Source organism: Diabrotica virgifera, chromosome 4 (assembly GCF_917563875.1).
Source record: "Diabrotica virgifera virgifera chromosome 4, PGI_DIABVI_V3a".
In the NCBI taxonomy this organism is placed as follows: domain Eukaryota; kingdom Metazoa; phylum Arthropoda; class Insecta; order Coleoptera; family Chrysomelidae; genus Diabrotica; species Diabrotica virgifera.
In genome coordinates, this window is record NC_065446.1 from 262,269,671 (window position 1) to 262,341,759 (window position 72,089).

Here is a 72,089-nt window from a genome sequence, read left to right on the forward strand (position 1 = left end):
TTGTATTAATTCTTGGTCAAAAAAAAATAGTATAAAGATAAAGTAAAGTCAAAGCGATTGCGTATACTGTTCTGTAATTTAATTTGTATTGTATTTTACTTTTTATTTAAATAAATGGGAAATTGTATAACTCTTTTATTTCATTTCATATAAGGTGAGGGTCGGATCAATTCTTTTCTAGACAGAGAATGTTCTTTGAAATACAGTCAACTTTATGGCATTGTCATTAATTTGGTTTTTTGTATTTTAACCATGTTTAAGCACATATAAGCTTATTAAATGCAAACAAACATTTATTAAGAAACAGACTGTCTCCCGTGGGCCACGGACGGATCGCTTAGATTCTAGATCGTGAGTTTCATACCTTACCCAATGTCAGTTTAGACTTTTATTAATTTTGTTGGTCATTACCATGGCTATGATAATTCAAGATTAAAATGTACCTACTCTTTTACAGTTTACATATTCTAAAGGTGCCGGTGGGGGATGGCGTCTATGTTCAGTATTATAGTCGGTGTAAAGAGAGAACGTATTCGAAATAATGAAATAACAAATAATATAAAATTTGTTATTTCATGATTTTGAATACTTTCTCTCTCATAGACCGACTATAATACTGCGAATAGACTGCGTCCCCCACCGACACCTTTAGAATCAGTGCACTGTACCTACGTTGTTCTAAGATCTAAAGTTACGCTTAAAGAATAGCAATAGGCTAATGTGTAACTGCGAGACTTGCAAGACTTTTGCTGCAAGACCAAGACCAAGACCGAAAGCGCAATACCAAGACCAAGACCAAGACCAGGTATATTGACGCAAGACCAAGACCAAGACTGTCTAAGTCTCGTCTTGGTCTTGCATTTGGGCAACACTACCCATGACCTGGTCCTCCCATCTCACATCTCGTTCTCTCTGGGTCTTCCCCTTGGTTTTTCAGTTTCTGGCTTCTATTAGGTAACCTATCAATCTAAAGGATTGATAAATATATGGGAACCTGGATTTTAGAGAATAAGGATAAAACAACAGAAATGAGGACCAGGAAAAAATAGCAAGAAATGGGTTTGTAAAAATGAAAACAATTACACAGGCATGTAAAAAAATTTTTTATAAAACTTTTCTTACAAATTTATGTGAATCCTATGTATTTTTACAAACCAAAGACATATGACGTAGATATATTAATATTATGTGACACATGACAGAAGCTCGAAACAAATGACAATCGATGAAAAGCCCTATAATTGGAATTTCCAAATAATCACTCTGTATATGCTGTACAACCAAACCTTAATAAAGCCTTGCACAAAACAGGAAATAAAAACTTTATTTGCTTTTCTTATAGCCACTGGGGCATTACAATATCCATGTGTAGATTTGTTTTGTGATAAAAAGTTTGGTATTCAATATTTTACTGAAAATATCGCCAGAACAGTACAGACGAGGCAACGAAGCATTAAACCTAGGAATTTTGTGAAGTAAGATGAATCGTCATGCAACTTTTTGCATTCGATTCGAGAGAGTGTCTTGTGAACTAAATTCATGTCCGGCAAAAAATTTTGTGCATGAGAAAATGCATCTTTAAAGTGCATCTCGAAGAGATGGAAAATAAAAAATTTAGGACTCAGGAAATATTGACAGAAATGAGTTAAATTTTTATACTTGGAGGTTTTGGAGGTCACTGAACACGAATTTCAAGACGGCGATGGTCTCCAAGGTACCTGGTGCCCAGGGTGGAACTCGTGTCACCTGGGACGACCGAATAATTCGCGGAACGATCTAATAATTCGCTAAATGAAGATCCGATCGAAAAATTGAAAAATACTCCATCCGCTGGAGGTGGGGTAGGGGTAACTTTAAAATCTTAAATAGAAATCCCATTTATTGTTCCAGATTTGGCTTACGTAAAAGTAAGCAACTCTTTTTCGAGACCTTTATTCGAATTGTGGATAGATAGCGCTATAATCGGAAAAAACGATTTTTCGGAAAAAGACAAAAAATCGGAAAAAGACAAAATACCGAAATACATTAAAATGGTACATTATTAGAATAAAACCTTTTATGCAATTCTTATTTTGTAATATTATCTGTGCAATCATTTCAGGTGTCAATGATTTTGTATTTTCTTTCTCTTTTTTATGTAAAACTTCTGAAGAAGCTTTTTCTCCTATGCGAGGCACTCTGTTGTTCCTGATGAAGTGACCAACAGTAATCATCCATCACATTGGTGTTCCAACATCCCTGGTATCGTTTCTCCATAAGGGAGCGTTCAAGTATTACGTAACTCGATTTTTGTAGATTTTTGATCCCCCTCCCCCCCTGCGTAACGCACTCTAATGGGAGTTTAACTATTGCGTAACGCCATTTTTTGAAGATTTTTTTACCCCCACCTGCGTTACGTAATACTTGAACGGTCCCTAACCTTGATATCCCAGTGGAATCGTCGTTTGCCTTGTTCTTCACTTATATCACCCATATTTTTAGGGAAAAAGTCAAGATGGTTATGCAAAAGGTGGATTTTGAGGCTCATTTAACATCCCAAATCTTAAATCTTATCTAATATCTTAAAAAACTTATCTAATAAATTAGCTAATATAAGGTCGTAATTAGGGTCTTGCACATTACCTAAAAAATTTGGTTACAACTTTTTTGTATGTAATACAAGCTTCTTTTTCCTTAGTAAGTAGTCATCTTGGTTTCAAAAGTTATTACGCAATTTTAAATGTTAAATTGTGAAAGAATGGTGGGTGATACAGCATTTTTAATATACTTTTTGGACTCAGCACACTAAAATACATAAGATAGAGGTAATCTTATCAAAATAGTTTTTTCATCGTTGGCCTGTGTTATCTGCAACAAAGACCTTAAATAAGAAGTGAGAGTAAGAGCTCTGAGATGCTACATGTATTTGATACAGTCATTTAAAAATGTGGTGTTACAGAGGGATGTTTAGAATAGCATGGACACAGAAGAAAACGAACACGGAAGAACACAGTAAAAATAAGAAAGTTACAATATTTGGGACACGTAATGAGGGGACAGCGATATGAAATGGTAAGACTGAATACAGGAGAAGTTAAGATAGGAAGAACGAGAATATACGAAGAAGCGGTCTCATGGTTGAAGAATTTAAGGGACTGGTTTAAATTCAGTTCTATAGAACCCTTCAGAGCAGCGGTAGATAGAGTAAAGATAGCGATGATGATATCCAACCTCCGATTAGGAGACAGCACTTAAAGAAGAACAGTTATCAAAGTATTAGCGCACCTCTAACAAAGATCCCGTTTAATTAACTGTGCAGATACGAAGTAATTGTTATATTTCGTAATACTTCGAACATGTCCCGGACTATAGAACAAGCAAGGATAGCATTAAATTGATTTTATTGCCCCCTCTGTGATATGAGCCGATACGGTGGGGGGAGGAGACAATTGAAACATAGGCGGGGAAACGTTCTTTCCGCTGCCAATCAACTAGTCGAGGGGGATAACAGGGAACTTTTATTTCCCCTTTTTACGCGGCCCACCCCTCCCTACCGCCCGCTCCCCAACGGCGGCACTCGATTATTCTTGTAGAACAAGATTAATTTGTTGGGGCGATTAATTAATTTTAAATATGTTCTGGCTTTCGCTGCTCTGTTGTTTTTCTGCGTTTGGCGTGCACATTGGTGCTGTTGTTTTGTTGCTCGGACGGGTTTTTGTTTCTATGTTAATTAGGGAATATATGTCTAGCATGCAGAATTGTATAATTGTATGTACGGGCCGGTCGTTGTTTTTTACAAAATGATAATTAGATACATTGTCAATTTATGTGCAAATGTCCACATTTTTAATAACAAATAATAATCTACTGGAACAATATTGTTTTTTTAAAACAATAAACATTAATATATGTATGCGAACGCGACACCTGAGAAGTTGAAGTGAGAGTACCACCCTGAGAGGTACAGGGGAGGAAAAAGTTATTCGTGCAATGGAAGAGAACCGAATAACAGAAGGCGAGAACATACGCAAGAAAACAATGGGCACAGTAACTGCAACACACAGCAGCGAGGACAGAACTCAGTAAACTGTGCAAGCAAAGAATACCCCAACCAATTGGTTGGAGTATTCTATAGTGCAAGCCATAAAGAAGGAGAAGCGTTACTTGCCACAGCGATTATACTCATAAAAGATGAAAAAGAAGACTCTCACATAATGAGAGCATTCATAGACCAAGGTTCACAATGTTCATTTATCACAGAACAACAACCTAATAACTAATACAGGCACCAATAACAGCAATAGGCTCGTCGGGAGAAAAACAGCGAACTGGAGCATGAAGCTAACCATTGAAACCTATTTCCAAGGTAATTTTAAGATGGAAGCAGAGACGTTAGTACTACCACAGTATAAAGAGGGACAGTAAAACCTCTTCCATGTCGGCACTTTGATCTCAAAAAGTAATACCGGCAGTACGCAATTGATAATTCACCAGTGGTGAATGCGGGTTTTCTCTGTTAAAACTTGTACGTTTCTATACGACTATTCATGCGAGAGTGGGGCAAAAGCGACTGGGAACATTGCGGGGTCGTCATGCGCGATTAAAGATTTTACTTCCAATTTTTCGGAGAGTGGTTCTGCTGTCCCTCTTTATACTGTGGTACTACCAAAAATAACCAACGATTTGCCTGAACAAGATATACAACTACGGGAATATAATGAAAGAAACGTCGTCGGTACTACTAGCAGACCCAAGATATTACAAAGTATGGAAAATAGACGTACTACTAGGAGTAAAAGAATATAGCTACATATTGACGGAGGGATGCACCGAATAAGTAACGGTCTACTCATTAAAAACACGAAGCTAGGATGGATAGTTTCAGGGATCGCACAAGAAAAACAGGTAACAAGAGATATGCAGTATGATATCCAGACAAGAAATGGATACACAAATAAGGAAGTTCTGGGAACTGGAAAAAGTAAATCAAGAAGGCAGTCTGTCAGTAGAAGAATAAGATCTCGACAGTAAAAAGAAATGACGAATGAAGATACGAAGTAAAAATTCCGTTTAGGGATGATGTCAAAAAATTAGGAGAATCAAAGCAACAGGCATTCGCCAGGCCAGATTGATGCAACTAGAAAGGACATTCACGAAAGATAAACAACTAGAATTGAACTACAAAAAATTCATGGAAGATTATGAAAAACAAGAACACATGGTAATAGTCGAAAAACATGAAGGAGGTCAAAATCAAAAGATTACTTCGTTGTCAGACAAAAATAAGTCGTATAGATAGAGAAAATAGACTAAATAATATCTGAATACATCTGAAAAATGAGCAATAATATCGGACCCAAAACCGAGCCATGGGATACACCATACCTCATAGATTGTCTTTGAGAATTTGACAGATACGAATCCATTAGAGATATAATATACTCCATTTAATAATACAAGGCAAGGTAGACGGAAGAAGAGGGCCAGGTCGAAGAAGAACGTCATGGCTTAAAAACCTGGGAGAATGGTATAACAGATCCTCTGCATCCCTTTTCCGAGCTGCCGTTAACAAAATTGCTATAGCCAATTTGATAGCCAACGTTCGATAATCGAGCACGGCACTTGAAGAAGAAGAATCCATTAGTTGAATAGCATGATTATTAAAATCATAATAAACAAGTTTTCTTAGCGGAATACTATATGTGACACAATCAAAAGCCTTAGTGAGATTTAAAAAGAAGGCAAGAGTATCAAGCCTTAGCTAACCCTAATAGCTAAAATTGTTGTTTTATATTGAGATAATGATTGATTTATTAAAGTGGTTAGAGACTGGACAATTATATTTTTAATAGTTTTAATAATTTTTGTGTTAAATCCAGCAGGATCTTTGCTGTTACTATTTTTATTTTTGAAATAACTAAGTCAACATCACTAAAGTGCACTGAAAACTAAGGGACTGTAGACTAAAACACGGAATATTTTTCTGTGATGTACCTACCTACAGATGAAATAGTCATCAAAAATAGTAATCAAAAATAAACTTACATGTTTATACCTATAACATCAAAAACTCAGTCTATAGTATCTTCTTCGCTGGAGGCTGTAATAACATGGGTCATTGGAAGTAGTAGGAACTGTTGGTTCACTTACCTAGATCTAGAAGAAAAAGAAATGATTTATCAACATCTAAGTATCTTTTTTATAAAGTCGAATTCAGTCAGTTACCAAAAAATCAGTTACCAAAATGAATGATAATATTGGAAAAGAAACCGAATATATGGGATCAATATTAATAGATACAACTAATAATTAATAGATTAAAAGATCCTCAATGATACAACTAATGAAAATGGAAGCCTACTAATCGACTTGATTCTAGACCAGAGGAAAGAAACAATATCTACAAGAAGAATGGGATAAGATTTAGGTACATAGATGGAAAACGTCCAAAAGGATAAGAAATAAAAAAAATAAAAAAGAAAAGAAAGGTTGGTTTGATGAAGAATATAAACAAGCAATAAACAAAACAAATTAACTAACTATTCATGCAGAATACTGTCCTATTCAAAGAAGAACACGAGAAGGGAATCAAAAATTTAAAGAAGAACGAAGAAAAGCAGACAATATACGCATAAGAAAGAAAAGGAGAAACGAACACGACTAATTACTAAAAATGGAGGAAGATTTCAATCAGGGTGACACTGGAGGAGTACCTATCTATATAAATTAATAAAACAACTGAAGAGAGGGATATAAACTAATCTTTTTAGAAATTACAAATTTTCAGTAATGATGCAACAATAAAAGCAGACTAAAAAACTATTTCGAGGGTCTACTAACAGAGCAAATACAGACAGACACAGCCCATGGCCCATGTAGTAGTTGATTTGGAGATAACAGAACCAGATCGTACCAAATTGAACCAAAACAAATTTTTCTAGATGAGTAAGGAAAGCAAATAAAAAGTTTTAGTTTATAGAAACTCCGTCCCATTATCAAATAATGTATAGTAAATATTTTTTTCCACCTACCTCTACCGAAAGTATACTTTTCCGGACCTGATTGTAGGGAGCAAAGTTGTACTTTTCCTCCCTAGGGAGGAAAATATTTTTCCTCCCTAGGGAGGAAAAGTAAAAGTGACGTCATGGTATTTCATTCATGAAATATAACTTATTGACGCCCTGTATAATATCTATTTTCTATTACGAAGTATCTATACATTTTAACGTTTATTTATAAAACATCCTGTATTTTGCAGAATGGTAAAAAACAGTAAATTGTTATTTTGATTTAACAATGTTTACATTAATAATTTGACTTATATTTGACAGTTGACAGTTATATTGTACCTACTTGTTGTTTTAGTTCTAATAAATTTTGTTGGTTAGTTACATAAATAAATTAAGTAAAAATGAAAAAATGACTTGTTATTTGAGGAAGGTGGAAAACCCATATGTATAACATAGGAGTAAAGTGCCTTTTCCTCCCTTGAATGATTACTGCCCTCCGCTACGCGTCGGGCAGTAAACTTCATTCTCGGGAGGAAAAGTTACACTTTCCTCCCTTGTTATACAAATAGCTATTACGTGAACTGTCGAGTGTGTGCTTTAATTTACTGCCTTCTAATTATTTTTGAGCATTTAGCATACTGTCGAACAAAGGTTTTTGTTTTTTCTATTTCTAGCTATTCTTTATTGGTGTTATTTCACATTGATAATCCTTTACAAAAGTATTAGATATGTTTATCACTTAATATAAAAATGATATTTTTTAAAAATTTTATCGGCATAAATGCAATGTTTCTTCAATAAACCCGCAACGAAAGACAATTAAAATAAATAAATGATCCGTTTGAAGTTTGAAGCAAAACAAAGAAGCCTGCCAACTAGTCCGAACAATGAATCGCTGTGTAATAATCTCTCGTAACAAAACTAGACGGCACAGATAACAACCTGTCACAGATAAAACCCTTCTTATCAACGAAGCAACAAATTCGATTAGTAAATAGCATTATGGTGTTATGATAAGAGACCACCCTACAAGTCTAGGCCTCCCCGCCGTTTTACATTGTTAAATTTAAACGACGTTTAACAGCTCAAGTCCAGATTAGTCCCCGATCGATGCTTATTGTGTGTTTCCCCAACAGAAATTGATATTTGAGTGACAGATGACAACGAGCACAAGCTTACTTAGATTTGCTCTTTTTAGTTTCTATTACACAAGGGACTTGATTAGGTTTCCTGAAAGATAGGGGTTAATAGAAATTGTGGAGATATGAATGCTGTGGTTTGAAATAATTATTTAAATGTCGTTGTAAACTTTTTTGTTAGTCAGGTGACAGCATTGATATTGAGCTGCTATGTTTGTATGTAATGTACTGAAAAGTGTGAATAGTGAATATACCTACTAAAAAATTAGGAAGATGATAAAACTTAAATTGTAGATATCATGCAACGAGCATTTAATGATGGTTATTATGATGCGAGTTTCGTATAGAATAGGAGCTTCATAATGATAATTAAATGCAAGTTGTATACATGATTTTTTCTATGATCATTCGCAACAAAAAATATATTCAAATTTATTAATTTTGTAACGCAAATAAATTAAGTAGTTAGGTACATATACTAGGGGAGTGCAATTAGAACGAGAAGATACAATGTTTCGGAAAAAATCAAACAAGGTTATATTTTTCTAAAACTTTTTTTGTTAGTTTATAAATATGTTAAAGTAAAAAGTTCTACTTACAAATTTCGCCGCTAATTGTTTATTAATTGTTTAAACAATAACAATTGTTTTGTATAAATAATGTTAAGAATATGGGTGAATTCAACATTTTATTTTGATAAAAAAATATTTTTATTTTAGTTTTGATTATGCTGAACCCGAATCAGACATTACAATTTGCAAATTCAAAATGGCGGATTCAAAATGGCGGATTTTTTCCTAAAATTCCTTAAAAAGCAGTTGTAAAATCCGAATTTTTTTTATAAAACGTGTTTGTTTACATATATGTGGATATTTTTGAGAGGTTGCTGAACCTGAATCAAATTTTGATAATTTAAATTATAAAATGGCAGATCCAAAATGGCGGATAACTTAAAAAATAGTTGTAAAATCATAATTTCTTTACAAAATGTATTTATTTCTACATATATTTATTTTTGAGAGCTTTGATAAACCTAACTTAAATGTTAACATTATAAACTATAAAATGGCGGATCCAAAATGCGGATTTTCTAAAAAGAACATAAAAAAGAACATTTTTCTAAAACATTTATTGTCTTTATTTTTAACAGGTTGTTGAATCTGAATTAAAGATTAAAAATTTAAATTTCAAAATGGCGGATCCAAAATGGCGGATATTTAAATGAAAAACAAGTAGAATCCAATCAAACAAATATGGAATTTCATTCTTAAAAAAAAGATAAACAAATAATTTTCACAAAAATATTAAAAATTAAAATGTATTAGAAAGAAAGAACCAATTATTCAAAATCTATCTCTTCAATATTCAAAAAATTGTTGCAATGGAATCATAAATAAAAAGTTATTCTTAGTAAAAAGCTCTGCATATTCTAAAACTTTAAATGCAATCATAAAATATCAATTTTGTACAAGATATGTCAATAAATAAAAATTTCAGTTAGGAGTAAAATACCTATATTTTTAATAATACTGAAAATTGTTATTATGGAAAGTTGTTCAGAATTAAAAACGATGTGTCAATATGCAATTACACTTTTATGCAATTTTTTTACATAATACCTCGTATAATATTGATAAAATATAATATTTTATATTTGCATATTAAGTGTTAGACCATGCACAGCTATTTATGACGAATAACTTTCTTCATAAAATTAATAATAAATCAGTTATCATAAATAATAAGTGAAAATTTAATGATGTTTGGTATAATTAATTTGAAACAATATTAAAAAAAACAAATTTTAGATTAGAAGGATATAATTACATATTGGAACATAGTTTTTAATTCCAAACAACTTTTCTTTATAAAAATTTTCGATATTGTGAAATATAAAGGTACTTTACTCTTGAGTGAAATTCATATTTTTTGACATACCTCGTACAAAATTAACAAAATTTGATATTTAATGGTTGCATCTTATGTTATATACGATGCAGAGTATTTTATAAAGAATAACTTTTTTTCGTAAAACTGATATTAAAAAAGTTATCAATAGATTCCAAGTTACGCAGACATACTGTATAAGAGCTAAAAAAAAATTTTTTTGTTGAACATTTATTATTTTTGAAGCTTATTATTAAATTAATTTTAGGTAAGTTTTACAGAAAAAAGTTTTGATCACTCTGTATATACATTTTTTCAGCTGGTAATTTTCGGTTTTTGTATTACATTTTTGTTATCTTTCTTAGTTTTCTCAAAAAGAAATTGTTTATTTCATTTTTAGTCTAAAATAATTCAGTGTTTTTTAAAGATTACATCCTAGGCTTTAAAAAAATATTAAAAAAATTGTATTAGATTTATTCAAACTTGAGTAATACCGTCTTAAAGTGGTGGGAATTCTGTAGAACTACTAAGTTTTCAAAAATTACATTTTTTGAGACAGCGTATTATTTGAATTAAATTTTTGAGATTTTTTTTTAATGAAACATCGTTTAGTAAGATGATTGAGAGGTAAGTTGTGCAAATTTGAGAGCTTTGTAAGTAAAATTGTATTAGTTACACATTTTTAAATCATTTTTAAACAAAATTCATGTAAGTCTCACTTTCCGCCCACACCGTACTTATGTCCATACATTTTATTTCTTTTTATTACAACCATAAGATAGCTTATTTTATCATCTTTCATGTCCAATTTGTAAAATTTCTTTTGATCCATTAGTTAAAGAATTACATTTAAAAAACTCAATCGTGCCCTTCTTCCAACGCTAGTTTACATTGCGCCAATGTGTGTGAGAAGGGTGACTTTAGCGTTATAAATAAAAAATTACAGAAGCTAGAGATTTAATTTTAGAAAAATCTTTATATAAGGTTTTTTTGTAAAATTTTCTGAATTTTTCAATGGTCAAGTCAGTTTTTTCTAAAAATTATATTTTCGGAGTTATTTAAAAAACATCTAACTTCGCTGTTCATTTGTTTAATAAAAAATGAAGCACCCACTTCTCGAGTAGAACTTTTTGATATGTTGTTTATTAAACATTTCTTAATGAAATTACAAAAAGTTTTATCTTGTTTGATTTTTTCCGAAGTGAAAATCTAAATGCACTCCCCTAGGGGAGTGCAATTAGAACGAAAAGATACAATGTTTCGGAAAAAATCAAACAAGGTTATATTTTTCTAAAACTTTTTTTGTTAGTTTATAAATATGTTAAAGCAAAAAGTTCTACTCACAAATTTCGCCGCTAATTGTTTATTAATTGTTTAAACAATAACAATTGTTTTGTATGAATAATGTTAAGAATAAGAATATGGGTGAATTCAACATTTTATTTTGATAAAAAATGTTTTTATTTTAGTTTTGATTATGCTGAACCCGAATCTGACATTACAATTTGCAAATTCAAAATGGCGGATTCAAAATGGCGGATTTTTCCTAAAAATCCTTAAAAAGTAGTTGTAAAATCCGAATTTTTTTTATAAAACGTGTTTGTTTACATACATGTGGATATTTTTGAGAGGCTGCTAAACCTGAATCAAATTTTGATAATTTAAATTATAAAATGGCAGATCCAAAATGGCGGATAACCTAAAAAATAGTTGTAAAATCATAATTTCTTTACAAAATGTATTTATTTCTACATACAGTAGACTCCCGTAAGTTCGGCTACCTCGGGACCGGACCCTAGGCCCAACTTAAAAGTGGCCGAACTAACCGATGCTTATCTAAAAAATGCCCATTTATTGTTTGTATGGATCTAGCAAAAACAAAACACTTGTACATTAAGTAGAAGACGACACAGAGGAATACTCTGACATATATTTAGCATAATATATGAAAAGATAGACCGTTACAAAAATACTATAAAACAATACTTACAGAACTCTAGACCTAATAAAATTTAAAAATATTATTGAACATTGGTGGTTTGGCTTCTTAAACACTTAAAAAAGGTCAGTAATTTTTTTCTGAATTTTCTTTTCTAATGATTTTTGATGTACAAAGTGTGTAACTAATGCTCAGAGAGCCGGCGGACTAAGCGGAGACCGAACTAACCGAGGCCGAACTTACGGGAGTCTACTGTATTATATTTATTTTTGAGAGCTTTGATAAACCTAACTTAAATGTTAACATTATAAACTATAAAATGGCGGATCCAAAATGCGGATTTTCTAAAAAGAACATAAAAAAGAACATTTTTCTAAAACATGTATTGTCTTTATTTTTAACAGGTTGTTGAATCTGAATTAAAGATTAAAAATTTAAATTTCAAAATGGCGGGTCCAAAATGGCGGATATTTAAATGAAAAACAAGTAGAATCCAATCAAACAAATATGGAATTTCATTCTTAAAAAAAAAGATAAACAAATAATTTTCAAAATTATATTAAAAATTAAAATGTATTAGAAAGAATATTAAAAAAAACAAATTTTCGATTAGAAGGATATAATTACATATTGGAACATAGTTTTTAATTCCAAACAACTTTTCTTTATAAAAATTTTCGATATTGTGAAATATAAAGGTACTTTACTCTTGAGTGAAATTCATATTTTTTGACATACCTCGTACAAAATTAACAAAATTGGATATTTGACGGTTGCATCTTATGTTATATATGATGCAGAGTATTTTATAAAGAACAACTTTTTTTCGTAAAACTGATATTAAAAAAGTTATCAATACGTTCCAAGTTTCGCAGACATACTGTATAAGAGCTAAAAAAAATTTTTTTATTGAACATTTATTATTGTTGAAGCTTATTAATAAATGTATTTTAGGTAAGTTTTACAGAAAAAAGTTTTGATCACTCAGTATATACATTTTTTCAGCTGGTAATTTTCGGTTTTTGTATTACATTTTTGTTATCTTTCTTAGTTTTCTCAAAAAGAAATTCTTTATTTCATTTTTAAACTAAAATAATTCAGTGTTTTTTAAAAATTACATCCCAAGCTTTAAAAAATAGCAAAAAAATTGTATTAGATTTATTCAAACTTGAGTAATACCGTCTTAAAATGGTGGGAATTCTGTAGAACTACTAAGTTTTCAAAAATTACATTTTTTGAGACAGCATATTATTTGAATTAAATTTTTGAGATTTTTTTTTAATGAAACATCGTTTAGTAAGTTGATTGAGAGGTAAGTTGTGCAAATTTGAGAGTTTTATAAGTAAAATTGTATTAGTTACACATTTTTAAATCATTTTAAACAAAATTCATGTAAGGCTCATTTTCCGCCCACACCTTACTTATGTCCATACATTTTATTTCTTTTTATTACAACCATAAGATAGCTTATTTCATCTTCTTTCATGTCCAATTTGTAAAATTTCTTTTGATCTATTAGTTAAAGAATTACATTTAAAAAACTCAACCGTGCACTTCTTCCAACGCTAGTTTACAGTGCGCCAATGTGTGTGAGAAGGGTGACTTTAGCGTTATAAATAAAAAATTACAGAAGCCAGAGATTTAATTTTAGAAAAATCTTTATATAAGGTTTTCTTTGTAAAATTTTCTGAATTTTTCAATGGTCAAGTCAGTTTTTTTCTAAAAATTATATTTTCGAAGTTATTTAAAAAAACATCTAACTTCGCTGTTCATTTGTTTAATAAAAAATAAAGCACCCACTTCTCGAGTAGAACTTTTTGATATGTTGTTTATTAAACATTTCTTAATGAAATTACAAAAAGTTTTATCTTGTTTGATTTTTTCCGAAGTGAAAATCTAAATGCACTCCCCTATAGGTACTGCATGGGCTGTGTTTGTTTGTATTTGCTCTGTTAGCAGACCCTCGAAATAGTTTTTTAGTCTCCTTTTATTGCTGTATCATTACTGAAAATTTGTCCTTCACTATTTCTAAAAAGAATAGTTTATATCCCTCTCCGAGTTTTTTCAAAAAATATAGGCACCTACTCATCCAGTGTCACCCTGATTGAAATGTTCCTCTATTTTTAGTAGTTGGTCGTTTTCTTTTCTCCTTTTCTTTCTTCTGCGTATTTTCTCTAACTTGCTTCGTTCTTCCTTAAATTTTTTGTTCCTTTCTCTTTGAGTGTACGACACGTATAGCGTGTAGTTAGTTCATTTGTTTTGTCTATTGCTTGTCTATATTCTTCATCAAACTTTTCTTTTTTTAATGTTTTTTATTTCCTATTCTTCTTTTAGACGTTTTTCATGTTAATCATTCTTCCCATTCTTCTTGTAGATATTGTTTCTTCCCTCTATTCCAGAATCATTTGAATATCTAGAAATGATTGGAATAGATGATAAAGATCTGAGACTTTTACAACATCTATATTGGAATCAAGAAGCTTCTATTCTGGTAGACGGCAAAGAAACAGACAAAATTTGCATTCAAAGAGGTGTCAGACAGGGTTGTGTGTTATCCCCAACTTTGTTTGACGTATACTCAGAAATAATTTTTAATGAAGCCTTGGATTGACAATGTGGAGTTCGAATCGGGGGAGAAACTATTAACAACATCAGATATGCAGACGACACCGCGATCATGGCTGAAAATATCGAAGATCTTCAATTCCTTATTGATCGAGTCACTAGAAAATGCTCCAATAACGGACTTAACATAAATGCAACAAAGACAAAGTTACTTGTGGTTAGTAAACAAGACGTCGGCCCTATGCAACTAATTGTCAGTGATGAATGAATCAATAACAAAAGTTAACCATTTTAAATACCTAGGATGTTGGATAAACGAGACACTAAATCCGGATGAAGAAATTAAAACTCGTATAGAAATTGCAAGAGGAGCATTTATGAAACTTAGATCTATTCTGAGCAACTCTCAGCTGAATTTACAACTAAGAATCAAGTTCCTAAAATGTTATGTGTATCCTGTATTACTATAAGGATGTGAAACCTGGATTATGAAGGTTAACATGATGAACAAATTAGAAGCCTTTGAGATGTGGTCGTATCGTAGAATGCTCAGAATATCTTAGGTTCAACGCATTTCAAACAGAGAAGTCTTAAACAGAGTAGGTCAAGGCGAAGGTGACTTAATGAAGATGATTAAAAAGAGAAAACTTGAATATCTGGGGCATATAATGAGAGGTAGCAGATACAGGATGCTGCAGTTAATACTCAATGGAAAGATCGACGAAAAAAGAGGAATTGGTCGAAAGAAATATTCATGGCTCCGAAACCTTCGTCAATGGACTGGCTTATCAGCAGATCAATTGTTACATGCCGCACGCTACCCACGCCTAAAAATTTGGGCACGGTACTTAAAGAAGAAGATTCCAGAATCAAGTCGATTAATAGGCTTCCATTTTCATCAGTTGTATCATTGCGACTATGCTTGCCTATTATTGTTCGCATATATTCGGTTTCTTTTCCAATATTATCATTCATGTCACCGATTATTACTTTTATGTAATTTTTTGGTATGTAACTGACTGATTGCGAGTCTATAAAAAAAATTGATGTTTATAAAACTTTTATTTTTTTTTCTAGGTCCCAGGTAAGTGAACCAACAGTGATTTCCTTAGACTTCTGATGACCCATATTTCAGCGAAGAAGATGATACCGTTATGATACTATTGACTGAATTTTTGATTTCATATAACATGTAAGTTTCTTTTTGATTGCTATTTTTGGATGACTATTTTATATGTAGGTACACCACAGAAAAATATTTCGTGTTTTAGTCTTCAACCCCTTAGTTTTTAGTAGGTATACTTTAGTGATGTTAACTTGGTTATTTCAAAAATAAAAAATAGTAGATACATGTTCAAAAGAGTTTCAGAATTGACTTACCTGGGTGTAAAATTAGATGAAAAGGGACATGAGGAAGGGGAGATACAGATATGAATAGCAAAAGGAGAGTGAAAAATGAAATCCAAATTAATATGTATCGAAAAAAAAAATTTGAATCTACAAAACAGTTATCAGACCTATAGCTAAATACCTATGCATGCGAAAAATGGGTGCGTAAAAAATCAGAAATAGACCTTATTAGGAGAGGAAAATATAAAGAGCAATTTAGACTTGAAGATATACCTATAGCAATAAAAGCAATATAAAGAGCAATAACTTGAAGAACTATATAAGGAATCACAAATAATGGCAGTAATGGGAAAGAATAGAGAATGGAAAAAATGTCGAAAATGGCACTATCATGAAAGTCAATACAAAAATGAAAAAAAAGGTAGGCCAAGAAAACAATGGAAGACAGCGTAGGTATATGAAGACTTACAAAAAAGTATTATTGAGAATGACAGAAATCAATGGAAGGAAGTGGTTAAGAAGTTTATGGAAAGACTATAAGAACAATGAAATGTATGTTATATAAATAAAGGTATGGTACGTTGTACGTTTAGCAGTAAATGGTTGACTTCAATGGTCAATACTTGTACTGGTACTTCAATAGTATAAAAGGCCCGGTTTCAGGTAAAATTTAAATATGTTTGAATGTTTGTTTTTCTATAATCTTAGCAATTAAAATAGATTTAATTTATTTTAAAACTCATTTGAAAACATTAATTTCGGGTATATAAGGCAAAGCAAAATATTTTACATCCTCTTTTTTTGTATTTATTGTCGTAATTATCGTAAATTTTGTGGATTCCTTGCTTTATTATAGGAATACCGTCTAGTCAGTGTTAATTGTCAAAAGACCAACTCTGTCTACCTCGGTTGCTTATCGCTCCGGGTGGGTCTTAACAATGGGCCAGGTCAGATAAATTTAATAATATTTACGACCGCACTAATTGAAGTCAACCATTTACTGCTAAACAAACCATAAATAATACCTAATTGTAATGGAAAATTAAACTTTTCAGATCTAGTGCCTTTAAGACCTGTCAAGCTTGATAAATAAATAAATAAATAGTTCTTTACATTCTATAAAGTACCTAAATGGGCAACTTTTTTTAGATATGATTAGTTCTTTAGTTCCTGAGTCACCCAGTGAGCGGACTTTGAAGGCTTTCATATTTTTAGAGGTAGGTACAAACCTTGATAAGTATTTATTTACCTAGATACCTATTATTTCATAAAAATGGTTGATTGAATAACTCAATGTGTTTGTTGTTTTGAATGTTGTTGAAATCTATTCTATCTAAAACTAAACCTAACAATGAACAAGAAAGAAAAAAGAATTGCATTGATAAAATACCTTGTGAATGCGAACAATTTTATTTAGGTGAAACATCAAGACCATTAAACGTTAGAATAAATGAACATCAGTCTTATATTAAAAATAGAGAATTTGATAGATCTCGAATATGTCAACACGCATGGGATAATGAACATAAAGCTCAGTGGAGAGATTCAAGTATAGTTCTGAAAGAATCAGATAGTAAAAAAAGAAAAATCAAAGAAGCGGCTCTAATTATACTAAATGAAACCAATTGTGTCGCAAATTCCTCGGTAGAATGCAGTAGGATGTGGTTACCCATACTGAAAGAGGAAGTCAATAGAAAGAAAATACCACGATTAGTGAGTCAATAACATATCGAGTTAGTACAAATTTCATATTTTAGTATTACTTATTGTATATCTATGTATTATTAATATTATTTATATTTAAACATATTAAAGTCAGAATTTGGTATTAGTTTTTTGAAAGTAAATTAAATGTAAGACCAAATACTTAGGTACGATGTCGTGATAGTATCAGTATCACGAGGTTTTTTCCTGGTTTTCCCTCGTGATTTACTATGGAATCTCTAACGCGAGAATTTTACTGTCATCGTTGCCTTTGGTTGTCTTTTTAAAGACAGATCACATGCTATGATTTTTTTGTGACGGATATTCTTGAGTTGGAATTGATTTCATGTAATCGAATGAACTATCTTTTAGTAAAGTCGTCCCAGGAACGCAACTCATAAATATCGGCGATATCATTTTAAAGTCTTCTACTTTAAAATGTATAATATACGTCTGAATTGCCAATATAAATGAGTCAGATTAAATAAATTATTAGAAGAATTTTTTTACTTAGCAACAACATTTTTGTTTATTTTAGTAGTATTTATTTTGTATTTTGACAACGAAACCCGATTTGGGCTTCGAAACGTTAATAAAATTATTTTTTCGATTTAATCGTGGCTTATTTCCCACTAAATAGTTAATCATAAAAATGCCACAAGGAAATAGCTTCAGAACAACAATAACTTATGCATTAAGTTCCTGTGGCGACACGCTTCAATTACTATTTTCCTAATTTTAATTTTTAATTTTTAATAACTTTTCTCTCAAAACGAAATAATACGCCCCATTTAAAATTCACATTTTTTCCGCTGATAACATACCAAACCATATGCATAAAAGGCCTGTTCAGTTTTAAGAAACGAAATATATCCCTATTCAGGTAAAATTACTTTTCAGCTTTTCAGATCTCCAGTAAATTATCGCCTGTCTGGCCATATGGTAAAACCACACAATGACAAATTAATGTTTGTAGTTTAGTTCAGTCACAGCTTGCAGTCCGGTCGGTCATAACCCCCCCCCGCGCTTGGCAAAATAATAACAAGCCCTTACGAGATATAAACAAAGCACGCCTTTGGGACCGTTCAAGTATTACGTAACGCAGGTTGGGGGAGGGGGGTCAAAAATCTTCAAAAATCGCGTTATTTAATACTTGAACGCTCCCTTTTTACCGAAATAAATACATTATTGATTGACAGTTGTTTTACGTTTAATTTATTACTTTTTATTTGTTTCCGTGGACAATAAGGTTATTACGCGCATCCACACACACCACGGAACATTCCCTTAAGGTTTCTAACTAGCGTATGGATTAAATTTGTCTGTTCGTGATTTAAGTTTTATGTCAGCTAATATATTTTCATATTTCAACAATTTTTTTCTTTAATTTTGGACCCTATTAGGGGTGGGGGAATTTCCCTATTTTCCCTCCCCGTAGATCTGCCACTGAGTGAGTGCTTATTGTGTCATAATGATTTCCTTCAGTAATGGATAGAACATATAAAGAAAAATGAGGGTTACAGTTGCTTGCACCAATTTCAAGACATTTCTACTTTTTTTGTCATTCTGTATAAAATTATATAACTTGGTACTTATTCTTAATCCTTTTCTTAGTTATTCTTCTTCGAGTTTTGTACGTTTATGGTAGATAGTTTTTATTCACCTGCCTTTAGTATATAGTATAGAGTTAAGGGAATATTTAGTGCCAGTTTCGAAATTCGAATATGAATAATTGTAAATGTACAGTGAATCGGTATAAGTCAGTATATCTAAAATTAACCCCATCGAACAACCCTATCAATCGTAGCAAAACCAAATCAATCCGCAACCATACATATTAATAATAGCCCGTCTAATCAAATTGAATTAATACTAGACACATAAGGACAAATGATATAATAAGGCTAAATCACGCTAGCATCATTCAGCAGCACAAATTTAGTGAGGGTCATCAATTGTACCTCCTGATTTAGGCAATAAAGAGAAGGCGGGGCCTCTCTCGTGACAGACCACGCCTCCTCGATGGCATGGTCCCACTCCTCGGGACTCGAGCCAGGACAGTGTAGTTCTGAACGCAGTGCTAGCAGCATCTGAAAAAAGTGTCAAAAACAGTGTTCATCCCCAATCGGTGTTTTAAAAACTCTGTGATAGTGATAAGTTTAAGATGGAGGATCCCAAAACGGACATCAAACATAAGATATCCTTTAGTGTAGAGTCTTTGTTATCGAATAAGGCCCCTATTCACGACAGCCACCATTTAGAAGACAAATACGAGGATGATATAGACGATAGCAGGCTGGAAACTTCTAGTGATAGATTAGATGAAGACGACGATGAGAATATTACTGTAGATGACGACGATACCGATGGGAGGGAAAGTTTGAGCCCTAACTCGTCGCATACAGTGCTTATTCCACAACCTTTGCACCCTTCATTACCTAGAATGTTACCCAACCATCCCCAGTGGCCCTTTCAGTGGATAGGACCCAACGGATTCAGGTCAAACTCTCCACAAGGTAAGTCAAATATATTTTTCACCTTTTTTATAAACCTTTTGGATTCAAATGTATTTAACCAAGATTTTAATCGTCGGAAAGTGGCTACCAACAAGTTGTTTGTCAGGCTTTTTTAGTAATTGTTTTAATAGTGTTCTTTATAACAACACTTGTTTTGAAAATATATGCTATCTAGCTCCGTTTTTATGTCACTCTTTCTTATACAGGTTTTTTCAAAGCAAAAAATTAGAAATAATATCGATACCTTCTTGTCTCAGTTTTGTTCAAAATTTTTGTAAAAATAGTGTATCTACTTACCTACACTCTGACTATGACAACTTTGGAATAACACCATAAGACATATAGGTACAATGAAAATGAGCTATGCCATTATAACTCTGCTTATCAATAATTTTCAAACGGAATACAAAACAGGAATAAAACAAATACCTAATCTTCATGATTTACTTAGGGCCTCGGATTATGCTATACGCTATACTCTTAGTTTCATAATAGAGAGCCAGAGTGACCTAACTGATTTACTACATTAACTAACATTACTTTACATAACCAAAGAAAATGATCAAAAACTATCAATGTCAGATTGTTTTAGTAATTGTATGTTAACCAATAATGATTCTTGGTCAACATAAAACTATTAAAACAATCGGACATTATTAGCTTCTGATGATTTTCTTTGATTATGTAAAGTAATGTTAAAATCAGTTAGGCCACTCTCACGGCCTCAATAATTGTTACCAATTATTCTCTTTAAGAAAATTGTCAATTGATATTGATACTGAACTTATTTTCTTACTCTATATTTTGTAGCCAAATATCCCGTTGTTTCGAAACAAAATATTTTGTGTTGTTTTCTTTAACTTTATATAGGTAGGTTGACTTGGATATTTAAGATGAATTTTGATATCCTTGATCAGGATTATTTCATCCATATTTCTATTACGTGGTTCACTCAGACTTATCTGTTTTTCTTTGATATATTGGCTCACACCATTGAATTTATTATATTTCGTTTGTAGATTACTTTGTAGATCAATTGGATTTTTTTCTACAAAAAATCGTGTATTTTGTTTTTACTTTATGTACCTTTTAGCCTACTTAACTTCTTCTTATGTCTTTAAAATGTTCAGGTATTCAGGAGTAGGTTTCTTTCTTTCTTTTAATTGTGTAGCATTGATTTTGATAAAAATAATATTCAGAATTTGTTAGAATAAAAATGTAGCAGGTGGTTTTTGCTAATTATTGAAGAAACAACCACAATCAAACATCGAATCAAGGAAAATAGATAAGGTATCAGAATCAAAAAACAAAAAATACTGAGAAAAAATGTAGCCGAGACTGTCACAAATAAAATTTTTACATATTTCGTTCAATATCAGACATCTTTACCACAATACTACTGAATTTATATTGCTAAAACTTCAATAACAAGAAAAATATTAAAATTAGTTGAAAAAGAAATTAAACTAAAATTACTATTAAAAAATTTCATAAACCGATGTCTAGTAGAAGTAGTCAACCAATCTGGCACTCGATCTCTGGATCTATTGAAGCAACTCCAATAGTGAAACCTTGAATCAGGGAAAATAAAAATATTATAAACTAAGGTAATAGGTACATGTTGTCCATATATTTTGTTCAATATCAAATATATAGTTAACATATAGGGTGACTATTTAAAAACTTTCTACTGTTAACCTCAAACTCAGTCAGGAAAGCCGTACTCGACTTCTGTTCAATAATAAAAAAATAGACTGCCTACAACATGTCTGCAGCGAATACTACAGTTCTTTGGTCACACGGTCTTCTGATGTTGATAATAATTTAAAGAGATTAATTGTTTCTGGAAACTTTCCTGGGAGAAGACCAAAAGGATGGTCACCAACCAGATGGTCCGGCAAGTCAAGATCCAAAGTAATAAGGACACGACAAGAAGGAGAGACACTACGCTAGAGCTTTTAGAACCCCTTTAGTCGTTTAACTATCTCTGCATATTATGATCCGTTTCATTTAAAAGCCCCCATGTTAATTTTTGTTGCATTTGTTTTTTTATTAGTTTTAATGTCTTTAATTATCTTTATCATTCTGTTACACTGTTTTTTAATTGTAACACATATTATTATCTAACTAAGTAAAAGGGTTTAATGAGATCTACAAAGTAAACAGGTTTTTTATATTTCAATGTTTGACAAATTTTTCTAGCTATGAATATAGCATCAGTATCTTACAGCTTTTAGGTACTATCATTAGGTTTTTTTTATCTTCACCTACTATCTATGAATAAATTACATAATATAAGGAATAGGTAAATGCGATGAATATGTTTAAAGACGAAAATTGAATAAAAATAAAATTGACATTAATTTGCTTTTTCTTGAGCACAAACAAATTGAACATATTTATGAAAAATACTCAACTATTCTTTGGTTCAAGTTGTACCTACGTACCAACAATAATATAAAAAAAAATTAATATTGTCGATATGTAGATATAGATCAGAGGATGGAGCTGTATACAAAGACTAAACTACCTACTAATAAATATAAATCCAACAGATTAATGATCTGATGAACATACTACAATAAATAAAATGATTTCAAAATGTAAACATGTAGCAATGAATGAAAGAATATAGAATATTTGAATTTTTTAAAGATCTTCCCAAAGGTACTAACTTTGAAATATACAAGTATGTACATAAATTCTTTATTTTTGAGTAATGAAGACTATTAAGACGCTTTCTTAAATAAATCACTTGTTTGTGATCCGTCGGAATAACATATAGGTATAACGTATATTTATATTATAGAATTGAGAATTGAGCCACAATTATTGGTGTAATGAAAATTACGTTTATCTACTCTACAGTCGGAAAAATGAAAGAATACCCATGAACGAACATATAAAACACGCTGTATTTTCCTGTCACAGTGTCACACAAAAAATTGGCCAGCGCAAGTACATGTAATAATTATTGTTACATGTACTTGCACTGGACAATTTTCTTTGTGACACGGTGACAGGAAAATACAGCGTGTTTTATATGTTCGTTCATGGGTATTCTTTCATTTTTCCGACTGTATGTCATATTATGTATAAGTTTTTATTAGTTTGTGAAAACTGTCACTATAGATAGCAGTGCGTGAAGTGTTTAAATAAGTGTGCGTGAAGTAACAATGTATTTTAAATGGGACTTACTTTTTCGCACTGTTTTTGACACACTTTCATATAATAGAATATCCTTAACTTTCGCGTTGCCATGGTGATGACATAATGAGCAATAAATTACGACAAGAGTTTTGACAGTTTTGTGGTTTGAAAGAGGTTAGAATTTTTAAATGTCAAAGTTCTAAAAATTGTAGAATAGAAATAAATTCCAGTGACGAAGAGTTACAGTTTTTTTTATTTGTTTATCGCAGATAAAATATTGTATGAAACTGTGCGTGAAGTACTTTTTGCGAACTTACGCGATGTATAGCACTCGCTCCGTGGTCGCTCGTGCTCTAAACATCGCGTGCGTTCGCAAAAAGCATACTTCACGAACTGTTTCACAAATAACTATTATTAACCAATAATAGACGTTCCGACTTCCACTCCAGAAATCGTTCTCAAAAAAATTCTGGGAAAATTCAATTTTGTGAATATAGCACAGAGAATAAAACTCAAATGATACAGTATATCCACAATTGGGGTGCCCAAGAGGAAAAACTTTTTTATTTTCAATTTTAGCGAAAAATGTCATTCTTGATAAAAAGTTTTGCTTGTTCTAAAATGCCATAAAATGAAATAAAATTCAAGTTTTTCAAATCCTGCTTAATTTTGTAGCCAATTTTATGTAAATCCTTATAAATTTTTGCAAGTCCGAAATCGTAACAATAATCTTGTGTTGCCAAGCCACAATGTAGCTTAGTAACTGTCAACTCCGATAAATAATTTGCGAATTGTAATTTTTTTCGACCATGTTAAGCGTTTAATAAAGAATTTATCTTGTGATAAATTTCATTATTAAAATTATTGGATTAATAATTATTTAATTAATAAATAATTTGATGATTCAAGGAGAACCACAAAGTCTGGCTTTATAATCTAGAGAAGCGAAAGGGTTGTTCTCCCAAGTTATTATTGTTATAATTTCGAACTTAGTGCAAAAATTTATAGGGATTTACATAAAATTGGCTATAAAATTAAGCAGGATTTGAAAAACTTGAATTTTATTTCATTTTATGGGGTTTTAGAACAAGCAAAACTTTTTATCAAGAATGACATTTTTCGCTAAAATTGAAAATAAAAAAGATTTTCCTCTTGGGCACCCCATCCGTGGACACACTGTATCTGTCATCCACTATGTCCAACTAATACAGTCATATTTGGAAGACAGAACCTCCAGAGTTAAACAGGAAGGCGAATATTCAGACGACCAATCAAAGCAGTAGTCCTACAGGACAGTGTTCTGGGACCCTTACTGCATTTATTATATACATATCTACTTGTGGCATCTACGTTTAATGATTAAACTGGGCACATTTGCAGACGACGCTGCACTATTACAGTCGGTGAAATATTGGAAAAAACAACTAGAAACCTCTAAAATGCAGTGAACAAAATAAGCACTTGAAATAATAAACGGCGCACAAAAATTAATGTAGGAAAATCTGCTCATATCGATTTCATTTGCAAAAAAATAAATAATCACCCAGTCAGACTGACTACCGTTCCTTGAACTAAATCCCCTTCAAGAGAACATTTGAATACCTAGCACCACATTTGGATAGCGAATAAAGTGGCAGGGACATATTTTATGAAAAAGAAAACTGAAAAACTAAAACTGAAATACAAGAAATCAAACCAGTATCGATCAAAATCGAATACTAAAGAACATAGTCAATGCTCCGTGGTATACCCGCAACAAAAACCTACATTGGGAACTTTGTATAGTAACAATTATTATAAAGAAGAAATAATAAAGATTGTCAACAAAGCTCACGAATACCGACTATATAACCGTCGTAACAGTGAAGTGTTAGAACTGATAGATAATCGAGACCTAACTCTCAGGCCCAAACGCACCAAACCTTTTGAACATATGATAATGATACATGTGTAAATGTCAATTTAAGTTCGGACAGTGAACCTAGATGCAACAGTGGAGTATGCAACAATAATTATTACATTCTATAGTAAAGTATTAGATTAAATATAAAATGCGAGTTAATCATAAGATTAGGGGCATTGTTCCTCTAATTAAAAAAATCGGGCTAGTGCAGTTATAATTAATTATTGAAACGGGCACGTGCCAACTCGCAACTTTTAATGGCAAACATTTTCAAATTAAAATGTACACCGGCCAATTCGTAACTTTTCTACTACCTGAACCTGCCAACTCGAAACCTTCTACAGGTAAATTGGAAACCATGGATTAAATCTAATACCTTAGGTAGTTAGGTTAAAACGTAAGAAATAAATTTGAACAGTAACGGATTAAGCCAACACGGGGCCTATCGCAAATGTATACATTTCAGTAATGTTTATTGATAACAAAGCTCCAATTCTATTTAACTTCAACTCATTTAAAAGCTATTTCAATAAACTAATCGGTTCTTTTTTCAGTTTTTTTTGGTAAAATGTTGTAACTTATAGACGAAAATTGTTAAAATCGGCTATTTTTCATTTAAATTGTCAATAAATAAATAAATTTAGAAAAAATTAGTCAGATTTACATAAATTTTATTATTCTATCCATATAGAAATTAAAACAATTGTTACATAATAAATATAGTAGTTACACTCTGTGTCATAAAACCGTGTATTTTTACTCATTTCTTTAGGCTACTTCATGTAATATTGAGAAGTTTTATTTTTACATAAGTTATTAACGTTTAACTGACTTAATATAGTTTTAGAAGCAACAATTAAGTATAGCAAGATTTATAAAACCTTGTTTAAATTGTTTTAAATGCACTATAATGCGGTTACCTTAAATTTTGTTTTAAATTTAAATGCTTTTTATCTTACTGGTAGACAAAAAGATAGCCAAAATGTGCATTGTTGACATCAAGTTGTTGATAACCAACATAAGTGTATGTTACTACTCAAAATATTTAAAAAAAGAATGTGTGTGTACTTTGTACGCACGTAAGAAGTTATACTTCTATTATATGATTATATGATTATAAACGAAATTAATATACTTTTTATTTATATTTTATTTAAATATTAAATTAATTTATACTTAATACTTCTCAAACATTTTTATTAAAACAGTGCCAAAAATTAAAATAATAAAAAAATAAAACACACACAAACACATTAAAAATGCCACAAATGATTTCTGAACATTAATTGTCGGAAAAATTTTTAACTAAATACGTATTTTCTGAAAATAAAATTATATAATAAATATACTTACAATCATAAAATGTATAAAAAAAATAAAAAAATAAAAGTTTCTATTGGGATTCGAACCAACTTACCACGCGGCTGGTATTTGCGTTGTATTGGGATTCACTCGCATTAAAACTGCGCCACAGAGACAGCTTGTCATTATGTGCGAAGATCGTCTAACTAAACAGATTAACCTTTTGACATTTTTAACTTATGTAAATAAAATTATTTTGATTTTGAATTAAAATGATTTAGAATTGAAAAAATACAACAAAACATAGGGTAAGAAGACAATATATTAGGTGAATATTGATAGAAATTTTGATGGTAATCAAATTATGTAAAAAAAAGTATTACATACTACTTATATATTTTGGTAGGTTCAAGGTAGGTATCGGAGCCCGTATAACGACTAATAAATTTCGCAATCACTTGCGTCGTGCAAAGTGGCTATGTTCAAATATCATAACAAAATTTGATCAACTATTTATAAAACACTTACCAGTGAAAGATTCTTTAGCTTTGAATAAGCGAGATCTGCGGCACTCATACTAGGCACAGTTTGATGAGCTTTCACATTGGCATGCACCAATCATCTCTTCTATGTAAATAAGTCCAAAAATATAATATGAAAACTATTTAAAAAGGCAGTATAACCATTAACTAACTTTTTGTTTGTTGTTTCTCTTCCTACAAATTTTAAAACGCAACAAGCATACATTATAACCAAACACAGTCCCACAGCTGTGCCACAGCTGCCATATTGGATAATTTTTGTCATGTCATTTGAACATCCAATCAGAACAAAGTTATAATGCGCATGCGCCCGGTCGCTAGGTTTTCCCATATAAAATTTCACCGTCATTACGCCCGTAACGAAGTATAACTTCAAAAAACTTACCGTTGCGTCGGTATAACAGGTTGCCTTGCAACCAGATGCAGAACAGTACAATAAATGTTTTCCACTTTTTAGCACTTTCTTTAATTTTGACGGACAGTGCGTCAAATGTATAAGTAAGTGTTGTGACACTCATAGAGTTATATATTAGCATAGAGAGAGTGTCATTCAGAGCGAAGTGACGACACCATCTTTTTTATTTGGATTAGTGCTGTTTCACTCTTACGCATAGTAAAGCTGCGACAGTTGTCCTCCCCTCCCGTAGGTACCTATACTCACACTTAACGTCATCTTAGTTTCACGATACAATGTGCTAGAGCTAGAAAGAGATACTGCAAACCAGTCCATGAGATCTTGTCGTCAGGAAGCGCGGAAGGTAGGCTCACTCTATGTTAATATATATCTCTATGGTGACACTAGGTATATGTATTTTGCAAAGTATAATAGGGAAAAATGCAACGTCTATAGACGTTGTGTCACATTACATCAATGGAACTTAGACGTCTATAGACGTTTTGTCCGTCAACGTGTTAAGTGAAATTTAAAATTGTTTACAACCAATAACTTACACCCACGTTCACTCATTACGAAATCTGTTACAAGAATTTCAGTCATTTTCACAAAATTTATTTGGATTTTCTCTAGTAACTCTTCCAAGAAACAATACATAAATGATGAATACCTTTTACACCACCTTCAAAGAGGGTAATTTATACAGGTACATACCTGGAGTAACGGTATTAGATTATCAAGATTACTTAAAAAATTAAACTTACAAATTCACTGGTAGTTAGTGGGTCATCGAAAAATTACTTGCGAGCTAGAGTTGCCAGTTGGCCTGTAATTAGGATGGGGGATTAAAATAGTTACGAATTCACCGGGACCCATTGAAACATCCAGTGGACTGTACAAATACAGCTAGAATGTAAAGTTCCTTAGACTATCTCAATTAAATTAAATGTACTGAAGCGTACTACATTACAGTAGTATATTATAAGGAAGTAAGGAGCATTTAATAAGAAAAGAGGCCTGTTATAGAATCACATAGAAAAACTTTTTCAAATTAGTACCTCATACTTAATTATTTAACTAATAATGTGCAAAAAATGTACGTTTGCGACAGTTCTTCCTTGGTATAAATACGATAATTGCTCACATCCACATTCTAGTCATTCATTCTCCTTTTCCAAGTCTGAGAAAGTTCTTCCCACCCATCTTTTAATGATAATTAATAAGATCTACAAGCAGCAAATCATTTTTTGTCTGATTTAATTGCAAACTTTACGTGCCGAGGTTCTAATTGCTGTATGACAATTAAACTTTTGTAGGCAAAGGTCGCCGTGTAAAAATGGTTTTTGTAGTTATCTATGCACGCTAAGCTTGTGGAAGATGGTGTTTTAATTAATAGACATTACAATTTTAAATATTGGGATTGTTTGTTGCAAACAGGTGTGTGCAAGGTATCAAATGATTTTAAAAGCAGTTCTCCATGACCATTTTGGTCTACCTCGTTTTCTTCTAGGAGGCGGAGTTCATTTGTCTATCTATTTTGGCCATCTATTTTCAGGTATTCCTAGATCATAAGGATATAGACTACAGACAAAATTAATCACATAATTTACACTCTTATTATTTCTCTTCATATTACGAACGAAATGGCGTTGCATAGAATGGGACGAGACAAAGAACTTTTGACCACATACTTGGGGCAAATACTTAGAAATGACAAGTATGAGTTATTACAGCTGATTCTACTTCTTTTGTACGCTACATTAAAGTAAACCGAATAAGATAGGCGGGCCACGTGTTAAAGAGATCGAGTGACGAAAGACTTCTGAACGCCACATTCTGGGAAAGGCCCGATGGCAAAAGGTCAGTTGGTCGCAGCAAAGAGTACAGCAATGGGAAATAGCTGCTCAGGACCGACAACAATGGAGGGAAATAGTAAACGCGGCCAAGGCTCACATAGAGTTGTAGAGCCAAATGATGATGATTCTTCTTATTTAAGTGCCATCTCCGTGACGGAGGTCGGCAATCATCATAGCTATTCGGATTTTAGAGACAGCTGCTCTGAATAATTCTCTCAGGTTGCGCAGCCACGATATTCTGCTTCTCCCTATGTTTCTTTTTCCTTAAATCTTTCCCCGCATAATCAATTGGAGCAAGTTGTATCTCTCTCCACGTGTAATATGTTCGAGGTATCCTAATTTTCTTGTTTTGATGGTATTTAAGATTTCCATTTCTTTATTCATCTTTCTCAGAACCTGTGTTTGTGATGTGTTCTGTCCACGAAATTTTCAGAATTCTTTTGTACACCCACAGCTCGAATGATTCTAGTTTTTTCATCATTGATGCATCATTCAAGATCCAAGCTTCCATTCCATAAAACAAAGTCGAGAAGACGTAGCACCTAGCCAACTTAGCTCTGAGCTCCAATTTCAAATCGCTTGTGCAGAGCACTTTTCTCATTTTGTTAAAATACAGCTGATTATGAAGGGTAAAATGAAGGAAGAAGAGTCCTGGTAGACGACAAAAATATCCTGGCTGAAAAACATTTGTGACTGGACCAGTTTAAACACACAGATGCTTTTCAGAAAAGCAGACGATAGAGACGAATAGAGAATAAAGAATAATTTTAGGAAAAACCCCTAATCTTTCCCCTCGCCTGGCAAGGTCTTATGCTCTTCAGAATCGCCTGTCATTGTACAAGTTTCTTCTGAATGACTTACTCAAACACATACTTAAATTTAAACCTTACAGGAGAAAGTTTATTTTACCCCCTAAATTTGCACTTTTCGATTCACCTGGTAGATACACGTGCACCGCTGAGGCCTGCCAGGTCATGGTTTTTAGCCTTGGTGTGCTATGAATTATCACTAGACAAATTTCTAGCCTTACAGGACGACCGTTAGTCGGAGGGTTCACTAGCTCTTAAGGTAGACTTCCGCACCAAGCGACCGAGACAGGAGACCGCGACAGGCGACAGATAGGCGAGGTCTCCCCACGACTGCTCTCAATGCAATTATATCAGGGTAGTTCTGCAGCCCGCGACCGAGACCAGCGACCAACTATCGTCTAATCGCGACCTATCTGTTGCCTGTCGCGGTCTCCTGTCTCGGTCGCTTGGTGCGGAAGTCTACCTTTAGACTAATGGGTGATACCTAAGCCATGAAAAAAGTTTTGTGTTTGTGTAACGTGTAATGTGGTCGTTTTTTCTGTTTGGGGTTGTACGGAGGACAAAGCATTTAGAACCAAAATTCATATTTATATTCACAAGATGCAAATGATAACACCTCAATGTTGTAGCGGTACTTTTTTATAATTAGACCATTAGCTCCGATGATGACGTTTATGTCGAAAGCGCTCAGCTAAAGAAATAAATTATTTACACACTGACATACTACATTTTTTATTTCCTTTATTCATTCAAGTGTGTACAAACTTATCAGTCTTTCAACTAATTGATGAATACTTGCTCCTCATTTTGTTTATTTTGATTGTTCCAATTTTCTGGAGATTTCCAGTTTTTGTTATTCTTTTCTTTTTCTTACTACTCGCTCTTTATTATCATGATCATGTGGCATTTGATGGGGCGTTGGACTGGTACTGGATCTGAAGATTCGAATAAGAAGATTCATTATTCATTCGTCAGGAAAATATTGTTGCATTCGTCACAAAGACTGGCAAGGATCGCCGTGTGGCGTTGGGCTGGACAAATTGTCGTTTATCACATAAGAGTTTTTTTAGAAATGATACGTTTTATTGGCCAGCAACCAACGTTTATGTTAAAATTTTCAAATGGGTCTTCAAAATACTTTGCTGTTATCTACTGACGTCAAGATATTACGCCTTCATTTTCATTTTGTTCAACCATCGTGTTACTAATTATGTGGTACGTTCGTGTAAGAGTGCAAACGGCTAAAATATTTCAAATTGGAAGAGCGCAAAATATGTTAGAAATTTTAGTCCAGAGAAATAAGATTTTTTTCATGACACATCCCCCTCCAGGCCGAAACCAAATTTTTTGAGTAGTATGGACATCTATATTAATAACCTTTATGTTTCCTGCAGCCGATTTTGATGATATAGTTATAAACAAATGAAGATCAAAAAACGGTAAATTTTTACTTTTTTCGTCTATAACCAAAAAGTTTAGCAATTAAAACAAATTTTAGAATAAGAAACTCATAAATCGTCTAAAAAATTTCAATATGGCGTTCGCTGAATATGTCTATCCTTATTGGTTGCTTAGAAAATTGCAAAATAAATAATAAATTTTGAGTTTTTATAAATATTCATAACTTATGTAAAAATTAACTTGAACCTTCTTATTACACGAATTGCTGAGACTTCTGGTGCTTAAATTATATTTTAAATTTCAAAGCAATTGGTCAAATAGTTTAAAAATTATTTAATTTGTTTATCCCAAATTAATTTTTTTTGCAACACTATAAATCAGAAAATTATGAGGTTACAGTAAGACTTCTGACAGTTTATGGAAGAAGAACATTTATACTATTGACTTAATTAAAAAAAAAATAACAAAAAGTAATTTTAAACAGTGTAAAATTATTTTGCAAAAACACATCGATTTTTTGCTTACTTATAAATAATTTGAATAACTTTTTAACCGTTACCCGTAGAAAAATTATTTTTTTCTAAGAGCGTGCAAAAATGTCTACTTTCGCGCACGCATTTTAGTTTAGAAAGTTTCACATTTCCGCACGCGTGTTACTTTTCCTCACGCGTGTTACTTTTCCGCACGCGTTTTTTACTTTTCCGCACACGTGTTAATTTAGATATGTTAATATGGCCTTAAAGTAATTATAATACATGCAATAAACTAATATTTAGATATTATTTACTAATTTATTTCAAATATATCTTATTGTGTTCCTGTTTTAATGAAATTAACGCGACAATTCGATGAAATAATAGTTATTTTCCTAACAAGTGCAGAAAGTCATTCTTTTCCGCACGCGACTGCAGTTTGCCGAACGACGCGAAGCGGGAGTGCAGTCGAGTGCGGACTTTCTGCAAGCAGTCGAGTGCGGAAAAGAGACTTTCTGCAAGAGTTAGGAACAATCTTTTTTCTAAGAGTCTTTAAAAAATTACCAAATCTTAATCAATTAATTTAATTAATATGAAAATACATACACAAATTAATTCTTTGACAAGGTTGTCAAAACCAAACTTTCAATATAATTAGTTAGCATGACGACGATCTTGGTTTCCATGACGATGATTCAAAACGACTGTTATTGTCTACCGATTTGACTTTCGAATATTATGTCAAAATAATTTTATTTCATCGACTTGTCGCGTTAATTTCATTAAAACAGGAACACAATAAGATATATTTGAAATAAATTAGTAAATAATATCTAAATATTAGTTTATTGCATGTATTTTAATTACTTTAAGGCCATATTAACATATCTAAATTAACACGCGTGCGGAAAAGTAAAAACCGCGTGCGGAAAAGTAAAAACCGCGTGTGGAAAAGTAACACAAGTGCGGAAAAGTAAAACTTTCTAAACTAAAATGCGCGCGCGAAAGTAGACATTTTTGCACGCTCGTAGAAAAAATTATTTTGACATAATATTCGAAAGTCAAATCGGTAGACAATAACAGTCGTTTTGAATCATCGTCATGGAAACCAAGATCGTCGTCATGCTAACTAATTATATTGAAAGTTTGGTTTTGACAACCTTGTCAAAGAATTAATTTGTGTATGTATTTTCATATTAATTAAATTAATTGATTAAGATTTGGTAATTTTTTAAAGACTCTTAGAAAAAATATTGTTCCTAACTCTTGCAAAAAGTCTCTTTTCCGCACTCGACTGCTTGCCGAACTCCCGCTTCGCGTCGTTCGGCAAACTGCAGTCGCGTGCGGAAAAGAATGACTTTCTGCACTTGTTAGGAAAATAACTATTTTCATATTTGGAAAGACAAAATTTTTATACACATTTAGAAAAAAAAAACAATTGTCCTAGGACAATTAGGGACGTAGTTAGCCCTCCTTTTTTTATTCACATGTCATTGCAAAATAATTTTGCAGTATTTAAAATTATTTTTTGTCATTTTTTTAAATTATATTAATATTATAAATCTTCTTCTTTCATAAACTATTCAAAGTATTAAATGTAACTTCATCATTTTCTGACTTACAGCGTTGCAAAAAAATTAATTTGGGATAAACAAATTAAATACCTTTTAAACTATTTGACCAATTGCTTTGAAATTTAGGGTGTGATTTAAGCACCAGAAGTCTCAGCAATCCGTGTAATAAGAACGTTCTAAGTTAATTTTTACATAAGTTATGAATATTTATAAAAACTCAAAATTTATGATTTATTTTGCAATTTTCTAAGCAACCAATAAGGTTAGACATATTCAGCAAACGCCATATTAAAGTTTTTTAATGTTGTTCTGAAGCCATTTCCTTGTGGCATTTTTTTATGATTAATTATTTATATGGGAAATAAGCCACAATTAAAATGAAAAAAATGAAAAAAATGAAAAAAATAATTTTATTAACGTTTCGACGCCCAAATCGGGTGCCGTTGTCAAATAAAATTATTTTTTTCATTTTTTTCATTTTTTTCATTTTAATTGTGGCTTATTTCCCATATAAATAATTAATCATAATTAAAGTTTTTTATACGATTTATGAGTTTCTTACTCTCAAATTTGTTTAAAATGCTTAACTTTTTGGTAATAGACGAAAAAAGCAAAAATTTACCGTTTTTTGATCTTTATTTGTTTATAACTATGTATATCATCAAAATAGGCTGCAGGAAACATAGAGGTTATTATTATATATGTCCATACTACTCAAAAAGATGGTTTCGGCCTGGAGGGGGTTGTGTCAGTAACAGTATATTTTTTTTCTTATTTCTCCGAACTATTTATGTACACTCGATTTGGAAATGCATGATAGCATAGTGTTTATGGCAGAAGATTACGATGGTTCTTATACAAAGCTGTTCAAATCAGACATCCATACCTAATCGTTCCTCATCTACGGTTAGGTATCGAGGGAGGTGCGTCTAGCTTTTGATGAATCTTCTCCATTTTTTTCTGTTCTTCGCTAGTTGTGTTGCTTCTTACCAAGATTTACCGTAATAAACCTTATTCCGTAATATTTCTGCTATATCGCTGTTCTACTATTTTATTGGTGTGCATCTTCGGTTTTTTCCTATTCGTTTATCTTCCCACACACTTTTTATTTAGCTGTTACTATCCAGCCATGTTATGTATATGACCGAAACATGCTGTCTTCTATTGTGTCAAGCAATGGTTTAATTTTAAGTATCTTTCTTATTTCTTTATTTCTGAGTATGTCTGTCCTTCTTGCCCCTAACGTTCTTCTTCTGCTGTCTTCTACTTAAGATCCAGTTTTTTGCCCTGTATATCAACGTTGGTCGTTGACCTATATTATCGTTTCATATAGGCATTCTCATCTTCGATTTTCTTGATAATTCTTTGTTGTTGAGGAATCCTCTAGCCTGTTGTTGAGATCGTCCTCGACTTCGATGCTTCCTCTGTTATTTATTACAGTTCCGCGGAATTTGTTTATTGTTTGTTTACTTTATTTTTTGTTGATTTATCATTATATTAAATTGACACCTAAGGATGAACTGAGTTTAGGTAAAGAAACTAAATAAATAAGCAGATATAATTCTTTACAATGTGAAAATATCTCCTAAGGTACCTAATATTTTAGTTTCATATGATGAATCTGTAAATTCACAAAATAAAGGAAAAGTCAAGACTTTAATCTTTTTGACTTACATAATTTATTACAGAACACTTCTATATCATACGAACAACCACCAATTACGTAATCTTGCAAATTTAATATACTTTACACTAACACAATTTCATGGATATAATGAATGCACTCTCTCAATTAAAACTCATTCAATTATGGCAAAGAATGTTTCATTATAATTACAGTACCAATTAAAACTAAATTAATAACATCTTGTTTTTGCTTAGAATTATCGAGATGCTGGTATGTAACCAATAGCAATTAATTTCGTTGACCAGTGTTGGAACATAACTTGCACATTACTTATAGGCCTTGGGCCCGCATATACAATTATTATTTATGACCACACCGTTGAAACTTTTTGTACTTGTTATTTGGGTGGAGTCGGACAAATTTTGAGCTTGGCGCATTATGGTAGTGGGGCGTTTGTCTGTCAAGCGATGACGAAGTTGTCAATTTTATGCAAGAAAAAAATTTATTACCACATTGGTCATTCTATTTTAATCAATGGATTTTGTCATATAAACAACGAAAACAATTTTGTCGGACAAAAATATTGGGGCATACGACGCGTCGGACACGCTAAATATGTCAAATTTATGAAAATAATAAATTTATTACCACATGGATAATTTTAACGGTATCTACCATAAAGCATTTTTACAATAATGTGGTAACCTTGTCGGACAATTTTCACGGGGCATATGCGCAGTCGGACGCGCCGAAGATGTCAATTTCCTGAAATTTTTTTATTTACAACCATTTTTCCGACAACATTAGTAGGTTATAAGTAATTATATTCTTAATCAAAAAATCAAAGTGTCGGACAAAAATATTGGGGCAACTCGACAGTCGGACAAAAAATTTAATTTTTATTAGTAAAGTATACTTTCCAATTATGCTGGGTTCGTGCATCCCTTGTTTTACAACCATTTTTCCGACAAAAATAGTAGGTTACAAGTAATTATATTCTTAAACAAAAAATGTAATTGTCTGACAAAAATGTTGGGGCAAACGAACAGAAAACTTAATTCTTTTAGGCTATCGACGAGGAGGTATTATCAAAAAAAAATTTAAAACAGAGTTTCTCGGTTACTTTTGAATCGATTTAGCTGAAAATTGGTACACACACTAAGTAAAGCATTTAAAAGGGTATGACGTAGGTCGTAACCCAAAATTTTCTTAAAAAATTTTCCGACAAGAGGGAAAATTTTAGAAAAATTGTGATCTGATAATGTGTGTATATTACTCCTTGAACAACGACAAACATCGTTCTGTATTTTTTTCTCGAATTAAAAAAAAATTTTCAGCACATGTATCAGCTTATAAGTAGTTATATTCCAAATCAAAAAATCTAAGTGCCCGACATAAATAGTGGGGCAAATTTACAACCATTTTTCCGACAAAAGTAGTAGGATACAAGTAATTATACTCTTAAACAAAAAATGTAATTGTCTGACAAAAATGTTGGGGCAAACGACCAGGAAACTTAATTCTTTTAGGCTATGGACGAGGAGGTATTATCCAAAAATATTTTAAAACAGTTTTTCTCGGTTATTTTTGAATCGATTTAGCTGAAAATTGGTACACACACTAAGTAAAACATTTAAAAGGATATGACGTAGAGCTGTACCCAAAGTTTTCCCAAAAAAATTTCGGACAAGAGGGAAAATTTTAGAAAAATTGTGATCTGATATTTGCGTACATACTCCTTGAACAACGACAAACATCGCTCTGTAGTTTTTTTTCTCGAAATAAAAAAAAATTTCCGACACAAGTATCAGGTTATAAGTAGTTATATTCCAAATCAAAAAATCTAAGTGTCCGACAAAAATATTGGGGCAAATCCAAATTCGGACAAAAAATTTAATTTTTAATGATAAACTATACTTTTAAATTATGCTGCGTTCGTGTACCCCTTATCTTTACAACCATTTTTCCGACAAAGGTAGTAAATTACAAGTAATTAGATTCTTAAACAAAAAATGTAATTGTTTGACAAAAATCTTGGGGCAAACGAACAGAAAACTTAATTTTTTAGGCTATCGACGAGAAAGTAATATCAAAAAATTTTAAAAGAGTTTTCTCGGGTATTTTTGACTCGATTTAGCTCAAAATTGGTACACACACTAAGTAAAACATTTAAAAGGGAATGACGTAGAGCTGTACCCAAAATTTTCTTAAAAAATTTTCTGACAAGAGGGAAAATTTTAGAAAAATTGTGATCTGATATTTGCTTACATACTCCTTGAACAACGACAAACATAGTTCTGTAGTTTTTTTTCCAATTAAAAAAAATTTCCGACACAAGTATCAGGTTATAAGTAGTTATATTCTAAATCAAGAAATCTAAGTGCCCGACAAAAATATTGGGTCAAATCAAAATCCGACAAAAAATTTAATTTTTATTAATAAACTGTCTTTTAAAAAATACTGGATTCGTGCAACCCTTACCTTTAAAACCATTTTTCCGACAACATTAGTAGGTTATAAGTAATTATATTCTTAATCAAAAAATCAAAGTGTCGGACAAAAATATTGGGGCAACTCGACGGTCGGACAAAAAATTTTATTTTTATTAGTAAACTATATTTTCAAATTATGCTGGGTTCGTGCATCCCTTATCTTTACAACCATTTTTCCGACAAAAGTAGTAGGTTACAAGTAATTATATTCTTAAACAAAAAATGTAATTGTCTGACAAAAATGTTGGGGCAAACGAACAGAAAACTCAATTCTTTTAGGCTATCGACGAGGAGGTATTGCCAAAAAAAAATTTAAAACAGTGTTTCTCGGTTACTTTTGAATCGATTTAGCTGAAAATTGGTACACACACTAAGTAAAGCATTTAAAAGGGTATGACGTGGGTCGGAACCCAAAATTTTCTAAAAAATTTTCCGACAAGAGGGAAAATTTTAGAAAAATTTTGATCTGATAATTTGTGTATATACTCCTTGAACAACGACAAACATCGTTCTGTATTTTTTTCTCGTATTAAAAAAACATTTCAGCACATGTATCAGGTTATAAGTAGTTATATTCCAAATCAAAAAATCTAAGTGCCCGACATAAATAGTGGGGCACATCCAAAGTCGGACAAAAAATTTAATTTTTATTAATAAACTATACTTTTAAACTATTCTGGGTTCGTGCATCCCTTATCTTTACAACCATTTTTCCGACAAAAGTAGTAGGTTACAAGTAATTATATTCTTAAACAAAAAATGTAATTGTATGACACAAATGTTGGGGCAAACGAACAGAAAACTTAATTCTTTTAGGCTATCGACGAGGAGGTATTGCCAAAAAAAAATTTAAAACAGTGTTTCTCGGTTACTTTTGAATCGATTTAGCTGAAAATTGGTACACACACTAAGTAAAGCATTTAAAAGGGTATGACGTGGGTCGGAACCCAAAATTTTCTAAAAAATTTTCCGACAAGAGGGAAAATTTTAGAAAAATTGTGATCTGATAATTTGTGTATATCCTCCTTGAACAACGACAAACATCGTTCTGTATTTTTTTCTCGTATAAAAAAAAATTTCAGCACATGTATCAGGTTATAAGTAGTTATATTCCAAATCAAAAAATCTAAGTGCCCGACATAAATAGTGGGGCACATCCAAAGTCGGACAAAAAATTTAATTTTTATTAATAAACTATACTTTTAAATTATTCTGGGTTCGTGCATCACTTATCTTTACAACCATTTTTCCGATAAAAGTAGTAGGATACAAGTAATTATACTCTTAAACAAAAAATGTAGTTGTCTGACAAAAATGTTGGGGCAAACGAACAGGAAACTTAATTCTTTTAGGCTATGGACGAGGAGGTATTATCCAAAAATATTTTAAAACAGTTTTTCTCGGTTATTTTTGAATCCATTTAGCTGAAAATTGGTACACACACTAAGTAAAACATTTAAAAGGGTATGACGTAGAGCTGTACCCAAAATTTTCCCAAAACAATTTCGGACAAGAGGGAAAATTTTAGAAAAATTGTGATCTGATATTTGCGTACATACTCCTTGAACAACGACAAACATCGTTCTGTAGTTTTTTTTCTCGAAATAAAAAAAAATTTCCGACACAAGTATCAGGTTATAAGTAGTTATATTCCAAATCAAAAAATCTAAGTGTCCGACAAAAATATTGGGGCAAATCCAAAGTCGGACAAAAAATTTAATTTTTATTAATAAACTGTCTTTTAAAAAATACTGGGTTCGTGCAACCCTTACCTTTAAAACCATTTTTCCGACAAGATTAGTAGGTTGTAAGTAATTATATTCTTAATCAAAAAATCAAAGTGTCCGACAAAAATATTGGGGCAACTCGACAGTCGGACAAAAAATTTTATTTTTATTAGTAAACTATACTTTCAAATTATGCTGGGTTCGTGCATCCCTTATCTTTACAACCATTTTTCCGACAAAAGTTGTAGGTTACAAGTAATTATATTCTAAAACAAAAAATGTAATTGTCTGACAAAAATGTTGGGGCAAACGAACAGAAAACTTAATTCTTTTAGGCTATCGACGAGGAGGTATTATCAAAAAAAAATTTAAAACAATTTTTCTCGGTTACTTTTGAATCGATTTAGCTGAAAATTGGTACACACATTAAGTAAAGCATTTAAAAGGGTATGACGTAGGTCGGAACCCAAAATTTTCTTAAAAAATTTTCCGACAAGAGGCAAAATTTTAGAAAAATTGTGATCTGATAATTTGTGTACATACTCCTTGAACAACGACAAACATCGTTCTGTATTTTTTTCTCGAATTAAAAAAAAAATTTTCAGCACATGTATCAGGTTATAAGTAGTTATATTCCAAATCAAAAAATCTAAGTGCCCGACATAAATAGTGGGGCACATCCAAAGTCGGACAAAAAATTTAATTTTTATTAATAAACTATACTTTTAAACTATTCTGGGTTCGTGCATCCCTTATCTTTACAACCATTTTTCCGACAAAAGTAGTAGGATACAAGTAATTATACTCTTAAACAAAAAATGTAATTGTCTGACAAAAATGTTGGGGCAAACGAACAGGAAACTTACCTCTTTTAGGCTATGGACGAGGAGGTATTATCCAAAAATATTTTAAAACAGTTTTTCTCGGTTATTTTTGAATCGACTTAGCTGAAAATTGGTACACACACTAAGTAAAACATTTAAAAGGGTATGACGTAGAGCTGTACCCAAAATTTTCCCAAAAAAATTTCGGACAAGAGGGAAAATTTTAGAAAAATTGTGATCTGATATTTGCGTACATACTCCTTGAACAACGACAAACATCGTTCTGTAGTTTTTTTTTCTCGAAATTAAAAAAAAATTCCGACACAAGTATCAGGTTATAAGTAGTTATATTCCAAATCAAAAAATCTAAGTGTCCGACAAAAATATTGGGGCAAATCCAAAGTCGGACAAAAAATTTAATTTTTATTGATAAACTATACTTTTAGATTATGCTGGGTTCGTGTACCCCTTATCTTTACAACCATTCTTCCGACAAAGGTAGTAAGTTACAAGTAATTATATTCTTAAACAAAAAATGTAATTGTTTGACAAAAATCTTGGGGCAAACGAACAGAAAACTTAATTCTTTTAGGCTATCGACGAGAAAGTAATATCAAAAAATTTTAAAAGAGTTTTCTCGGGTATTTTTGACTCGATTTAGCTCAAAATTGGTACACACACTAAGTAAAACATTTAAAAGGGAATGACGTAGAACTGTACCCAAAATTTTCTTAAAAAACTTTCCGGCAAGAGGGAAAATTTTAGAGAAATTGTGATCTGATATTTGCTTACATACTCCTTGAACAACGACAAACATCGTTCTGTATTTTTTTTTCCAATTAAAAAAATTTCCGACACAAGTATAAGGTTATAAGTAGTTATATTGTAAATCAAAAAATCTAAGTGTCCGACACAAATATTGGGTCACATCCAAAGTCGGACAAAAAATTTAATTTTTATTAATAAACTGTCTTTTAAAAAATACTGGGTTCGTGCAACCCTTACCTTTAAAACCATTTTTCCGACAACATTAGTAGGTTATAAGTAATTATATTCTTAATCAAAAAATCGAAGTGTCGGACAAAAATATTGGGGCAACTCGACAGTCGGACAAAAAATTTAATTTTTATTAGTAAACTATACTTTCAAATTATTCTGGGTTCGTGCATCCCTTATCTTTACAACCATTTTTCCGACAAAAGTAGTAGGTTACAAATAATTATATTCTTATACAAAAAATGTAATTGTCTGACAAAAATGTTGGGGCAAACGAACAGAAAACTTAATTATTTTAGGCTATCGACGAGGAGGTATTATCAAAAAAAAAATTTAAAACAGTGTTTCTCGGTTACTTTTCAATCGATTTAGCTGAAAAGTGGTACACACACTAAGTAAAGCATTTAAAAGGGTATGACGTAGATGGGAACCCAAAATTTTCTTAAAAAATTTTCCGACAAGAGGGAAAATTTTAGAAAAATTGTGATCTGATAATTTGTGTACATACTCCTTGAACAACGACAAACATTGTTCTGTAGTTTTTTCTCGAATTGAAAAAAAATTTCAGCCCATGTATCAGGTTATAAGTAGTTATATTCCAAATCAAAAAATCTAAGTGCCCGACAAAAATAGTGGGGCACGTCAAAATTCGGACAAAAAATTTAATTTTTATTAATAAACTATACTGTTAAACTATTCTGGGTTCGTGCATCCCTTATCTTTACAACCATTTTTCCGACAAAAGTAGTAGGATGCAAGTAATTATACTCTTAAACAAAAAATGTAATTGTCTGACAAAAATGTTGGGGCAAACGAACAGGAAACTTAATTCTTTTAGGCTATGGACGAGGAGGTATTATCCAAAAATATTTTAAAACAGTTTTTCTCGGTTATTTTTGAATCGACTTAGCTGAAAATTGGTACACACACTAAGTAAAACATTTAAAAGGGTATGGCGTAGAGCTGTACCCAAAATTTTCCCAAAAAAATTTCGGACAAGAGTTAAAATTTTAGAAAAATTGTGATCTGATATTTGCGTACATACTCCTTGAACAATGACAAACATCGTTCTGTAGTTTTTTTTCTCGAAATAAAAAAAATTTTCCGATATAGGTATCAGGTTATAAGTAGTTATATTCCAAATCAAAAAATCTAAGTGTCCGACAAAAATATTGGGGCAAATCCAAAGTCGGACAAAAAATTTAATTTTTATTGATAAACTATACTTTTAAATTATGCTGGGTTCGTGTATCCCTTATCTTTACAACCATTTTTCCGACAAAGGTAGTAAGTTACAAACAATTATATTCTTAAACAAAAAATGTAATTGTCTGACAAAAATGTTGGGGCAAACGAACAGAAAACTTAATTCTTTTAGGCTATCGACGAGGAGGTATTATCAAAAAAAAATTTTAAAACAGTGTTTCTCGGTTACTTTTGAATCGATTTAGCTGAAAATTGGTACACACACTAAGTAAAGCATTTAAAATGGTATGACGTAGGTCGGAACCCAAAATTTTCTTAAAAAATTTTCCGGCAAGAGGAAAAATTTTAGAAAAATTGTGATCTGATAATTTGTGTACATACTCCTTGAACAACGACAAACATTGTTCTGTAGTTTTTTTTTTCTCGAATTAAAAAAATTTCCGACACAAATCGGGTTATAAGTAGTTTTATTCCAAATCAGAAAATCTAAGTGTCGGACAAAAATATTGGGGCAAATCCAAAGTCGGACAAAAAATTTAATGTTTATTAATAAACTATACTTTTAAATTATGCTGGGTTCGTGCATCCCTTATATTTACAACCATTTTTCCGACAAAGTAGTAAGTTACAACTAATTATATTCTTATCCAAAACATGTAACTGTCTGACAAAAATGTTGGGGCAAACGAACAGAAAACTTCATTATTTTAGGCTATCGACGAGGAGGTGTTATCAAAAAAAATTTTAAAACAGTTTTTCTCGGTTATTTTTAGATCGATTTAGCTGAAAATTGTTACACACATTAAGTAAAAAATTTAAAAGGTTATGACTTGGAGAATGGAGAAGAAGACACAATGATGAACTCCAGACAATATACGGAGATGAAAACATAGTACGCTACATTAAATCAAACAGAATACGATGGGCGGGTCACGTACTAAGATCAAGTGACGAAAGACTTCTAAATGCCACATTCTGGGAAAGGCCCGATGGAAAAAGGTCAATTGGTCGCCCAAGAAAGAGATGGAAGGACGCAGTAGCCAGCGATCTACGCAAAATGGGAGTACAGCAATAGGAAATAGCTGCTGAGGACCGACAACAATGGAGGGAAATAGTAAACGGGGCCAAGACTCACATAGAGTTGTAGAGCCAAATGATGATGATGATGATGATGACTTAGAGTTGTACCCAAAATTAATTTTGGGTATTAACTACAGTTACATTATTAACTACATTTTTTAACTACAGTTAAGAATTTAATATTCACCATTGGCGCGCATACGGGTAATATGAGCCGAAAAATACGTAATTTAATATGAAGTCAAAAATGTATAAAAATTAATTTTTTTTTAAATTGTACCAAAACGCCCCATTATTTTTGTCCGACAAGTGATCCAATATGCATTACACATGTAAAAAAACAGTACAAAATAAAAATAACATCTGTGGTAATAAATAAAAAATTTTCAGGAAATTGACATTTTCAGCGCGTCCGACTGCGCATATGCCCCGTGAAAATTGTCCGACAAGGTTACCACATTATTGTAAAAAGGTTTTATGGTAGATTTCGTTAAAATTAGCTATGTGGTAATAAATTTATTATTTTCATAAATTTTAAGTTATTTTTCGGGTGTAACTACAATGATATTATGCTAAAAATGATGGTGTATCGCATATTTAAAATGCGTTTATCTCGAAAACGGTTGAGTTTAGGAAGATGAAAGAAGTATACCTTTTTTAAGTAAAACTAATAGGAAAATAAAAATTTTAATGTCAAAATTATACAGAGTGAGGGATAAAAAAAATTGAACGTAATAAATGAGTGCTGAAAGGCATATGTGGCGCCCTCTGGGCAATGCATAATTTTTGGTAAGGAATATAGATTTCTCAACCCAAGAAACCCCCAGATATAAAATTTCATGTTGTTATCTCATACGTATCAGGAAATATTCAATAATAAATAAAAAAAAAAGTTTAACTTTGACACCCTGTATCTCGGCTATTATAAACTTTGTACTAAGGTAAGTTAGCTTAAATCGGCCTATTTTAACCTCAGGGACCTGAGGTTAAGCTATGGCCCATTCTTTACCAAACACCCTGTATGCATAAAAATTACTTTTTATTTTAATTGTACCAAAACGCCCCATTATTTTTGTCCGACAAGTGATCCAATATGCATTACACATGTAAAAGAACAGTACAAAATAAAAATGACATCTGTGGTAATAAATAAAAAATTTTCAGGAAATTGACATTTTCAGCGCGTCCGACTGCGCATATGCCCCGTGAAAATTGTCCGACAAGGTTACCACATTATTGTAAAAAGGTTTTATGGTAGATTTCGTTAAAATTAGCTATGTGGTAATAAATTTATTATTTTCATAAATTTTAAGTTATTTTTCGGGTGTAACTACAATGATATTATGCTAAAAATGATGGTGTATCGCATATTTAAAATGCGTTTATCTCGAAAACGGTTGAGTTTAGGAAGATGAAAGAAGTATACCTTTTTTAAGTAAAACTAATAGGAAAATAAAAATTTTAATGTCAAAATTATACAGAGTGAGGGATAAAAAAAATTGAACGTAATAAATGAGTGCTGAAAGGCATATGTGGCGCCCTCTGGGCAATGCATAATTTTTGGTAAGGAATATAGATTTCTCAACCCAAGAAACCCCCAGATATAAAATTTCATGTTGTTATCTCATACGTATCAGGAAATATTCAATAATAAATAAAAAAAAAAGTTTAACTTTGACACCCTGTATCTCGGCTATTATAAACTTTGTACTAAGGTAAGTTAGCTTAAATCGGCCTATTTTAACCTCAGGGACCTGAGGTTAAGCTATGGCCCATTCTTTACCAAACACCCTGTATGCATAAAAATTACTTTTTATTTTAATTGTACCAAAACGCCCCATTATTTTTGTCCGACAAGTGATCCAATATGCATTACACATGTAAAAGAACAGTACAAAATAAAAATGACATCTGTGGTAATAAATAAAAAATTTTCAGGAAATTGACATCTTCGGCGCGTCCGACTGCGCATATGCCCCGTGAAAATTGTCCGACAAGGTTACCACATTATTGTAAAAAGGTTTTATGATAGATACCGTTAAAATTATCGATGTGGTAATAAATTTATTATTTTCATAAATTTGACATATTTAGCGTGTCCGACGCGTCATATGCCCCAATATTTTTGTCCGACAAAATTGTTTTCGTTGTTTATATGACAAAATCCATTGATTAAAATAGAATGACCAATGTGGTAATAAATTTTTTTCTTGCATAAAATTGACAACTTCGTCATCGCTTGACAGACAAACGCCCCACTACCATAATGCGCCAAGCTCAAAATTTGTCCGACTCCACCCAAGTAACAAGTACAAAAAGTTTCAACGGTGTGGTCATAAATAATAATTTTATATGCGGGCCCAAGGCCTATTAAATTGGTCAAACCAGGAAAACTACAATGTAATTTGTTTACTTAATGACCAAATGGTGACAGCTAAAGATGACAATGGATGGAATGCATAAAACGTAGTAGATGTGTAGATGCTATTACTTCAGCAAATAGTATCGACTTTGTAGCATTTTCTTTTACATAAAAGTATGTGCTTTTGTTGAGAAGAAGTTACTACACAACAGAAGTACCTACTACTGACCTGAAGTATCTACTACTAAGCGCCAGCGGTGTCTGCAATATTACACCAATCGTGATGGAACTAGTTTTCCATTTGCTTGTGATTTGTGACTTAACATTTTACATTTTACATACCAAATTATTAAAATTGTACATGAGTAAAAATGAGTGACTCAAATTCCGAAGCGACAAAAGAGTTACTTGAAGATAAAAATGAACAATTTGTATTTGTTAATCGTCTTGAGAATTATTAAATTTTATTTGATTAAAGAATGACTCCAAAAATTAAGTATCTTCTTCCTAGTTTGTAGATTTATTTATGATGCACATTCATAAATGCTGCCATGTTGTAACAAAAAAACATCTACGCCGAAGTGGTCCATCCACCAACTTCACTTAAATTGAAGCAAATATGTACTAATAAACTAGCAAATAATTCCAAAGGAGTAGTATATACATTTTTCTATGTATCTGGTAAATACAACATGCTATAAAATTGGCATAAATGATGCTAAATCAGAAATACAACATGCTATAAAATTGGCAAAAAACAAGAAAGCCGTTGGTCCCGACAACATACCTACAGAAATGTTAAAGCTCATAAATGAGGAAAACATTGGAATACTAGTCAAACTTTTCAATGATGTTTATTCGACTGGTGATATCCCTGAAGATTGGTTAAAGTCCGAATTCATAACCCTACCAAAAAAAACAACGTCCGAAAAACTGTAGCGATTATAGAATGATAAGCCTTATGAGCCACACCTTGAAAATCTTTCTACGTATCATCCACAGTAGAATCAGAGATAAATGTGAAGACCAGGATGAAACACAATTTGGCTTCAGAAATGGACTGGGAACCCGGGACGCACTCTTTGCACTAAATGTGTTATTGCAGAAATGCCGAGATCAAAGGAAAGACGTCTTTGCTGTATTTATTGACTATGAGAAGGCCTTTGATCGAGTACAACATCACAAATTAATTAAAATATTAAAGGATAAAGGAGTTGATAGTCAAGATGTACGAATCATAGAAAAATTATCCTGGCGTCAAACAGCGACAGCTTGCATAAATGGAAAATCAACAGAAATATGCAAAATACAAAGAGGTGTCAGACAGGGTTGTATACTGTCCCCACTGGTATTCAATTTATATTCAGATAGAATATTTAAGGAAGCGCTGCATAATTTGGAATGGGGTGTGAAAGTTAATGGAATTCTGATAAATACAATCAGATATGCAGACGATACAGTTATTTTAAGTGATGATATGAATGGATTACAACACCTTTTAAATTCCATTGACGCCCATTGACACAGTGGGAAGAGAGTTTGGCCTAAATATAAACTGTTCAAAAACAAAATACATGGTATTTAGCCGTTTGGCCCATCAAGATTTACGGTTATATGTTGATGGTCATATAATTCAAAGAGTACCCAGTTTTAAATATCTTGGTTGCCATATTACTGAACAACTAGATCCAGATAAAGAGATAAAATGTAGAATCGAGATAGCCCGCACATTTTTAAAAATGAGGTTATTCTTATGTAATGATACCTTGCAACTTTAACTTCGAAAGCGCATGATTAAATGCTACATTTGGTCAGTCCTCTTGTATGGTGTCGAAGCATGGACATTAAAAATATCCACCATTAACCGTTTGGAGACCTGTGAAATGTGGCTGCACATACGTATTCTGAAAATACCATGGACGGCTATGCTGACAAATGTGGCAGTCCTTAAGAGAGCAAATGCTATCCGCGAGCTGCTTGATAACATCAAATATAGAAAGATGGCCTATTTTGGACATGTAGTAAGGGGAGACCGGTATAATATTCTTCAACCTATTATGATGGGTAAAATCGAAGGACGCAGAGGTATTGGTAGAAAGCAGGCCTCTTGGTTGAAGAATATCCGGGAGTGGACAGGAATAAAGAAAGCAGAACACCTATTTAGAATAGCTCGAGACATAGACAGTTTCGCCATGTTAATCGCCAACGTCAAGGGGACTTGATAGGGCACGTTAAGAAGAATCTGGTAAATAGCAGCATATGTTACGGAGGAAGGTAGATGCTTTGTAAGTGTAGCAAAAACTTCAAAAATGTAGTACATACTTAAAGCATTAGCAGATACTATGATTTATGCATTCCACCCAATATCTTTTATATCTTGATGCTACGATAAGGAAATTGTAAAAATAATATGAAGCTTGTAGATTGTAGATAAAAGATCATTTAGTTTTGTATATTTATCTTCTTCTTATAGTCTTCTATCGTCCATGTCCTTCCATCGGTCTCTATCCTGAGCAACATATTTCCAATATGTTCCGGCTATTCTTTTAATATCATCAATCCATCTCATCTGTGGTCTTCCTCTTGGTTGTTTATTTGGTCGTCTCCAATCTTGTATTGTTTCGTTCCAACGTTGGTATTTTCGTCTAGCAGTGTGGCCTGCGTAGCTCCATTTAAGTTGGGCAATTTTTGTTGTTATGTCCTCGAATTTTTTTTATCTTACCCAGTCGTTCCTCTTTTTATCTGACAGTCGTATACCTAACATGGCTCTTTCTGTTGTGGCTAGTTTATTCATATTTGCCTTGGTTAGGTTCCAGGTTTGACATCCATATATCATGATAAGAAGGATGCACTGGATCTTTTATATACTATATCTATTTTTGTGGCTGTCTAACCTATTTGCTTCAGCGCATGCACCATTTATGTTCACTACTGGAACTCTTTCGCTCCTTTCTGATTGGCTGCTGACTCGCTCCTTTCTGATTGTAGTCATCGTGAGTTTGCTGGCTGGTTTTTAATAATCCATCTTCATCTTTAGAAACATGACCTCAAACAGGATTCAGTTCTATAGTTTCCGGATAACTGAAGCTGCGTTCTTCTTTGCTTTGTTTGTTTATTTTTATTCACTCAACCAGAAAGTAAGGAATTTATTATTACTTTCGACAAAGCCCGGCCTGCATAAAGACATAGTGGAACACATTGTTTTGGAGCATAAAGAGGATAACAGGAGATATATGAATTCCATCAACGTCATCATTCTGTCTTTACAACCTTGTTTGGATCCTAGTCTCCTCAAGAAGGTCTCTCCAGTATTTCTTAGCTATCGACGTCCTCCGCCAATCACCTATTCCTATACTTCTCATGATTTCGTCGATGTCGTCAAGGGTTTTCTTGGTCTTCCTCTTCTTCTATGACCAATGTGTTTATAAATGTTATATATGGTGCAAAGTATTCCGATATTCCAATCACTGGGGAATGATTTTTGTGTTCATATTTCTTTTATGAGCCGCTGTAGTGACATTTTGGTGTCGTGGCCACCTTCTTCATATAGTGCAGATGGGAGATTATCTATTCCAGATAATTTGTTTCTTGCTAATTTGTTAACTGCGTATTTAATTTCAAGAATCGATGGTGGTTCATCTTACTTCTCGACTTTTCCTTTTACCTCACGACTTTCGTCTTCCAGGTGTTCTTCTTCCTCCACTGTACTAGGTACCCGGTTAAAGTATTCTATATGAATTCTTTTGTAATAGTATTGCTGTTCTCCTTTTGAAATATTTAATAGGTACGCTCTACCAATTTTCACACTATTTGTCAATCCATTATTTTACTTTGTTCCATATTGATATACGTTTTTTATTACTACATACTTGATTTGCATGTATGGTTGTTTTATATTTTCTCTACAATAGTTCCTTTTTTTTATGTATACAAGGTTTATACAAAGGTTGTACAAGTGTACAACTCCTACAAGAGTATAGTTGGTTTATCTTTGATTTCTTCTAGATATTGTATTTGTATGGTTTCTTCTTTCAAAATATCTACATTCAATTGCTTCAGCGTTTGTTTTGTCCGAAGCAAGTACAGAAAAGTTCCAGCGGGTAAACATAAACAGTACAAGCGGTGAAGCAAAGGTTTAAGAATTTATTAAAATAAGGCCTCGATCAAAAGAGATTCGACAGCTCCAAAAATACAATGTAGGTACATATAAAAAATAGGTTTCCAGGGCGCAGTGTAAAAAAAGGTATACAAGGCTAAATAATCCATTTATATAAAATTTACAAGCTTCATTTTATTATTTTTCCATCGCCCTTATCATATTCTTAAGATATTGTCACCTTCAGAGGTGATCATTTGGTCATAAATGAAAAAACTAAACTGTTTTGTTGAGTACGTAGTCTTCTAATTGAAAGCAAATAGTAAACGCGGCCAAGACTCTTAGATTGTAGAGTCAAGAAAGAAGAAGAAGAAAAAGAAGTAGTCTTTTAATATTTGTACTTAGTTAATACGTTAGTCATCGCTGTGTGAATTGTTGTTCAAGATTCCGTATTATTTTTTCATCGTCGATCGGGAAGAATGAGCAAAGAAATAGTAGAGTCACTTAAGGTGGATATGAGCTATTGCCTCCGATTTCATTGAACCTCCATCGATTTGCATGAAAATTGGTGAGTGGTTAGAGGATATCTCAAGGAACAAAGGTGATATGGTGCCAATTTGCGCTTTCACTCTGGGGGTGTATGCCACCCCTTCTCGGGGGTGAAAATTATTTTATTAAAAATAACCCCATAATTCGATAGAGGGACAAATTTCAAGCAAAATTTGTTATATAAAGGTATTAAAATAAATCAAAACTTTTTGAGTTATTAAAGATCAAAGATTTTAATTTTTCTTGAGAAAAATGCATGTTTTTAACCAATTTTTCATCAATAACTCAAAAAGTGTAAGTTTTTACAAAAAAGTTATCATTATCAAAATTGAAGCTAATAAAAAATGGAATAAACCCCCTACTACAAAAACCTTTTAGTGTTAACTAAAAGTGAGTAAGTATTTAAGCTGAAATAACGGGAAATTGATGCATTTTATAACATAAACTTATTTAACATTTGTCAAAGTAATTAAAAATATCTATTAAATGAGCCCCCGAACATGTTGATAGCAATAAAATTTATGTTCCAAAATTTTTTCAAAATTTATCTTTTAAAAATTTTTCCAAAAAATGTTATTGTTTTTTTTAATAACTCCGTTCGTGTTTATGATATCAGGTTCATCTAAAAACTGTTCGAAAGTTAATTCCAAGTGCTATTTAAGCACGTTGAACGTAATCTTTTAAACCCCTTACTTTTTTAAAAATAAAAGGTTAAATGACTCCGGTTGCATGGTCCCTCGGTTATTTTTTACCCTATAGAAATAGTAAAACAGGTAAAATATTTGGCACAGAATAAACTAAAATTTGGTTATATATAATTTTTTACGTATATTGAGTATTTTTGGAGTTATTATCAAAAGAATATGAGAATTACAATAATTTTAAAAATTATGATTTTTTTAAATTAGGTATATATTTTTTTCAAAAATATGCATTCTAAACCGGTCAAAATTATCGAACACATTACCTATGCTAATATAAAGTTCTTGTAAGGATTACTATAAATTTTAATTTTTGTGGAAATAACGTATGTTTTATTTTTCACTTTTTCCTATAAAATTCGAAACGGTTCTTTTATTTTCATTATAACTTGCTTAATTTTGACGCTATTACCTTGTTCTGTAGCTCATTTGATAGGTATTCCGAAGTACTTTGGTAAATGTTTAGCAGGAATATTTTATACATTGCATCGTTTTCCCGTTATTTAAGCTTGAATACTTAGATTTGAGTACTCGTCGAAAAAAATACACATTCAATTGCCAATAACCTACTTTGAACTAACATTAGTTTAGTTCTTTATGTGAGGAATGTATTCAATTTTTTATTATCTTTAATTTCAGTAATAGTACCTTTTTTGTAAAAGCTTATAGTTTTTGATTTATACGTGAAAAACAAAACCGATTTTTGTTCTTTAATGACTCAAAAAGTGTTGATTTATTTTAATAACTTTATATAACAAATTTTGCTTATAATTTGTCCCTCTATCGACTTATGGTATTATTTTTAATAAAATAATTTTCACCCCCGAGAAGGGGTGGCATCCACCCCCAGGGTAAAAGCGCAAGTTGGCATCATGTCACCTTTGTTCCTTGAGGTATCCTCTAATTACTCACCAACTTTCATGACAATCGATAAAGGTTCAACGAAATCGGAGGTGAAAACTTTCAGTGACTGCACTAGAAACTTAAGTTGTACAACCACAAAGTAAAGAGCCTTACTGATACTTATATACAATATCATAATCAGCATAGTCATACTGTATTAAGATAATTTGTTTTAAAAAATCAATGGAAAAATTCCAATAGTTGGCTGTATATCATAGTTTAAAAAAGTAATTATATAATTTGTTTTGTTACAGCTAACCTCCAAAACCTCTCCACCAATGGCGGACCCCCAATCGTGCGATGCGCCCTCAGGAAACACAAACCCAACAGAAAACCCCGAACGCCGTTCACCACGCAGCAACTGTTAGCCTTAGAAAAGAAATTTAGAGATAAGCAGTACCTTAGTATAGCGGAAAGAGCCGAGTTTTCGAGTTCATTGAGGCTCACAGAAACACAAGTAAGTTGAGAAACTGCAAAATTTAGCAACATATAGACAAGTCTAAGTAGAGATAATTATTTACAAATCATTTAGATGTTGGATGAAAACCAAGAGCCATATTCTGTCCCTAATTTCATTTATAATGTTATTGTCTCCTGACCCCATTAAGCTTCTCTTCTTGGTTGCCATATTTTCTCAGTTTACAATAACCCCTTTTCAAATCCTTACTTATACGTATGTGTAAAGAAGGAAGATCCAGCAGGACCTCTGTAGGAGTTGTTGGTGTGTGCCTCAGAGCAGTAAGTTTTTACAGCTTAATCTGAGGACACATCTTTTTTGCTGCATCTTTCCACCATACTGCTGGTGCATTATTGTTGATTTTACCACCTTGTTATAAATCTAATACATCCATGAGTTTACTACTAAAACCTATCTAGTCTAATACTGCCTCAAAGTACTTTACTTAACTCACTAGATATATCTATACCATGTTTGAGCTGGTATGTCATTAAAAAATCAAATAGTATTTAGTTTTTTCTTAGATCGATGTTGTCAAATCTCAAATAAGCTAGCAGTCCCATTTTTATTGCAATCTTTTGAACTAAAAAATGGTGAATGTTCTTTGAAAGTTCTATTTATGTTGCCGAATCCACCATTTTTTTTATTACTATTTTATTGTTTAATGCTTTCACCATATTTTGATATCACCATTTTTTAATATGAAAATAAATTAAGTATGTACTTACATAATTGTATATGGCATTAACTTTTTTATGTATTTTCTTGACTTACACTCAATTTATTGTTCAGAAATCTATGACGTAATTCAAATTAAAGGACGAGGCCACTTTTAAATTAACTATAAATGGTGTTTTGATGATTTGTCCACCGTATGTATGATTGGTTCTTTTGACTAATGCGCCACAATACGAACGTATTTTTTAAGTTATTTCGCTAGTAGTACTTAATCGTAGTTCTGTCGTATAGTATGCCGTTTTTTGTTGTCCTCCAATGCACAAGAATTCGGTTTTTTTTATTGATTTCTACACCCCACATATCGTCATCATCATCATCAACAACCCGTACTCGTCCACTGCTGGACATAGGTCTCCCTCAGCTCTTTCCATCTTTCTGTTTTGTGCGGCATGCATCCAGTTGTCGACAATACGCTTCAGATCGTCAGCCCATCTGGTTGGTGGTCGTCCTCTGCTCTGTAGTGCTTCTTCTCGTGGTCTCCTTTCGACAATACGTTTTGTCCATCGGTTGTCTGACAATCTGGCGACGTGTGCTGCCCAATTCCACTTGAGCGACGCGATTCTTTCGACGGCGTCCGTTGTTTTTGTTCTACGACGTATTTCTTCGTTTGGGATTCGATCCCTCAGGGAGACACCCAACATCTGACGCTCCATAGCCCGCTGAGTTATGCGAATCTTGTTCACTACCTTTTTTGTGAGTGTTAATGTTTCCGCTCCATAAGTGAGTACAGGCAATACACACTGGTCATATATTACTCTTCAATTAATTTTCAGATCATATTGTTTACATCATCATAATCTTGAGCCAGTATTACTTAATCACTTGTAAAGGTCACCAGAGTGTTGGTGAGTGGTATCCCCATTGTTCTAAATTTTTGTTGTTCGAAATTTATATCAAATTAGAATTTGATAATAAACATATTTATAACGAGTGTTTATGTAAATAATATGCTAACAATATCAAGAAACCAAAATAGGTACCATTTAATTATGATTAACGTAATTGTTTTTTGTTACAGGTAAAAATTTGGTTCCAAAATCGGAGAGCAAAAGCGAAACGACTCCAAGAAGCAGAGCTGGAAAAACTCAGGCTCTCCGCTCGACCTCTCCTGCCCCCCAGTTTCGGTCTTTTCCATGGAGGAGGCCCCCTAGTATCACCCTTCTTGGCAGCTATGGCGCATCGACCACCTAGTTTCGCCTTTTCGGCTCCCATGTTGAACATACCCCAGTGACCAAAGAGTAGTAGTTAAGGTTCTGTAGGCGTAGAGCAAGATTCTTTGCAAACATACGTAATTTTACTTTAAAAAATCACATGTAATCAGTTCTGGTCATTTTGGTGGCTTTATTACAATCTTTCAAAAGTTGATCTATTTTGTTAGCCTTCCGATTACGATGAAAGTAGGTTCCATGGCATCTCGTAACGCGACAATTCGTAACGTCAACTGACATTTTTTTGCAAATTTAGTATTACTGAATGTATACAAAATCGCATTTTGCATACATTCTTATACTAAAAGTACCTACTCGTTCTTTTATCAAGACCACTTTAAATATATATATTTCACATATTTGTGTATTATGTTCTTGTTAATATGACAACTAAAGATTTTTTTATCTTGAATTATCACTTTAAAGTACATAGAAAAGTAAAACTAAATGTGAAAAATATCGAAATAAATAAAAACACTTTAATAATAATGTATTTACTATATGTATAATGTTTAATACAATTTATATTACTATATTATATTTATGTTAAGACAATTTTAAAAATATGTTTCTCTACGAAATATGAAATATGTTAAACATGTTTATGTTTATTTGATGCTGGTTCGTTAAATTGATAAACAATTAATTTCAATTACATATAACTGTAAAAAAAGTTAGTTTCCACGTTAACAAAAATAAATAGAAAAATTCAATTCTGACCTTACGAATTGTACCGTTACGGATTTGCTAGTTACGAATTTTGCCGTTACGAATTGGTGGCGTTACAGAGTGACCGTCACGATGAAAGTAGTATGTTTGTTAAGAATAGATCCTCTTGGAATTTTTCCTGTAAATTATGTGCAAAAAGACAAAATGATTCTAGTTTTCGTTTAATTATATTACTCTACTTATCGTAAAACAGTGATATTTTGCCTGGCGCGTTATATTTTGTCTTTCTGTTTAGTGCAATGCTCTATACGCGCCATAAGGGCAGTTTCCAATGTTTCCATGGTTTTTGTATCTACTTGTATAAGACTGATTAGGAGGTTTTTCTTTAATGTATATTTGTAATTATGGTTTACTTGTACAAATGTTTATTTAATTTTGTTGTATATTGTTGTACATAGTGAAGATATGATATTAAATGTTTGTTTTTATAGACACGATTTCTCATTTTTCCCCTATTGCAATTCCCTATATACATTATCCCATCCCTATATAATATAAAGATTGCCGCCAATGCCGATGACATCAGCATTATGTCTCGCAGAATGGAAGACACGGAAGAAGTAGATTCACAATTAAAAACAGAGAAAAAAAAATAAACCGGACTAGAAAATAAACAAATATTCAGAAGACATAAAATCTAACACATGCAAGAGCTGGGGAAAACAAACGCACAGTTGAGTTAAAGGATGATATTGAACCAGACGAAAGTTTTGTATATATGTAATCTGGAAGTAGGCCCGAACGCATATTTACAGATGCTTCTATACTACGGCACCAGAGTGCTCAAATCGGTTAGCCTTCTATTACAGTAGGAAAAATGAAAGAATACCCATGAACGAACATATAAAACACGCTGTATTTTCTTGTCACCGTGTCACAAAAAAAATTGGCCAGCGCAAGTACATGTAATAATTATTGTTACATGTACTTGCACTAGACAATTTTCTTTGTGACACGGTGACAGGAAAATACAGCGTGTTTTATATGTTAGTTCATGGGTATTCTTTCATTTTTCCGACTGTACGCTACAAACCCTCATTGATTTAGGCACCTATTAAATTATAAGACATCTATTAAATTATGGTTATCAAGTTTGTATTGCAATTAATATTATTGTAAGTATTGTATATTTATATTTCAATTTATTGCTTGAAAAACAGGAATAGAAATAGAAATGTCTTTTCTTTTCTGAAAAATGTCTTTGGCAGAGCCAATTAGCCAGACCTGTTTGAGATTGATTGCAGATTCATAGTCATAAATTTCTTATTTCATAACATAAGTACTACAATATTATTTTTATAGGTACATAGGTACATTTTGTTGCTTTACTTTTATTTTTTTTTATAGAAATGTCGAAATTTTAATAGAAATGTCTAAACTGCAATAAAACTAGCATATTTTAGAATGTGTTTTTTGACCCTAACCCGAGACACAAATAAAACAAAAATTATAAAAAAACGCCATTGAATAAAAAGAAATAAATATTTTATATTTTTATTTATTTATAGGTACAGATATAATTACTCGTATACCTACAGTGCGTCCGTAAAGTATCGCATAAATTCATTAGTAGCTAAATAAACAACCTTATTAAAATTTACCGAAACATTTTGGTCGACTTTTGATTTTAATTTATGATATTTGGCATATATATCATACTAGTGACATCATCCGTCTGGACGTGATGACGTAATCGATGATTTTTTAAAGGAGAATAGTGGTCGTGTGCTAGCTCATTTGAAAGACAATTCAATTCTCAGTTCAATAATATAAACATTAACATAATTATTTATACAGGGTGTCCAATTTTTTATAATAAATTAATTGACATAAAAAGACGAATGTGCGTAATTTATTTAATTCAAAATACATTTTACTGCTGTCATAAAACAGAAATAAAATTTTTATTTAACAAATAGACATTGCTTTTCGCTTAAATTAAATGTTTAAACTATCAAGAGGCAGGTGGGTGGCAGCTTAAACATTGAATTTAAGCAAAAAGTAATGTTTATATTTGAAATAAATATTTTATTTCTGTTTCTGATAGCAGTAAAATGTATTTTGAATTAAATAAACTACGCAAAGTCTTCTTTTTGTGTCAATCAATTTAATTAAAAAATTTTTTTTGGACACCCTGTATAAATAATTATGTTAATGTTTATATTACTGAATAGAGAATAGAATTGAAATGACCCTACTATTATTGATCAGATCCCTGCTATATGACCCTACTATATATAGAACACGATCCCTATTATTATTGAAAAAATCATCGATTACATCATCACGTCCAGAGGGATGACGTCACTAGTATGATATACAAATATGCCAAAAAATAATAAATTAAAATCAAAAACGACCTGTTTCGGTAATTTCTAATAATGTTGTTTATTTAGTCAATAATGAATTTATGCGTTACTTTATGGACGCACTGTATACAAGTAATTATATCTGTACTTATAAATAAATAAAAAAAAAGAATGTGTGTGTACTTTGTACGCACGTAAGAAGTTATACTTCTATTATATGATTTAAACGAAATTAATATACTTTTTATTTATATTTTATTTAAATATTAAACTAATTTATACTTACTACTTCTCAAACATTTTTATTAAAACAGTGCCAAAAATTAAAATATTAAAAGAATAAAACACATACAAACACATTAAAAATGCCACAAATGATTTCTGAACATTAATTGTCGGAAATTTTTTTAACTAAATACGTATTTTCTGAAAATAAAATTATGTAATTAATATACTTACAATCATAAAATGTATAAAAAAAATAAAAAAATAAAAGTTTTTATTGGGATTCAAACCAGCTATCAGCGCGGTTGGTATATTGGGGTTCATTCGCCTTAAACGCTTCGCCACGGAGGCAATGTGTCATTATGTGCGAAGATCGACTAACTAAACGGATTAAGCTTTTGACATTTTTGAATTAAATTAAATTATTTTGATTTTGAATTGAAATTATTTAGAATTGAAAAAATACAACAAAACATAGAGTAAGGAAACAATATATTAGGTGAACATTGATGGTAATCAAGAAATTTTGATGGTAATCAAATTATGTAAATAAAAGTATTACATACTATGTATTTTGGTAGGTTCAAATAGGTAGGTACCTATGATACATTTACAATTATTACGTACCGGTTGCTTTTAAAAACTATTTAAATGTCACTACAATTATAAACATTTTGTTTCTGTCCTCACAACAATAAAACTAATATATTATACATTTGTTTACCTCCATATTTAAACATTTATTTATTATTGACAGATCATTTTAACACCCAATCAGAGCCCGTATAACGACTAATACCATACTGTCGGTGTGCGCATGGGCGCAGATCAATATAAATTCACCCTCAATCTCAATCGCGCCTAAAGAAGTATAACTTCAATAAAAAAATATTTGTTTGTTTTTTATTCATTGGCGTTTTTGTTTTAATTTTTGTTTTATTTGTTTCTCGGGTTAAGGTCAGAAAACAAATTCTTAAGTATGCTAGGTTTAATGCAGTTTCGACATTTCTATTTGAATACAATAAATTGAAATATACAATACTTACAATAATATTAATTGCAATAAAAACTTAGGCACCATAACTTAATAGATGTCTTATAATTTAATAGGTGCCGAAATCAATGAGGGTTTGTAACGTAATAGTGTATAACAAAAGCTAACCTATTTCAGCACTCTGTTGCCGTAGTACAGGAGCATTTGTAAATATGCGGCCCGGACTGATTTATTGATTGATCTATTTTTGCAAATAGCGATCGAATATGGTGTATTTTCGAATTACAACTTATATCAGGTATCAGATAATAAAAGCCAGCGCACATAGCTCAAAAATTGCACCCAATGCTAATAGCTTATATGCGACGTGCGGTAACTTCGAACACCATTTTTATGATTCGGACGTTGCGCGTTGTTAGTGTCAATATCTGCTGATTCTGTTTAATATAAACGTATTTTATGTCACAATTGGTCTAAAATATACATGTGCAGTTTTCTGCGCTCGCTAACTCCATTATACATAATACGAGTGGATTCCAGAATTTGTTGCGCCCAGACTCCCACATAAGGCCGCTATTATATTAGGCAACTGGTGACGCCACCAAGTTGCTCCACCAGTGACTCATGACGTCACGGGGCATTTAAGTAAATGAGACCTATTAGACTACGGCAACTGATTGCGCCACCAGAAATTGTTGTCGATCTGGTGGCCGAACCCGTCCACCAGCCGGGTAACCGGGTCTGGTGGCGCCACCAAGCCGGGGCATTATGTTATATGGACCCTATTAGACTAAGCAACTGGTGTCGGCCACCACTAGTTCATTTGTATTGTAATCGAGTGCTTCGTATTTCTTTTCTATTAACTTCTATATTTTCTATTAACAAGCGTATATTTTTCTAAAACCTTTTTTGTTGATTTATAAATATAGTTATATTAAAAAGTTATTCCCGCAGATTTAGCCGTTAATTGTTTATTCATTGTTTAAACAATAAAAGCTCTTTTTATATTTTAGAAATATCGGTGAATTCATCACTTTACCTTGATCAAAAATGTTTCTATTTTGTTTTTGATTATGCTGAATCCGAATGTGACGTTAATTGGAAAATTTAAAAAAAAATTAAGCTTTTATATATAGGTACAGTATGTCTGCGTAACTTGGAACCATATGGGAAACTTTTTTCTTATTAATTTTACGAAAAAAAAAATATTCTTTATAAAATGCTCTGCATAGTCTATGTTATACGAGGTATGGTAAAGTACCTTTAGATTTCACAACATCGAAAATTGTTATTATGAAAAGTTGTTAAGAATTAAAAAAACTATGTTTTGGGACGCATTAATTTTATTCATCATTCTAATTGAAAAAAAAATGCATTTTTTTTTTAAATTACGGATACCCAACATCATTTTATTACAAATATCTATTTATATAAAGTATTATTAATTTTACGAAAAAAGTTATTTTTTACAAAAAGCTTTATATGGTCTAAAATCTAAGATGCAATCATAATATATAAACTTTTATCAATTCTATACGAGGTATGTTAAAAAATATGAATTTCGTACAAGAGTAAAGTACCTTTACAGTTCACAATATTTCAATTAGAAGAATGTAATTGCATATTCAAACATAGATTTTAATTCCGAACAACTTTTTATAAAACATTTTTCGATATTGTTTAATATAAGGATACTTTACTCTTGAGCGAAATTCATCTTTTTTGACATAACTCGTATAAAATTCACAAAATTTGAATCTGATGGTTGCATCTTAAATTTTATACTATCAAGAGCATTTTACGAAGAATAACTTTTTTATTATTTTGATTTGATTATATTTCCAATTCCAATTCATTTTATTATTTTTGCTGGTGGCTATTCTCGGCCACCAGTTGCCCGTGCTCACAATTTGGTGGGCCCACTAGTTGCGCCACCAGTTACCTAGACTAATGGAGCCCTAACGAAGCCAGTGGGTACAACAACCAGCGCACTTACACTTCAGGTTTTGGGGTAAAATAGTAAGCGCCAACTGCATATAACAAAAACTGTGGATTCGACAAATGGAGGAAAAAGTCCTTATTTTATGAGTTGTGTTTGCAAGATAACCACCGTGTTTGAACGTGTTACAGTGACTTGTGTACTTTAATTATATCTTTCTCGTTTATACATAGTGTATGCCTTACTTTTTTATAAAAAAATAATTCGTAAAATAGCACTTTTACTAAATAAAGTTTATTTTTCATTTGCCCATGTGTTCCGATTCAAAAACACACACTGGAGATCGAAAATCAGGATCTACCAATAGACCAATGAAATGTTATAGATACGAGACATGGGAACAGAAAAGACAAAAGAAGGCTGTAAGTATTTGAAAGACAAGTGCTAAGGAAGATAACTGGACCTATCAACGAAAACGGAGTATGGAGATATAACCATGAACTCTACCTACCAATGGTTGGTCATGTAGAGAGAATGGAGGCCGAAATATTGCCGAAAAGAGTCCTACATAATACAATGAAGAGCTAAAGACCAAAAGAGGGGCCTAAATTTTAAATACAGATCTTACATGACTATTTAACAATGACTGACTGACACGCTGACGGCTTAAAGTAAATAGATAAATAATGACTGATTTCCTCACAAAGTTTAATTCTTATGAAATGTCGCTTCATTTATTTCCTACAAATTTTTCCAACGTGTAACCGTTTTCATAAACCTCGAGTATTATTTTTCTGGGTAGGCTTTGAATAACCGTAATTACCAATTTAAATTCATATTGTTTAATTCTAGTTCTTAATACCTAAAACGTAAATTACTATTGAACTGAGTGTCACCATTGGTATGTATTTTAAGAGTGTTCATTGTTATTGTGATAAAGTCATTGTTTTAACTGCCAAAGATTACTTCAACAAGCAACAGATTTATATGTTATTTTTATACTTGAAATAATAAAATGAACTACAATTTATATAAGAAGAAGTGCCACAAAAATCAAGTAGAAGCCTTCAGAAACAACAAATACTAGAAAAACAGAAATCCATAACGTTATAAAAGAGATCTTTCTTGGTTGCGTGTCCTCTTCATGTCCAGTGAAATTGTGAGCTTCTAGTACCTACTGTACAACATCCAGGGCTCTTTCGTTGGCTTTCTTTATTTTTGGGTACATGTTTTTTGTAGCTGTTCACAAATCATTTATACAGATCATCTTCAGCGTAGCTTCAGTTTTTCAGATTGTTCTGAAAGCAACTCTACTGCAGCCGCTTTAAAATTTTCCACGTGTAGAAAGGTAAATTGGATCCAGCAGTTGGTTCTCCTTTATGGCGGAGTAAAGGTTGCGGATCGTGCCGACTCCAAAGCTTTCTCTTCCGTTCTCTTGGTCAGGTATCCAGCTCTTTTGTGTGACTAAGGAAGCTGTGACGTGGCTTCAGTCAAACGCGTGTGATCATGTAGGGATGACGGACAGTAGTCTTTGACTTGTATGTCTTTCTCACTTCTGATCTTAAGTGAAGCTATTCCTACGATGAAGTAGATTTTATAGACTGCGAGTTAGATCTATGGAACCCTGTAATGATTCAACTCTTCTCATTTAGAGCAGTACCACCTAAGAAGCATGTAAGAATCTCCATACAGAGTCGCGTACTCAGTTGCTGAGGGTTGCAGTCGTCTGGATAGAACTCTGTCTTACCGATACCACTGTCAAGATGTCAAGAAGAAAGTAAGTGCCAGAAATAATATCATCCGCAAGCTAACTAATACAAAATGGGGAGCACAACCACACACTCTCCGCACTTCTGCCTTGGCATTATGTTTTTCGGCCGCGGAGTTTGGAGCACCAGTATGGGCAAACTCTGCTCACGCAAATAACGTCGACGTGGCTCTAAATGAAACGGTCCGTATAATATCGGGTTGCCTGAAACCGACACCTATCGAAGAGGTATACCCCATTGCTGGAATTGCTCCACCACCAATCAGGAGGAAGGTCACGTCAGAGGTAGAACGGAAAAAGCAGGAGACGGACCGAAGACACCCCTTATATGACCACCAAACTCAGCCAAGCAGACTAAGATCTCGGAAAAGCTTCCTGAAAACATCAAGATCCATCCCCGAAGCGCCAGAGACGCGCCGAATACACCTATGGCAAGCGTCAACTACCGCGACACATTTTCCTCCCTCGGAGGAAATGGCTGCTGGACACAATTTACCGTATCCGACTTGGACAGCGCTAAACAGACTAAGAACCGGCGTTTCACGTTGTGCTAGTAATCTGAAAAAATGGGGATACCAGGAGGACGATACCTGCGACTGTGGCGCGGTTCAGACCAGCCGGCATCTACTATCATGCACAGAGATGAGAGAGACCTGCACAGAACAAGACTTAATTATAGCAAATGACAGGGCCATCTATGTGGCCAACCATTGGAAATACAGAATTTAAAGTTGTTGGTGTTCCGGACACGGAAAGTAAGTAGTTGCTGAGGAACTTAGTGCCCAGCACTGAGGTGCGAAGAAAATTTCCATGAGCTTCTTAAGTTATACCTAGCAGTTTTTCATGTTTGTGTTGTGACAGTGGTGCTTGTATGCGAAGGATCTGTCGTGTGTAACGCCTAGGTATTTACAGGTTGAGCAGTGCTCTAATTCCTGACCCATCCACACAAGTTTAAGCTTGTTATAACAGCTCACCTGAACTTTAAAATATGGATCGCAATAACTACACAAAATGAACCGGCTGATATTCCAGAGAGCTGTAGATGGAGAATAACTCCGAAAGGAATGGACAAAAAAAACAACATTGTCGCTATTCAATAACTTCTGTTTATGACTTATGATATTACTTACTTTGCATTATTTGTGTATCCGGCCTGTAGTCCATTCTTTCACGGTTTTTGCTCTAAATTTTAAAGAACCGCTTGGATTGACATGAAATTTGGCATACGCATAACTTACATGTCAAAGAAAAAAAGTAATATGGTACCAATGTGTGCTTTTGCCCTGGGGGTGAGTTTCACCCCATCTCGTGGTTGAAAAAATATTTGTCCAAGATAAGTCCCGAAATAGATAAACTGATTAATTTTAAGCAACTTTTGTTCTATAGAGTTTTTTCGCCGAATCAATACATTTCGAGTTATTTGCGAGTGAATATGTTAATTTTTCAACAAAATAACTACATTTATAGACGGTTTTTCGCAAATAACTCAAAAAGTAAGTATTTTGTCGAAAAAACGTTCTTAGCAAAAATATAGCCTGTAAAAAAGTAAAAAAAATGGTGTACGCATTAGGTCTCTGAACCTCGTAAAACCAGAGTTATAGCCAATGAAAAATAGATTCATATTCACCAAATTTCAAATGGAATATTTCGAAGTGAAATATCCAAAAAATTAAGCACTTTTTGGGGAAAACTCACTTTGACTTTTTTAAAGTGTTTAAAAAAAGCTTTATTTCTGTTTTTATAAAAAGTTTCTAGCATTAAATTTAAGAAAGTTACACTCAAAATAAAGTTGGTCCCTTTTGTTTTGGCATAAAAAATCGGGAAATCCACCCCCTAATTACATAGCAACTTAAATGAAATTAATCGTTACCGCTCCACAAATTATTTTACTTATATTGTGTTTATATGATCTGTAAGTTTCATCGATTCAAAGTGCTTATTTTGAAAGAAATTTGGTTTTAAAGTAAAATTTTTAAAAATTTTAATTTTGAAAAATATGCTTTTTTTCAAAATAACTTAAAAATTGTTAGAGATACCAAAAATCTCAAAAAGCAAAAAAAGTCAGCATTGCTTTTCTAAATATAATGTATTTTTTTGTTTTTCTGTTAGGCAAAAATTGATTAAGATTTGGTATTTCGAAATTTGCATACATTCGTGATCAGTGAGTCGTTCAACCCCTTTTAACTACAACCCTTTCAAAAATAAGGTCTTTGAACCGATGAAACTTACAGATTATATACACAATACATACACGAATCAAGAAACTTGTGAAGTCGTAACGATTAAGTTCATTTGAGATACTAATTAGGAGGTGATTTCCCCGATTTTTTTACCAAAAAAAAGGGACTAACTTTATTTTGAGCGTAACTTGTTTACTTTTGATGCTAGAAATTTTTTTTATAAAACAAAAATGAAGCTTTTCTAAAACACTTTAAATAAGTTGTAATGAGTTTTCCCCGAAATGTGCTTCATTTTTGGATATTTCACGTTGAAGTATTCCATTTGGAATTTAACGAATATGAACCTATCTTTAATTAGCTATTACTCTGCTTCTACTAGGTACAGAAACGTGATATATACACCATTTTTTTAAATTTTTTACAGGCTATATTTTTGCTAGGAATGTTTTTTCGACAAAATACTTAATATTTGAGTTATTTGCAAAAAACCGTCTAAAAGCGTGGTTATTTTGTTGAAAAAATGAACATATTCACAGGCAAATAACTCGAAAAGTATTGACTTAGTGAAAAAACTCTATATAACAAAAGTTACTTAAAATTAGTCAGTTTATCAGTTTCCGGACTTACTTTGGACGAATACTTTTTCACCCCCAAGAGGGGGTGAAAACCACCCCCAGGGCAAAATCACATATCGGCACAATATCACTTTTTTTCTTTGATTTGTTAGCTATGTGTATGCCAAATTTCATGTCAATCCAAGCGGTTCTTTAAAATTTAGAGGTTTTGCAATATTTTACCGCTAAAGAACGTACTACTGATTTCCTTGAGCTGTCTGAACAAATTCATATCTTTTTTGACATACCTCGTATATGACTAAAAAACAATATTTGTTAGTCATCAGATATTTTGGGTTTGAGGCTGTGGAAAACTTTTCAGAAGAATAACAACTGTTTCCGTAAAATTAATAATAAAAAGCTTTCCGTATTTTTGCTGATTACTCCATACCATTTTTCAGTACAGTCGAACCCGCTTATTAGAATACCTGTTATAGGAATATCCCGGTTTAAGGAATATAAATTTGAGGTCCCTAAACGTTTCTACTAGCAACCAATGATCGGTTATTAGAATAACCCGGTTATAGGAATACTTTTGCTTGGCACCAAGGCTATTCCAATAAGCGGGTTCGACTGTATATAGTTCTGCAGGTATTCCTTCCGGCCTTGGGGTGCGGCTGTTTTTTAATTAGAATATTGCTTTTTTGCTCTGTTCCTCGTTTACATTGATTGGCTGTCCTGTGAAGTTGGTTATGTTGTGTTATGCGGTACTGTAAAATCAAAAGTAATTCGAATTCTTCTTCTTCTTGTAGTGCCTATCCGTTTCGGATGTTTGCGACCATCATGGCAATCTGTACTTTGCACACTGCTGCTCTAAAAAGATTTGTAGTGGTTGTGTTGAACCACGTACGTAGATTTTTCAGCCAGGAAATCCTTCGCCTTCACGGTCCTCGCTTTCCTTCTACTTTTCCCTGCAAGATTAGTTGCAGCAGTCCATATCTTTCACTGTTCTTCATGATGTGACCGAGGTATTCGATTTTGGCTGTTTTTATTTTGATTAACAGCTCTTTTTCTTTTTGCATTCTCAGCAAAGACCCTGATTAGTAATGTGGTCGGTATAAGATATCTTCAGGATTCGACGATACAGCCACATTTCAGAAGCCTGAGTTTTCTTGCAGGTGGCGTCTGTGAGAGTCCATGACTCAACTCCGTACAACAGTATAGGAAAGATATACCTAACATCGAAGTAATCTGACTTTTATGGGTATCGACAAATCATGACATTTGAATAATTTTGCCATTTCTTGAAATGCAGATCTTACTTTTTCTATCCTACATTTGATTTCTATGGAATGGTCCCAATTTTCATTGACGTTCGTACCAAGGTAGGTGTATGTTTTTACTCTTTCTATTTGTTGACCATTCACACTGATTCGTCCAAATTGCTGTTCATTCTTAAAGATCATCATACATTTTGTTTTCTTAGTGTTTAGTGAAAGTCCGTATCTCTGACCGACTTCTGCGATTCTGTTCATTAACTCCTGTAGGGCTTCAGAACTGTCAGCGAATACCACAGTGTCGTCTGCGTATCTTATGTTTTTGATACATTCTCCGTTAATTCGAATTTCGGCTTCAACATCATCCACTGCTTCTTGAAAGATTTCCTCAGAGTAGATGTTAAACATCAGTGGGGATAGTATACATTCCTGACGGACTCCGCATTTGATTTTGATATCGTCGGATTCTCCTGGCTCTGTCCGGATATATGATGTTTGATTCCAGTACAGATTGCTGATAATCCTTAAATCACAGGTGTTTATTCCAATATTAGTTAATATCTCAATCAGCTTGTCGTGCTTTACTGTATCGAACGCTTTATGGTAATCAATGAAACATGCATAAATATCGCAATTTACGTCTCTACATCGTTGAAATAGCACTTGTATACTAAATAGAGCCTCTCTTGTACCCACTCACTGCATTTCGAAAACCAAACTAACTAAGTTCGGCTGATTTTTTTCTTCGTATCGTCTATATTCTATATATATATATATATATATATATATATATATATATATATATATATATATATATATATATGTACTTTGATGTATAATTCGAATAAGATAATTATTTGAAGAAAACTAACAAAAATGTGACGCTTGTAACAATTTGTTTATAACATGTGGCATTACAATTTGATGTCACAGCAAAACAATGTCAAGCCAATATTGTTTCGTTTAGTGGCTATTATCTTGACCTGAGAAATCCAGTACAAAGTTTTCTCGTGTAACAGTTTCCCAGTTGAATATCGCGAATAACAGTCTTTGCAGAGTTCAGACGTATAGAAACGTTGGCGTCAACTTTTACAGAGAAATTCACACGATATAAAACGAAACTGAAACGGACAAGGCAAAAAAAGACAAGAGGTAATTTATATAGATGTAATTACTTCTTAGGAAAGAAACAGCAGCAGCACAATATACCAGAGGAGAGAACCACATAACAAGATGAGCCAGCTCCCGACTGCAGCAATTTATCGTACCAAAGAATGCAGGCTATTAATAATTTAAATGGTAATTTGTTAATTAATGATACAAATTGCTTTTCTGAAATGTGTTTTATGATCGCCCAAGATGGCGCGCACCGCCTTAATTACATATTTTTCTCTCTTGCAGCCTTTTCTAAGCTGATCTAGATCAAAGAAGGACTAATGATCCTAGTAGGCCTGGCCTCATCACTTTTGAATTTAAATTCGCTTATTTGCTGAACGTTAATTGGACGGAGAAATCTCGCTGTGTATTCTGCAGGTAGACGCGGATATACGAGGGGGAGACGGTTTGCTTTGCTACATGAAGGCGCTGGGTTGATAGGCAGTTTAATGAGGCGAGAAAAAACTACTCAATCTACCCCATATATTAATATCGCATTTTTTACAGGGCAGACACGAATTGAGGACCAAAATGAAATTTTAAGTAAGGGTTTACTTTTATACCTGAAAAAATCGCAGGAATTGAGGTCCAAGACTTCTGATAATGAAATCATTATACTCAGGTATAAAATATTATTAAAAGTACGAATCACAATAATCGTAGATATTTATTGCCTATTTAGGAAACAATAGTTAGAACAACAACATTTTAGAAATTAACATGTTTAATCTTCGCCTAACAATTTTGTTCTTACATTTAACAGGCTCCTTAACGCCTAACGCTTTGAATACGAATGTAAGTATCTGTTTGAAAATTGTTCAAAACGTTTACAAATAAATACAACGAAGTGTGCATCGAATAGAAGTTTGAATTAAATCGAGAGTGAAAGGACTCGCATGCATTTGTAGAATTTTCTGTAGTTACAGTAGCCAAAAGAAACGGTTCATTTTTTATTGTTTTTAAATTTAATGTTTGTAAATTTGACGTTTGGATTTGACGTCTCTTGTAATACATATTATTTCTTACGTAGGTAATGTCTTTTCTTGTCAAAGAATTCATAGCATCACTGTTTTTCCTTATTACATAATGGATAATTTTTGATGGCCGCTCTATCATATCTTCTATGGCTTTCCGTTTACTTGCCGTACTCAAAATGTGTCTATTTAATTTCTTCATATCATTTTCATGATTGTGCACTGTTTCTTTTCGGGCAATTATATTATCTACACCTAGCGACCTAGCGTAAACAATTTTGCGTTACATTTATTTACCGTACAGGTCCAAAACTTTTCACCACTTTTAAGCACTTTTTTTTCACGATACTTATAATCATCCAACACAAGTAACGAGTTTCCCTTTTCACTTAAGATCATTTTAATTTCACTCATTTTGACTACTAGGTGTGGATCCCGCGTATGAAAAAAAAGTTGATTAATAGCAAGCTGAAAATTTGTTAATAGCTTAAGGGTGTCTAGTCGAATAAACTTTGATATATGGGAACACTGAAACTGGGGTAGTTTTAATTGTGGAACAGGTTAAAAATTTTGAACGGTCACAGCACGAAAACGGCACATTTATTTTGTCCGACAGAACAGACTTAAACTCTCCGAACAGAGATTAAACTCTCATGAAAAAATCAGACTGCTATTTATTACCTGTCATAATTCCTGTCATTTGATATATTCTACATGTTCCACTCATTAAAACGCCCATTTGGTGATAAATAGCAGTCTGATTTTTGCATGAGAGTTTAATCTCTGTTCCAAGAGTTTAAGTCTGTTCTGTCGAACAAAATAAATGTGCTGTTTTCGTGCTGTGACCGTTCCAAATTTTTAACCTGTTCCACAATTAAAACTACCCCTGTTCCAGTGTTCACACATATCAAAGTTTATTCGACTAGACACCCTTAAGCTATTAACAAATTTTCAGCTTGCTATTAATCAACTTTTTTTTCATACGCGGGATCCAGACCTATACCTTTCAAGATAAACTAAATCTAAAATAATATTTTATTATTAAATATATCTTTACTCATTAAAATCTCGTTAAAGTATCGGACCCTCATTAACCCTAATTACCTAGCTTAATCTACCTACCTACCTATTTCTCGTACGGTCCGTAATTCGGTGCACTTATTTTGGCTGTTCAGGTAGCGGTCCTCAATTCGAGAACACCGTTTTTACATTCCATTTCTATATTATTGAAAGAAGCTTTCAATCCATTTCTAGCCATTCCAAGTCTCTATTTATACATTTTTTCTTTCGTTTGTCCTTTTTCACTCAGTTTTTTCTTCGTTTTCATTTTCCGTTTTCATTCTTCTGGTTCTATCTCTTGAATCAATTCTAGTTTTTGTGTACAGCAGAATGTGCTGCTTCTTTTTTATTTTTTTTATTTGCACCTTATCTTCTTTTTTTTTTCTCCATAATTGTGAAAGTTTTATATCCCCTTTTCACATTTTTCCGTTATTCCTCTTTTATATACAACTAGGGGAAGTCTAGGGATAGTAGGAATTGATGCTAAAATGAGAAAACATACGTTATAGCATATTCGACGTCGTGTTTAAGTGCTGACTTACCAATATCTGTAAGGAGCAGAAGAGGTAAAAAAAGTGTTACAATATTTGACTTTACTGGAGCGATCACTGTTCTTGTCCTATTTATAGCATTCTATGTTAAGTTTAGAGATTGACCGGACCATTGAGCCAGGGGAAGAGGAAAATATTTGGACGGTTCATCTTGCACGGTTCCAAGGAAGCTTTTCCTGGATTTTAGTCGCTTTAGTGGTGTTCGAGCTCTGTATAGGGCATGTCGCTCGTCCGTGATTTGTTTAATTTTCTCTATGTACTTTGCTACATTTCTGTGTGTTGAGGAATCTATAAAACCCACTGCTTTATAAAGATTTGGGAGTGACGTCGGTTGCATACTTCCCGTTACTATCCTGCATGTCTCATTTAGCGCAGTATCAACTTGTTTGGTGTGAGCAGATCTATTTCAGATGAGGCACGCATATTAGACACCAGGACATGCACCCTACTTACATCCCATTAGGTTAGTATGCTGTTTCTAGTTGTTATTTTCTCTATTGTTTTTAGGCAGTGTTTTCTGTAGGTGAGGAAATGGTTCAGAGTTACTCCAAGTTATCTAGCTTGATCTGTGTGTTCGATTGTATTACACTTACGCGCAATTTGGAGTTTTCGTTTAGCTTCCCTTGCGCGAAGCTGGAATGCACAGACTTGAGTTTTAGAATAATTAGATCACAGAGAATCCTGCATATAGTACCCAGTCATTGTTTTAAGGCAGTTTCGAGTCTCCCTTCTACTTATTCAAAACTATTTCCTTGAGCACATATTGAGCGATCGTCAGCATAGAGAAAGTGATTGGTTTCAGTTGGCGTGGGTTGGTTGTTTGTTGTTTGTATATATATTGAAAGGCATTGGTGCTAAAACACTTACCTGTGGAAGGCCGTCCTCTTGAACTCCCCACCTACTTACTTTACCCTCCAGCATGACGAAAAAATGTCTGTGTTGCTGTAAATAATGTACGACGCTACCTAGATGGTGGTCATTGAGAGTGTTGTGCACTTTGTAAAGTAGATATGGATCGTTTTCTTCTTTATAACTCTAAGGTCCTCGGAGGAACCTTCATCATAATCATCACCACACAAACAAATTTGTCCACTGCCGGACATAGGCCTCCTCGGGATGTCACCCTTCTCTGTCCTGCACAGCTGCAATCCAGTTTGTCGCTATTAGGAGGAACCTTGCCTTTCGTTAAAAGATCTTTCGAGTGTTTGCTGTTCCGATCTCAGTATCCGAAGATCTACATATACATGCAACAAACGTGCAAAAACATTGGCCATGTGCATTTGGCCTTCCAGGAATCGTCTATCATCATTTTTTGGTTTTCTTTGTTGTCACTGTCCTGCAGGTTTTCAAACATCGACTTTTGAACCGAACCTTCATCTTCAATATTTAATTCATGTCTCACTCATCCCAATTTGTTACTTCTAATTTTTTTATGATACGTGGTTCTGTGCACGGGCGCCCTTATAAAATTTTTTAGAGGAAGCAGATGTGAAGATGTTGCACATTACGTTTTGCACCCTAAAAGCTAGGGGGGGCACGACCCCCCTGTCCATGTGTATCGGCGCCCATGGTTCTGTGTGCAGATGTTACAGCTCAAAATTAAAACACTTTCCCCTGCCTAATCCATTGTCATTTATGGTATGTACTATATTCTTGTCCTCAGTACTAATCTATAAAAAAATTTCCGGTGAATACTTATTTTTTAGTAAGTGGTTGAGACTCTGACCCATATATGTATATATTAACGAACGAGTAATTGTACTTCGAAAGTCCTAGGTTTTCACCCAAAGTAATTGAAAATAGAACTGGAAGTCGATATTTGAACTCTTCGTGTAACTTTGCGTCGATTGATATACGATTTTACTAATTTTGTTTAAACATTGATTAAACAGAAATGACTTCAAAACCGGAATTAA

General features: G+C 32.6%; 1 protein-coding gene across 1 annotated transcript; it reads left to right on the plus strand.

Moving 5' to 3' along the window:
• The first annotated feature begins 19,620 nt into the window (after positions 1–19,620).
• Positions 19,621–55,620, plus strand: LOC114325580 (homeobox protein MSX-2-like). The gene is made up of 3 exons (XM_028273682.2): positions 19,621–20,089; positions 52,311–52,513; positions 54,270–55,620. Exons 1-3 carry the CDS (start codon positions 19,738–19,740, stop codon positions 54,480–54,482), a joined length of 768 nt encoding a protein of 255 aa, XP_028129483.1. The 5' UTR covers positions 19,621–19,737; the 3' UTR covers positions 54,483–55,620.
• The last annotated feature ends 16,469 nt before the right edge of the window (positions 55,621–72,089 follow it).

Coding starts and splice junctions, on each gene's coding strand:
- LOC114325580 (XM_028273682.2), top strand. CDS start 19,738: ATGGAGGATCCCAAAACGGACATCAAACATAAGATATCCTTTAGTGTA. Junction 20,090..52,310: donor CAGGTCAAACTCTCCACAAG/GTAAGTCAAATA, acceptor GTTTTGTTACAG/CTAACCTCCAAAACCTCTCC. Junction 52,514..54,269: donor TGAGGCTCACAGAAACACAA/GTAAGTTGAGAA, acceptor TTTTTGTTACAG/GTAAAAATTTGGTTCCAAAA.